Raw genomic sequence first — 72089 nt, forward strand, 5'->3', positions numbered from 1 at the left:
CACGCATCTCAGTAATTAAGATGCCGTATCTCCTGTTGTCCTCCTTTAGTGACTAACAGAACCATTACTTATGCTGTCTTCTGGAATCTGAGTAACTAGTTCTTTTCTATAACATAACAAAATATGTTTACTTCATTTTCTTCAGTTGAATTTTATTGAAAATTATGTCAGTAACTTTGTGTTTTTCAGTTACTTCAGACATTTGGGGTGTAAAAAAAAATCCTTGTAAGTTCAGTGCATTAATCATCCCATTGTGATGAATAAATTGAGGTCAGTCAATGAAACAGTAGTTTCATCTGAACAGCATAGCCCATTTTACAGTTTTCAGTTCTCAGGCTGCTGCCATTGTATTAAATGTAGAGAGAGGAGTAACAACATAGATAGGGAGAGGAAGAAGAAAACTCAAATGCATACTTAGCACTGACAATACTTCTGGTTACTCTCAACTTACCTCCGTGTGGCATAATTCAGTGATTGGTGTTAATATGTTTTCAGATTAGTTCATTAGCTTTTCTACTTCCTTACTGAAAAGCACTTCAGAAGACTACAAAATGGATCTACCATTATGGGTTTCATGCATTCTGGATGCCTGTTCAGACAATATTCAGCAACAGAAATTAAAATAGCTGAACCCAAAAATGATCCACATTTGATTAATATTGCCCAAAATGTTCACTGTACATTATCTTAAATAAGTTCACATTAGTTAAGTGTTCCAGAAGAAGTAAGGAAATTTTCTACATCTTAAAATGCATAATAAAAACAATCAAAAACAATGCATGTATTTTTTCTCACTTCATATGTACAGTATTCACTTATGGCAACTTTCTCATATCTCACAAATGTGCTTAGGTCTTCTGCTGCCTTACACATGGAGGAATACAAAAGTTTTATAATTTTAATCTCATGAACTATCTTCTTCATCCAGTTCATCTTCAACATCAAGGTCAAGCTCATCGATATCTTGGAAGAGGGACTCATCGACTTTAATGGTATCACCACCTACACAAAAAGAAATAAATATAATTACATTTTTTGCCTTATGATGAAGGATGTGGTGAAATTCCTGACAGAAAAAGACTATCCTCGTTTTTTTATATAGCAACACAATGCGAAGAAGAAAATAAATATGAGCATCCACACACATTATACAAAATGATGGACAGTGATAATTCAAAAACTAGTAAGTCAAATTGGAAGACTGCAATTAAATCCATTCCCTGGAAGTTTTTTTACATCTGGTTACCAACATAGAATTACAACCATAAATAAAAGTTCGCCACTCATATTTCAACGAAAACTGTAAACTATATACTGTACAGAAAAGCTGTGTCACCCAATTTGTGTAACATAGTCCACATGTTCTTTTAACTAATATGAAGAACTACAAAAATGTCCAAAATGCAAGCATTTCTGACAACCATGAAACTTTATAACTGGACTCTCTGCAGTAACTTGACTACAGGTCACAAGGTGAATATATTAACAAAGCCATTGTTCGATACTCCGCAGAACACTCAGCAACTCAAATGCGCATTTCTTGCTCTGTAAGGTGCTGCACTAGGCTTCTGGATACCACTGTGTTCTGACATACATGAACTGCTCCAACAATGCAAATTGTTTCTAGCTGCCTCTGTCACACTTGGATTCCAAAAATAAATTAGTTGACAGTGAACTGTTTACAGGTAACTACCATATTAAAAACCAATCAGAGATTGACTTTAGTAACAGCTACAGTTCTGTTTACAATTGTCATGCCAATTTCTGTCAGGTGTCCGACAAAACAGCCACTTGCACTTGACAAATGCAGTCAATGAGTAACTGTTGTGATTTGTTTTCAATGTGAATTTGTTTTACAATCATTAAATCTGAAACTAACAGCAAAAGAAAGCAATAAAACTATTAAAATCATGATCTGATAGGATGTTCTCATATAGTAACTGTTAGAAACAATGGTGGACATAAAGCAAGTCACATTGTCCCCCATACAAACATTCCTCATGGTAGGACACCACCACTAGCCTCTACTGTACCCTGCCATCAGCCTGTGCAACATATACAATGAATTAACATGACAAGCTGACATTTCCATGGCAGTGTTCCTGTGCTCGTGCTAATCTCTTGTGTCCTGTTGTCAGAGGTACTTACATGAAACTGTCTTCTGCTTCCCATAGTGAAGAAAGAATTTTGCACAGTATGTCTACTCTTATTTTCTCGTCCAACAATACAGAAGTTATTGGTGGTGTGCTTCCCGTAAGTCAGCCTGCTGGTGGCATTTTTACCAGGCTTAAGGTGTCCAAAGAGATCCACAAAAAAGGGATGTGGCCCTTAAATATCATCCCACTGATCTGGAGAAAATTTGAGGGTAGAGATCTAAAATATGTGCAATTAGTCCACGACTGCCTCAAATAGCTACTAGGAAGTTGGACACAATTACAGTCAAACGTCAATAAAAGAGTGAACGATTGTCAAAACTGCAAGTAGTAAACATGTGCTTTAAACCATTCTAATGCATGATGTCAGATGTACTACCCAGATATCACCTTGATGATAATTCAGTCTTCTGTGATCTGAGAAGTCCTTTAGAAACAGATGTATGTACATTGTCCCAATAACAATAACTACAGAGAATGGATCTTTCATTCTGCAAGCAAAGTGCACTGTTTTGAAACTACTTAGTCGCTGAACCAGGCTTGAACGTAGAACCTCATCTTTTGCAGGCAATGCTCTTAGAGACAGACCCAGGGAAAGTCTCCACGCTTCATTACTTTCCAAACTGTCAGGGCAGGCCATATGTTGTGCCTGGACAGCTCAAAAACACCTCGCTCGAAACATTGTAACAGTTAACTATATTAATAATTCTAACCCTAAATCTCAATGGATTTGAGAAGGATGCACACTTCAACATCTAATGAGGGGAGCACGAAGAGACAGGATGGGCACTGGAGACCGAACTGAATAGTGATGCCTGATATCTCATCCTAAAGCCATTCACCCTGGTTGGCCTTCACTCAGGAGGGATCATCCTCAAAAATCAGACAAGTTAACTTTTACATCCATTAAAATAGCATCAGTTTTCGTTTAGTGGTGAATGTAGCCGAGAGTGTATGATTTTAGACTGACACACATGGTGTCCTGGGGTTGAAAAAGCCATGTGTACAATTTTAAATTTTGTCTGCATCTGAATGTGTTCGTGTATGCACACATTACCAAAGGGGTAATCTGATGAATTTCCATTAGACTCTGCTTTGTGGCAGCAAAATTCCATCCACTTCTCTTACTTAAAGAAGCACTGGCCTTTACTTCAGTATTATTTTTCGTTTTCCCTTTCACTCACAAAGATATGAGAAGGATATATATCTATTTTTAAGGGAACCTGTTCCCTCTTGACTTTACACATATTCGCTATGTGCTGCATTTTGCCGAAGATGACCATGGCAGCTGCTGCCACCTCTTCACGCCTAGTACAGAAATGTTATCTACAATCAGCTATTCACAACTTATGGTTAATTGGCGTCCATCGTGCATTAAACCACCCAATAAATAACCAATTGACATCTTTTGGAGTGATATTCTCCCTTCTCTTCAGTCTTTGCTGTTCAAATTCTGACACACTATGTAAAATACGCAGCTAATTCCATTACTGCCTCCTGTTTTCACAATTATCGTTCCAAGCTGTTTCACAAGTAGTATCTCAAGGTCTCTTCAGCAGTTCCAATAGTCAGAACATTCTCATGTCTCCCCCCTCCCTCCCCTCTTCCATTTCTACCTTATTCCCTGCAATATAGCTCATATTTGTGCGAACAACTCCAATCAAAATACATTTTGTATACCAAAGACAAAAAAGATGATGAACTTTCACCCACATGGTCTCATTTTATATGCTTCTCACCTTTTTTTTAATGTTCAATTTTATGATATTAATCTCTATATTAATGTTCAGCTACTGTCGCCCAATCCCAACTGCAAGTTGCCTGTGCAAAGGCTTTCTTGGACAACAAAAATTTAATTTACAGTGTTTGATATAATTATTTACCGAATTTAAAATGCTGTAATTATCTACTCATTAAAAGGTATAGTCTTATAGTCTTACATTAAACCTTTACCACAAAAAGTCCAGTTTGAAAGTTAGACAGTGTAACTAATGACACGCAAATTACCAAGACTACATTCATTTGCCTATGGCTGAAAAATTCGAAACTAATAAAACCAACATAATTAGGGTTTCGCATCTTAAACCATTAAGATTTTACATGCTTAATATCAAATATTTAACGCTTTAACTCATTTGTAATCAGACTTCTGAAGCTTTTTTATACATGGGAATTCCATTCTTTAAAGATCTTGGAAAGGGGGCGGGGATTAGTAATGGAGTATTATATAACAGCAACCTTATAGCATTATTCAGGAACATCGGTCAATAGCTCTATACCGGAAAATGTGCTGTTTATGTTCAACACATTGAATCTGGTCAAAGAACTAACTGGGTTATCCAGATCATCATCAAATGATTCAGAACTTTAATATGTACCTTCACAACATCACAAGCACAGAGACTGAGCAGAATCTGCTTGATTCGTACTTCAAAAAGCCATGTAGGAAAAGTTAGCATTTTTTAACATCCCAGCAATAATGATCTTTGAGGTGCGTCCACACTACTCGTGTGCTTATGAGACTCGTGAGCCTACGAGTACTGTGAACGGAGGTAGGCTCCGAGGACTCACCGTGAGATGGGCTTGGAAGCCACCCAAACCTACAGCTTGTCTAGCTTCACCTGTTGCCAGTACATCAAAGGGATGCACAGCGATCTGCGCAAGTGGAGTGGATGGTGACAAGACTAGATGAGTTGGCTTGCTGCACTTGTCAAGTTTTATCTTGGTTTTTTCATTTTGCTGAGTCGTGGACATTGGTTTTTCTTTTAAATTGGAATGGTGGACCGACAATTTTATTACTACATTCACACATTCATAAATATTTACGAACAATATTCTGTGTTGTTGGGTTTCCACAAACTCCCATTAAAAAATAAAATCCAAAAAAGTGAAAGCAATAAGAGCTGCACCTACTTCAGGAACAATATTTGATATCGCTTGCTTGGAGACTCTAAATAAAAATGAGGTTGAAGTAGGAATCATCAGTTGTCGGTATCCGAGCACAAATGCCAATTGCTCAGTAACTAGTACAGCTTTCTGTAATTTTCTGTCTGTCTTTGCTATCTTCAGTCCAACCAAATTTATCAAATATTCAAAATCGGATGCACACATAAGGCAAAATGTTGTCATATGTATGTTTTCAACATCCAAGTCATCCATCAAATTCACTCCCACTATATCTTTTTCTGCTTCTGAAAACTGGTCATCCATCATCTTTGTTATCTTGGGTCTATGTTACTACTTCTTCTATCTTGTCCATGAGGCAACAGACGCTTCACAAAGAAATTGGCACTAGTCACGACTGTGAGTACAGAACAGATCCTCACGTGTCAAAGCCTGGCAAGCAAATTGCGATAGTGTGGACCAAGAAACAGCACAGCGCAAATTGGACAAGTCAGATGAGTCTCCTGACAGATGAGTCTGACGAGCACAAGCCTGGTGAGCATGAATAGTGTGGGCGCACCTTTAGAGATAAGAGCACAAATTTAGATAGGACTAGGATGTAAAAATCAACTGACCATGTACTTTTCAATTAAACATTCTGGCATTAGTCTTAAGTAAGTTAGGGGAACAGTCGTAAAACTAAATCTTGATGGTCAGATAGGAATTTGAATCCCATTCTTCCAGAATACAAATCCAGGACCTTAACTATTGCACTACCTAACTCCAACTCCAATAAATATGTTTATACACTTCAGTTATAACACAATATTGTTATAATTTAGAGAGTATATCTTGTTATAAAAAGACGTATGTTATGCATCCTTTTGGTCTGTCAGTTTTTCACAATGACAGGAAAACGGATCACCATTTGCCTTGCAGAAAGGATCATCCAGGAATGACCAGAAAGAATTATAATAAGATGTTTCCACCATATCACCACATTCAAAGTCGTACCAATTTCCAAACTAGAATTAAAAAAGTACTAAATGAATAGGCCTACATACCATCCTCAAGAAATTTGAGATCTGATTCATAAAGACTTTTATCTGAAAGGAACAGTTCTCTTCCAGTCATCTTTTTGCTATCTTTCTCCTCTTTTTCTGGCTTCTTCTTCAAATTAAATTCAGCGTCAAATGCAGCCTTCCAAGCCAGAAATGTTTCAACAGTAACTCTGGTGCCCTCGAACCTTTTCTGCAATAAATGGAGTAATTGTGATGCATTTTGACATTTGTAAGCAACTTTGCTATTAAAATTTCATGCTGAATAAAGATAGATAACAAAATGTACAGGAAATAGTGAAAGTACAAATATATACAGATGAACAAGTCTACTGATTAAAGCTCATTTGCACCAACAGACTTGTTCAAGCAAATAAACAAAAAATAAAATAAAGAGAGACATTTCGAAGAAACTAGAATGCACTGTTCAGTGATATTACTTTATTTCAAACTAAATTTCTAAGAAATGAAAAAATGCGAAACTATACATGTTGCAAAGCACCTGCTGCATTTCAAGGTTTTCACTATTCAAAACTTATTTTCTTGGGGCGCTCAAATGGCTCTGAGCACTATGGGACTTAACAGCACCAGAGATGCTTTGATAAATATGACCAACACATTCAATATGGTCCCCACAATACACTGTCCAACAGGATTAACAGAATGCACACATTCCATTATTGACCAAATATTCATCTCAGAAACAACTTACAGATTCACAATGAGAGTACTGAGCACGGGTTATAGTGATCATGAGCCACGGTTGCTGTGTATAGAAATGCCAACAAGTAGTAGCAGTTCTGGAAAAGTAGTTGAAAAAAGAACCTTTTCTGAAGATAACATTAGAATTTTTGATCTCTTACTGGCGAAGGAAAACTGGGAAAGCATCGCTACTCCGAACAATGTTGATAGCAAGTACAAGAGTTTTCAGAGCATTTTTCATCACTATTTTGATGTAGCATTTCCAAAAGTAGTAAAAACAGTAAAACCTAACAATAATAAGCAATGGGTAGCTAAAGGCATAAAAATTTCCATTGAGAGAAACAGATTTCTGCAGTACTCTTGTAAGAAGTATAGAGTAACGCAGAATTCGCAGATTATTCAAAAGCCTACAAAAGAATCTGTGGTAGAGTAGTCAAAGAGGCGAAAATTTTGTGGAATGACAATTTGATAAGAAACTCATCTAACAAAATGAGATCCATGTGGAGAGTTATAAAGAAAGAAACTTTTGGTTCAGTGCCACAGAAAAAGAATGTATCATTAACACTAGAAGGCTCAAAAGTCACAGACCCAAATTCAGTTGTAGAAAAATTCAATGAATACTTCACTAGCTGAAGACCTCATTCAAGTACACTGTCAAGGACCAGTCCCAAGTTTCTCCAGCAAGTCCGTGATCTCGACTGCTTCTATGTATGTGTATGAAACAACCCCCCCAATGAAATTACAAGTAAAATTAAATCTTTAAGCAATAAAATGTCAAGTGGTCTCGATTAAGTACTTGATTTCATATTAAAAGCATGTGCTCACCACATAGCAAACGCCTTGGCAAAAATTTTCAACATCTCTTTAAAAACTGGCGTATTTACAGATATTTTTAAAATAGCAAAAGTTTCACCACTGCTAAAAAAAGGTTCTTCTGAAAAAATATCGAACTACCGACCCATGTCACAGTTAAGTTCCTTCTCAAAACTTCTAGAAAACTCTTCTATGACGGATTTTAAGTTTCATAAATAAATATGCACCTCTTACAGTACAACAACATGGTTTTAGAAAGTCTAAATCTACACAGACAGCAATTTTCGAATTCTTAGACTGCATTTTAAAATCCCTTGATCAACATAAATTAGCTGCAGGTATTTTTCTAGATATATCAAAAGCCTTCGACGTCCTGGACCATAACATTCTGCTCGAAAAATTAGAAAGACGAGGAGTAAGAGGTGTGGCACATAGCTGGTTGTGTTCATACCTAAAAAACTGCAGGCAGAAAGTATCACTTCAGTATGAATTCAACAAAATTAATAAAACAAGAAACAACTCCTTTCTTTCTAGGGAATTACCAACAAAATATGGTGTACCAAAGGGCTCAATCTTAGGTCCACTACTATTCTTGATTGATGTGGACGACTTAGTTGAACTAATGAGTCCCACAAAAACTATCCTGTTTGCCGATGACACCGGCATATTGCTCACTGGATCCAGTCCAGAAACTTTGCGGTCCACAGCAGAAAGTTCTATGAAAAGACTTTCTGAGTGGTTCACAAAAAACAAACTCATTATAAATACTGAAAAAACTGTGTCGATTTTCATTAATTCCTCCAACTAATCAAATGTCTATTCCGGCCCAATTAAAAAATGATCCCCTAGAAAATGTTAAGTGTCACAAAATTCTTGGGTCTTTGGGTTCAGCAAGACTTAAAAGTGGGAGACACATATAAATAAATTGTGTAGAAAACTATCATCTGTGTGCTATGGCCTAAGAATTTTAAAGGCTACAACAAGCAAAACAACAGTACTGCAGGCATACTATGCCCAGTTCCACTCACTAATCCGATATGGTATCATTTTCTGGGGATACTCAACTCACAGTGCAAAGGATTTTAGAGCGCAAAAAAGAGCGTTAAGAATAATTTATGGCCTTAAAAAGATGGAGTCCTGTAAATCCCATTTTACTGAGCTTGGTGTTCTAAATGTTCCAAGTTTATTCATTTATGAAACTATCTTGTTCACTAGGGACTACCTCCTGAAAACAGGCAAACTGCTACAGAACAAAAATGTACACAACTATAGTACCAGAAGGGAATCAAATATACATTAAAAATATAACAGAACAGCCGCCAATCAGAGGAGCACAATTAACATTGGTGTAATACTACACAATAAGATACCAGAGGAAATAAAAAATACTACTCGTCCAATATTTAAAGCTAAACTAAAGGCATTTCTAATAAAGCACTGTTTCTATTCTGTCAGAGAATTTCTAAATAAGTAACAAAATTAATTGTAATAAGTACCTAATTTTAATTGCTAATACCATGTATTATTGTAACTTATCTTTGACCTGTCCAATATCAATTGTACAATTTGTGCTATATGATAAAACTGGACCAATAAAAAAATCAATAAATCAATCTGAGGTAATCAGTCCCCTAGAACTTAGAACTAATTAAACCTAATTAACTTAAGAACATCACACACATCCATGTCCAAGGCAGGATTTGAACCTGCGACCGTAGAAGTCGCGCAGTTCCAGACTGAAGCGCCTATAACCGCTAGGTCACACCATCGGCTATTGGGGTGCCTCCAATAACAGTTCATCTGCAGTCTCAAATATACACACATATATCAATCTATTCTCTCCCTGCAGCATTCTTAGTCTCACAATGAAAAGAACTTAGATGGTTTTGGTATCAATCAGAAAATTCATCTGTCAATACTATAGAACTATAAGTACTGGCCAGTAATTCTGTATCATAATTTTATAGTTTTCTTAGTTTGTTTCAGCAAAATGACAATATTCAATACCTACGTAATAACTGACATCCTTGACCGATGCCTCAGATCATTTCCAATAAAAGTGTACTTGGTAACCTCATAACAGCAATTATTAGCTATTCTGCAATGGGAAAAGATGTGGTATTTCAACCATGTGGGCAATAAACATTATAAATTATTTCCATTCATCATACTTCTCAAGTAATATTATTAGATTGTTTCCCAAATGCAGTGCCATGTTGTCCTGATAAAGACAAGATATATTTGAAAATAGTCTGGTATCAAAGGAAATAAGTTACTACCGTTCCTCCAAAATTATTTACATTCTATCAGAACTTTTCATACCATTGACATACTTGAAACATGATTAATTTTTGCAATTACTACTATCTTGCAATATTTTGCTGAACTGCAGCATTTCTTGAACTAGAGATGTGAACTTTTCTGTTAGCTTACAACTGTATTACCATGCAGACCTTTATGGTACATAACACAAGATATAAGCCAAAATAATGACTTGCATGTACAATACATGCCTAACAGTTCTCATACCACAAGGTACATTTCTACCCATCACCTCTTTCTAGGTTACAACATTAGCAAGCAAGGCACTGTCAACTACACCAATGTGTTCAAAATTAATTTCGATGAGTAGCCAACAATAAACTAAATATGTCAACAAAGAATCAGAAACATTAATATGCAGAAGGACTAAAATAAAGACAAGTGATGTCTTAATGTGGCTCAAAAATATTTTAAGTCCACGAGGACGTGCACTAGCATTCTCTCTCTCTCTCTCTCTCTCTCTCTCTCTCTCTCTCTCTCTCTCTCTCACTACTATGGAATTATTCAGCATGTCGGATGATTGGGACATCATCACACCTAGTACTGGCTACCAGTGTGTGACAAACCAGGCGGATTTTTTTTTTCAAACTGGTATGTTTTCTCATCCCCCCCCCTCCCCCCCCCCCCCAAAAAAAAAATCTAGCAAATAGTTTCAATACTGTTACTTTTATGGCATGTGCATAATACCAAAAATCTCAAATATTAACTCATGACTAGGCCGACTTGACTTTATTATCCATTACAGTCTTTTAGTTAATTGGGACTCGTAAGTACAAATAGATTACCTGGGAACAGTGCTAATTGCAAAATAGTAGTAATTTCAAGCTTTGTTATTTTTCATATGTTCATTCAATTACTCACTTTCAGATAAAGTAGATGAAAAGTATATATAAATAAGAATCTTAACAGCTCACGCTAGAAATATGTTAGCATATCTTTAACTCATTTAGTTTCAGAGTAAACAGCATTCTTATCTACAGTGTCGTTATTAAAGTAGAATCCCATATATCCAACAGCAATTTTTGATTTATCTAAAGGTCCTCATTCAAACAAATCTTATTCTTGTACTCAGTTGTTCAAAAGAGAAACCTTTAATTGTAATTTGTAAAAAGACAGCAAAGTAGTAGTTGTGATTTTCAGTCCGATGATTGGTTTGATGCAGCTCTCCATGCTACTACATCCTGTGCGAGCCTCTTCATCTCCAAATAACTACTGCAAGCTACATCTTTCTGAATCTGCTTAGTGTATTCATCTCTTGGGATTCCTTTACGATTTTTACAGCCCACATTTCCCTCCAGTACTACATTAGTGATCCCTTGATATCTCTGAATGTGTCCTATCAATCTCTTCTTTTGGTAAAATTGTGCCACAAATTTCTTGTCTCCCCACTTGTAATCAGCACCTTCCTCATTAGTTACACAATTGACCCATCTGATATTCAGCATTCTTCTGTAGCACCACATTTCAAAAGCTTCTATTCTCTTCTCGTCTAAACTGTTTATCATCCATGTTTCACTTCCACACATGGCTACGCTCCAGATAAATACCCCAGAAAAAGACTTCCCAACACTTAAATCTACATTCAGTGTTAACAACTGTCTCTTCTTCAGAAATGCTCTTCGTGCCATTCCCAGTCTACATTTTACATCCTCTCTACTTCACCCATCATTAGTTATTTTGCTGCCAAAATAGCAAAACTCATCTACTACTTTAAGTGTCTCATTTCCTAATTTAATTTCCTTAGCATCAACTACATTCCATTATCCTTGTTTAGCTGTTGTCGATTCTCTTTTGAAAACAGTGTCCATTCCATTCAACGGCTCTTCCAAGTTATTTGCTGTCTGACAGATTTACAATGTCATTGGCAAATCTCAAAGTTTTTATTTCTACTCCCTGGACTTTAATTCCCACTCCAAATTTTACTTTGGTTTCCTTTACTGCTTGTTCAGTGTGTATATTGAATAACATCAGGGATAAGCTACAAACTGATCTCTCTCCCTTCTCAACCACTGCCTACCTTGCCCCTGGACTATTATGACAACTGTCTGGTTTCTGCACAAGCTGCTTTTGCTCCCTGTATTTTACCCTTGCTACCTTCAGTCTTTGAAAGAGAGTGTTCCAATCAACATAGCCAAAAGTTCTCTCTTAAGTCTACAAATGCTATAAATGTAGGTTTGCCTTTCCTCAACCTATCTTCTACGAGAAGTCGTAGGGTCATTATTGCCTCGCATATTCCTACATTTCTCCTGAATCCAAACTGATCTCTCCTGAGGTCTGCTTCTACCAGTTTTTCCATTCTTCTGCAGAGAATGTGTGTTAGTATTTTGCAACCGTGACTTATTAAACTGACAGTTCGGTAATTTTTGCACCTGTCTGCAATTACTTTCTTTGGAATTGGAATTACTATATTCTTCTTGAAGTCTGAGGGTATTTGCCTGTCTCATACATCTAGCACACCAGAGGGAAGAGTTTTGTCATGGCTGGCTCTCCCATGGCTATCAATAGTTCTGATGGAATATTGTCTGCTCCCAGGGCTTTGTTTCGACTTAGATCTTTCAGAGCTTTGTCAAATCCTCCTCATTGTGGTTGTACCTAAGGTACGGCTATCTGTATCACTGACGCACACAAGCCACCCCACCAACAGCGAAGTCCTTGGTTCATGGGGGAGCAAAGAACAATAGCTGAATTTATTGCTAATTACCGTAATCGTATAACAGAGGCTGCTGGGAGCCATTTCAGTCAGTCTGCGGAGATTTATGATATGAGCATGATCTGTACCTGAAATTACTGCATAATGTACACAGACAAATTAGCACAAATCATAAGACATAAAAAGTGCCAAATAGAATCCAAATTCTGTGTTCAGGAGTGTACACAGTGACTGTTTTTCAGTGATTGACTGTGAACTCTTAATTTTATAAGCTGTGTTAACTTTCAATAACGCATTCAACCAACTGTGACAGTAGTATTGGACAGTGAACTGTGTTATTTCTAAATTAAACTTACTGTGCACTTTTTTTAAAAAAGAATGGCTGTTACACTTCAAGGACAATATAATTAGGGATTATCTTAATGACATACTTGCCACATGTAAACTTTTGGGTCACTTTGGTGTTAAAACTACTGCATTCAAACAATCATTACAGGACATCAATAGTTTGTAGTATGTGGCTTACCCTTTATCTGTGCATAAATTACAGTAAAAGACTTGATCTGCCCATAAACAGTATGTTACTTAATATCAAAGTGCAATTCAAGTGTTTTGGACTGTAAACCTGATGTGTAGCCCACTTCCACTAATTATTTTTCAGACAGATTTGACGGAGGTGCAACTACTGATGGCAAAGCATAGGTAAATAGGGTCATGTTACAAGTGTGACTAATCTTCTGCAAAGGCCACTATATCAGCACCTTTAATCATGTATGCCTGACAAACGCTGTTTCTCCATCACCCAGGTAGTGCAGGACAGAGTCTTGTCACATGCTGCTGTATCATGCATACCTTGATTTGGAGAACTGCCATCATTTTCAGGTGTGTGTTAACAATGGGGTCACTGTTGGCTATCATAGCCTTTAATCATACATAAACAGATCACAGAGCAGCAAATCACTCACAAATTCAGAGCTGAATAACAACATCTATGAGCACTCCACACCACAATGTGGGATCCAGAAGCTAACCAAACTTTGGGATCAGGAAGCCACCACCAAACACACGGAACAAGGACACTAACTTAAACATGTAGGTCCAGGCTGGTAACATTCTGAAGTACTAATTGGGAGGGGGGGGGGAAACAACCACTTGTCAACATAACATGCTTCAGGTAAATGTGGAGGTATTTTCAAACTGGGGGCCACCCGATATAACTGCCACTGATTTCCATCACCAAACAATGTGGAAATTTATTGATATGTCAACCCATTTATTCACAATGTCCTGCAGGCAACCTGTACCTTCATCATTACAATGCTTTATCCCATTGCCCCTGAACTTTGTTAAAGTTATCCCTTGGATATGAGGGTACTGATGTGTATCCTAGTTCATCTGCCCTCAGTCTTATTTAGCCCTTATGGGACATATCAAGGGAGATTGTGCACAGATGTAGATCCAAGAGCTGTAGGCAGCAATTGGATCAGCAACACTCAGGACCAACCAATGCTTTAGGTCTCTTGTGCAGCACACATTTGTGTATACATCTCTCCATTTCAATTGTGTGTATTACTAGGCACCAGTGCCAACAAAATTGTCATGTTAGCTGTTAACTTTCTGCTAAGAGTTTCAAAACAAACTGCAAATACTGTAATTTTGCCACTTCCACCTTGCTGCATTGAATTCTGAAGCTTTTGTTCTACAGTCACAAGTAATAAAAATTGCTTACCCTTTCGGCTTCTTCTGCCTCTATTTCTTTTCTCCTTTCAGCCTCTTCTCTAGCATTCCGGACTTCATCCCACCGCATGTTTAGCCATTCCTGAGCTGATGAAACTAAGGTAAATATCATGACAGTTCCTAAATTGTCTTCAGCCTAAAAAAAAAAAGAGGTTACAGCTATAAGAATGAAAATTTTCATAGACTAGAGCAAAGCAAAAACATTAGTAAAACTGGTTCGGCAAATAACCACCACCACCACCACCACCACTAATCGATGGAATCTTCAGTATGGAATAACAGCAATAGAGAAAGGACAGACTGCTACTCACCACATAGGAGGAGGCACTGAGTTGCGGACACACAATGAAAAGACTGCTAAACTTTTAGCTATCAAACAAAAAAGTCCTCCTCTCTCTCTCTCTCTCTCTCTCTCTCTCTCTCTCTCTCTCTCTCTCTAACACACACACACACACACACACACACACACACACACACACACGGCTACTGTTTATGGTGCAGCTGTAGGCAGTACACATCAAAATAACGACAATGCAAATTTTACTCAAAGTTTAGGAATCGTGGGATGTCACACAGGTCATAAATGTGTGTGATTTTCCTTGTTATCATTCTTCACAACATAATCAATTCAAATTAGGATCCTTTTCGACTGAACATTGAGAAAAGTGAATGGCAAACAAATAATAGAATAACTGGATATGACAGTTCACCATGGGGAGAGTGTATCCTCATCAATTGCAGAATCAAAATTACCTATTATTAAAGAAATGACAGCTATGTTGTAATACTGATTCTTGTTGAACAATGTGAAAGAAGATTCATTTTGGAAAATACTGTTCGAAGATTTTTTTAAGTTGTTATAATTATTTTGGAGTAATTTGAAACATCATATTGCCATTTTTAATACTTCAATATTTTCATGGAGTGTAAATAAAAGGTTCCATCATGGATAAGACAGTCTTCAAATTTAATTGTTGTTGTTGTTGTTGTTGTGGTCTTCAGTCCTGAGACTGGTTTGATGCAGCTCTCCATGCTACTCTATCCTGTGCAAGCTTCTTCATCTCCCAGTACCTACTACAACCTACATCCTTCTGAATCTGCTTAGTGTACTCATCTCTCGGTCTCCCTCTACGATTTTTACCCTCCACACTGCCCTCCAATGCTAAATTTGTGATCCCTTGATGCCTCAAAACATGTCCTACCAACCGATCCCTTCTTCTAGTCAAGTTGTGCCACAAACTTCTCTTCTCCCCAATCCTATTCAATACCTCCTCATTACTTACGTGATCTATCCACCTTATCTTCAGTATTCTTCTGTAGCACCACATTTCGAAAGCTTCTATTCTCTTCTTGTCCAAACTAGTTATCGTCCATGTTTCACTTCCATACATGGCTACACTCCAAACAAATATTTTCAGAAATGACTTCCTGACACTTAAATCTATATTCGATGTTAACAAATTTCTCTTCTTCAGAAACGCTTTCCTTGCCATTGCCAGTCTACATTTTATATCCTCTCTACTTCGACCATCATCAGTTATTTTACTTCCTAAATAGCAAAACTCCTTTACTACTTTAAGTGTCTCATTTCCTAATCTAATTCCCTCAGCATCACCCGATTTAATTGGACTACATTCCATTATCCTCGTTTTGCTTTTGTTGATGTTCATCTTATATCCTCCTTTCAAGACACTGTCCATTCCGTTCAACTGCTCTTCCAAGTCCTTTGCCGTCTCTGACAGAATTACAATGTCATCGGCGAACCTCAAAGATTTTATTTCTTCTCCATGAATTTTAATACCTACTCCAAATTTTTCTTTTGTTTCCTTTACTGCTTGCTCAATATACAGATTGAATAACATCGGTGAGAGGCTACAACCCTGTCTCACTCCTTTCCCAACCACTGCTTCCCTTTCATGCCCCTCGACTCTTATGACTGCCATCTGGTTTCTGTACAAATTGTAAATAGCCTTTCGCTCCCTGTATTTTACCCCTGCCACCTTTAGAATTTGAAAAAGAGTATTCCAGTCAACATTGTCAAAAGCTTTCTCTAAGTCTACAAATGCTAGAAACGTAGGTTTGCCTTTTCTTAATCTTTCTTCTAAGATAAGTCGTAGGGTCAGTATTGCCTCACGTGTTCCAACATTTCGACGGAATCCAAACTGATCCTCCCCAAGGTCCGCATCTACCAGTTTTTCCATTCGTCTGTAAAGAATTCGCGTTAGTATTTTGCAGCTGTGACTTATTAAACTGATAGTTCGGTAATTTTCACATCTGTCAGCACCTGCTTTCTTTGGGATTGGAATTATTATATTCTTCTTGAAGTCTGAGGGTATTTGGCCTGTATCATACATCTTGCTCACCAGCTGGTAGAGTTTTGTCATGACTGGCTCTCCCAAGGCCGTCAGGAGTTCTAATGGAATGTTGTCTACTCCGGGAGCCTTGTTCCGACTCAGGTCTTTCAGTGCTCTGTCAAACTCTTCACGCAATATCGTATCACCCATTTCGTCTTCATCTACATCCTCTTCCATTTCCATAATATTGTCCTCAAGTACATCACCCTTGTATAAACCTTCTATATACTCCTTCCACCTTTCTGCCTTCCCTTCTTTGCTTAGAACTGGGTTGCCATCTGAGCTCTTGATATTCATACACGTGGTTCTCTTCTCTCCAAAGGTCTCTTTAATTTTCCTGTAGGCAGTATCTATCTTACCCCTAGTGAGATAAGCCTCTACATCCTTACATTTATCCTCTAGCCATCCCTGTTTAGCCGTTTTGCACTTCCTCTCGATCTCATTTTTGAGACGTTTGTATTCCTTTTTGCCTGCTTCATTTACTGCATTTTTATATTTTCTCCTTTCATCAATTAAATTCAATATTTCTTCTGTTACCCAAGGATTTCTAGCAGCCCTTGTCTTTTTACCTACTTTATCCTCTGCTGCCATCACTACTTCATCCCTCAGAGCTACCCATTCTTCTTCTACTGTATTTCTTTCCCCTATTCCTGTCAATTGTTCCCTTATGCTCTCCCTGAAACTCTGTACAACCTCTGGTTCTTTCAGTTTATCCAGGTCCCATCTCCTTAATTTCCCACATTTTTGCAGTTTCTTCAGTTTTAATCTACAGGTCATAACCAATAGATTGTGGTCAGAGTCCACATCCGCCCCTGGAAATGTCTTACAACTTAAAACCTGGTTCCTAAATCTCTGTCTTACCATTATATAATCTATCTGATACCTTTTAGTATCTCCAGGGTTCTTCCACGTATACAACCTTCTTTCATGATTCTTAAACCAAGTGTTACCTATGACTAAGTTGTGCTCTGTACAAAATTCTACTAGGCGGCTTCCTCTTTCATTTCTTAGCCCCAATCCATATTCACCTACTATGTTTCCTTCTCTCCCTTTTCCTACACTCGAATTCCAGTCACCCATTACTATTAAATTTTCGTCTCCCTTCACTATCTGAATAATTTCTTTTATTTCATCGTACATTTCTTCAATTTCTTCGTCATCTGCAGAGCTAGTTGGCATATAAACTTGTACTACTGTAGTAGGTGTGGGCTTCGTATCTATCTTGGCCACAATAATGCGTTCACTATGCTGTTTGTAGTAGCTTACCCGCATTCCTATTTTCCTATTCATTATTAAACCTACTCCTGCATTACCCCTATTTGATTTTGTGTTTATAACCCTGTAATCACCTGACCAGAAGTCTTGTTCCTCCTGCCACCGAACTTCACTAATTCCCACTATATCTAACTTTAACCTATCCATTTCCCTTTTTAAATTTTCTAACCTACCTGCCCGATTAAGGGATCTGACATTCCACGCTCCGATCCGTAGAACGCCAGTTTTCTTTCTCCTGATAACGACATCCTCCTGAGTAGTCCCCGCCCGGAGATCCGAATGGGGGACTATTTTACCTCCGGAATATTTTACCCAAGAGGATGCCATCATCATTTAATCATACAGTAAAGCTGCATGTCCTCGGGAAAAATTACGGCTGTAGTTTCCCCTTGCTTTCAGCCGTTCGCAGTACCAGCACAGCAACGCCGTTTTGGTTAATGTTGCAAGGCCAGATCAGTCAATCATCCAGACTGTTGCCCCTGCAACTACTGAAAAGGCTGCTGCCCCTCTTCAGGAAGAGAAATTTAATTATAAAAATGAAATTTGTAAGAAAGTTAAATATTAAATATTGGTTGAATGACAAATCTTTTGCGCGCACACACACACACACACACACACACACACACACACACACACACACATCGTGTGTGTGCGCGTGAATATACCTATCCTTTTTCCCCCTAAGGTAAGTCTTTCCGCTCCCGGGATTGGAATGACTCCTTACCCCCTCCCTTAAAACCCACATCCTTTCATCCTTCCTTTTCCTTCCCTCTTTCCTGACGAAGCAGCCGCCGGTTGCGAAAGCTCGAAATTTTGTGTGTGTGTGTGTGTGTGTGTGTGTGTGTGTGTGTGTGTGTGTGTGTGTGTGTGTGTGTGTGTGTGTTATTTTATTGTGCCTGTCTACCGGCGCTTTCCCGCTTGGTAAGTCTTGGAATCTTTGTTTTTAATATATTTTTCCCATGTGGAAGTTTCTTTCTATTTTATTTACATCATTAATATCAGGTAGACTACATATATAAGATAATAAGTTACATATCATAAAATACACTAATGAATCATTTTGTACTACAAGTTATTTAATTGCCAGCTGTGCTGTGACAAGGTATAGTAGTGGAGCTAGGAGGCAGTCAGTTATTCTGTAGAAAGATCAGTGTGTGAACAATATATACATCAATAATGAGCAAAATACAGTACATTACTTAACAGAATCCACAATTATTTTGGGACGGAGAAAAATTCTTGTCCAAAAAGTGAATATTTACAGCAATGAAAACCACGTACCCTACAACATTACAGACCACAACGGGGTGACATTATATATATACCAGGTGATCAAAAAATCAGTATAAATTTGAAAACTGAATAAACCACGGAATAATGTAGATAGAGAGGTAAAAATTGACACACATGCTTGGAATGACATGGGGTTTTATTAGCACAAAAAACGAAGTTCACAAAATGTCCAACAGATCTCTTGCACGCGTCGTTTGTTGATGATCGTGTGCTCAGCCGCCACTTTCGTCATGCTTGGCCTCCCAGGTCCCTTGACCTCAGTCTGTGCCATTATTCGCTTTGGGGTTACCTGAAGTCGCAAGTGTATCGTAATCGACATCTCTATGGATGCTAAAAGACAACATCCGACGCCAATGCCTCACCACAACTACGGACATGCTTTACAGTGCTGTTCTCAACATTATTCCTGGAGTACAGCTATTGTTGAGGAATGATGGTGGACATATTGAACATTCCTTGTAAAGAACATCATCTTTGCTTTGTCTTACTTTGTTATACTAATTATTGCTATTCTGAGCAGATGAAGCACCATCTGTCGGACATTTTTTGAACTTTTGTATTTTTTTGGTTCTAATAAAACCCCATGTCATTCCAAGCATGTGTATCAATTTGTACCTCTCTATCTACATTATTCCGTGATTTATTCAGTTTTCTAATTTATACTGACTTTTTGATCACCCAGTATATATCACACACTGTCTCTTCTTGAAGAGCCCATTTGGCTGCTACATCTACCTGTTCGATCTCATTGCTGCAGAGTCACATGTGCCCCAAGAGCCAGCAGTGATTTCTCTTTACTATAGTTCTACAAAGAGATGCCTAAATGTCACAGAGACAATTCTCTGCTGCACACATTCTATGTAAACACTGAAGGGCACTGTATGCATTGCAGTAGTTTATGAAAATCTTTGTACAGGCACGTTTCACCTGTTTGAAAGACATGATTACTGCATAGAATTTGACATCAAATATGCTGAATTTTGTCAAATGTTCTGAATTTTGATGGTCAGTGAATCCTCAGGCTGCAAACATAACAGCCAACTAAGTTCACTCACTGGGAACCAACTGTGTAAATCATTGCAATGTTCTGTGCTCCACTAAAATGAGGACAGATAAAATTTCCTGTACTTGTTGTACAACAGAAATTAAAAATTATTCAGAGTCCCTATCAGTCAAAGCAACTGCGTACAGGTAGCAAAGCTACAAGACAACCTAAACTATCCTCAACTGTGAGTAATTTTACAAAAGCCCCTAATGCCTTTGTGACTTGGGGGTAATTCAAAAATAGTTGGCCTGCTAGTGGATGAGCAACAATGATGGATACGGGGACACTCTTTGGTCACTTTAGTTTTAATATTGTGTTGCATGGTCAGAAACCACTGTCAGAAATTAAGTGCTTGTTCACTTACTTGTTACTGTTACAGGCTAGACGTACAGCTTGTCATACAAGCCTCCATTTCCAGTATAATCTGCACTTGGTGTACTAAGTCCAACAACTTTCGGTACAATGACACATTGCCTAGCCCATAAATCACGCACCCTGCCCTAGACAGGGCGAGACCAATGCTCTGCATAGTTGTAGACAAGTTCCATGTATTTGGAATGATAAGTGGGTGTCACAAGGACCTGCCTACACCCCAGACCTTTCTACTGAGATATATCAAATTTTGTTAGAGACTTTAATGACCTTTCTTTGTGATTACGCAAGTGTTGTAACCATCCTTTAAAAGATACAAACTCACTTAAGAGTTAAAATGGAAGCATATTGTTCTCTCTGTTAACAACATAAATTCTGTCTTTGTACAGACTCCAGAAGTTTCTGAAGGAGCTCACTTGGGGAACGCACACCATTCTATTGTATAACACTGCCTGAGACTGTGCCTCTAACCCAGTAGCAGAATGACCACTGTGTAAAGGAAACTTTCAATAAAACATACCTCCTAAGTCTCAGTTTTGATATTAACTTCACATAGTACCGTGTCTCGTTGACCTGTTTAAGATAGCTTCCTGTGAATGTGCATCCAAACGGGTCAGGTTACACAAGTTAGAACAATATTTACTGAACCCACAGAGAGCAGCTTGTGAGTTGCTTCCTCTCTGACTCTAGCACCCACAGTATGAGCAATTCACCATCAATCAAGGATCCTTCCTATGGCACTTATTTGTTCGACACTATGTTAACTATTTGTAAATGGAATGGGGATCACTGCTGTCAACTGCAGTGGAACATTAAGTGGAATCAGCGAAGATGAGTGAAAATGTGTGCTGGACCGGGATTTGAACTGCGAAAGGGTGCCAGCGCAGGATTTTGTGCATGACCAAGTCATTTGCTCAAATTGTCCAGAATGTTCTTCAAACAAATCGCGAACAACTGTGGCCCACTGACATGGCACATTGCCATCCATAAAAACTCCATCGTTGTTTGGGAACATGATGACCATGAATGGCTGGAAATGGTCTTCAAGAAGCTGAACATAACTATTTCTGGTCAATGATCAGTTCAGTTGAACCAGAGGACCCAGTCCATTCCATGCTAAAACAGCCCACACCATTAGGGAGCCACCAACAGCTTGCACAGTGCCTTGCTGATAACCTGGGTGCATGACTTCGTAGGGTCTGTGCCGCACTCTAACCATACCATCTCCTCTTATCAACTGAAATCAGGACTCATCTGACCAGACCATGGTTTTCCAGTTTCCAACTGAAATGATCATGAGCCCAGTAGAGGCGCTGCAAGTGATATGTGTCATTAGCAAAAGCACTTGTGTCAGTTGTCTGCTGCCATAGCCCATAATTCCAAAATTCGCGGCACAAACTTAACTGAAATGTTTGTCGTATATTACACACTGATTACTGTGGTAACTTCATGCAGTGGTGCTTGCCTGTTAGCACCGACAACTCTATTTGCAAATGCTGAATTCCCAAACAACTTCCAAAATGGAATGTCATATGCATCCAGCTCCAAATACCATTCTGCTTTCAAAGTCTGTTAATTCCTGTTGTGTGACCATAATCACATCCGAAACCTATTCACACGAATCACGGGATTACAAATGACAGCTGCTCTAATGCACTGCCCCTTTATAGCTTGTGTACACAGTACTATTGCCATAGTGCATATTGTTGTTCCATGACTTGTCACCACAGTGTACATCTCAACCTTGAAGTACCATTCCATCATACTTCCCTTGGAGTTTCACATTCTGGATTGTAATCTGTCTGGCAACTTCCATACCAACCATACCAAGACCATCTGCTGTCATCCACCTGTGGAGATGAAGTGTTCTCTCATTCTGACTGCCCCAGCTTTGGCTTCACATGAAGTACAGTAAACTTCCTTAGATGAGTGTAGAAAGTTCTCCCTGAATGTCTGCTGTTGCTGAGGAGAGAGTGTCCATGTAATTTGATAAAAGCTGTTCTGCCCAAGTCTCTCCTTACCAGCAACTACTTATTTGTGTTAAGGAGGATGACACTATTCTGGCTAGGAAATGAAGCTAGACTGTGGGAGTAGTCAACCTGTAATCAGCCTATTTGTTTCACTGAGGCTGTGTCTGTCTGTCCATAATGATCTTTACCAGACTGTAGATCCACATTCCACACCAGATAATCACAGTGTCATTGATGATGCAGGGATTATTGAAGGATGGGAGTCATATTTGCGGATCAGATTGTTTCTCGAAGAGATCTTGGTTGTTGTTGTTGTTGTTGTTGTTGTTGTTGTTGCTACTGCTGTTCAATGGCTCTTGAATGTATCAGTTCTGGGAAGTGTTAGTCTCAGGTACTTTGTAGCTTAACAATGCTGTAACAGGGCTCCTGACAATACTATGCACCTCATGACAAGCTCCTCTGTTCTGTAGATAGAATACACATACGAGAGTAATTCCAAAAGTAAGGTCTCCTTTTTTTTTTGGAAGTACATAGACCTGTTTATTTCTACAATGGTTTACATCAGTTTACAACTTGAACATTTAGCTATCACTGTGATTCAAACTGACCTGCAGTCCCTCCTTAAAACCTCTCAAGCCCCTCACAAGGACTAACACCTCACCCCACCCAAACCAACCCCCCCCCCCCCAACCTTTTACCTGCTTCCTAAGATCCACATACCCAGTCAACCTGGCTGTCCTATAGCTCCCACTAAACGTATACCTGCCTTAGTTGATCAACACCTACAACCCATAGTACAACAACTCCCCTCCCACATCAAAGATACCAACAACCATTTCCTAGATCGTCTGGAATCCGTACCCGTCCCACCTCCACCACACACCTTGCTTGTCACCACTGATGCCATCTCTATCTATACCAACATCCCCCACGAACATTGTCGGTCTGCTGGTGAACATTTCCTCAGTCAGCATCCAACTGATTTCAAACTTATTACATCCTTCCTACTCACCTTAGTCAACTTTATACTTACCAACAACAACTTCACTTTTGAGGGGAAGACATACAAACAGATCAGGAATACGGCCATGGGAACCAGGATGGCTCCATCCTATGTCAACCTTTTCGTGGGTTGCTTGGAAGGGGCTTTCCTGGGATCCTAGTCTTCAGCCTCTAGTTTGGTTTAGATACATTGATGACATCTTTACCATATGGACTCATGGTGAGGCTGACCTGCTAAAATTCCTGGAATCTCTTAATACCTTCTCCCAATTAAATTTCACATGGTCCTATCCTGAATCCCATGCCACTTTCATTGATGTTGATCTCGTCCTCACCGAAGGCCAGATACACACTTCTGTCCACATTAAACCAACCAACCAAACAAACAACAGTACTTACAATTCAACAGTTGCCATCCTTTCCATGTCAAACATTTCCTCCTTACAGACTTGGCATCTGAGGCAAACATATTTGTTCGGATGCAGATTCTTTACAGCAATACACCACCATTCTTACCTCAGCCTTCACTGCACGTAATTACACCACCATCCTAATTAGAAAGCAGATTTCCCAGGCCATCACATCCAATCCTGTACTGCTGATCCCTCCACAAAACAATTTTAGAGCACCCCATTGGTGACTCAGTATTATCCTGGTCTAGAATGTGCTAATCAGCTACTTTGACAGGGCCATGATTTCCTAAAAACATGCTGTGAAATGAGATCCATTCTGTCAGAAATTTTGCACACCACACCTAGAATAGCTTTCCGTCGCTCTCCCAATCTCCTCTAAAGCTAATGTATATTCAAGATCTCCTCTTAGACCTCCATGACAGTGGAAAGACAGTAGTATTCTTCTGGTTCCCCAGTTGTGTTGGGATCCCGGGGAATGAACTAGTGGACCCACTGACTGCATAGACTACCAGGACAATGCTCAGTACATAAAGATAATGTGGTCTGACGACATTGTGTCACTGGCTCTTAGCAGTATGGAACTATTGTGGCATCATCCATCTGTGCAGACTTTACAACACGTGGCTGAGGGGGGAGGGGATGGAGGGGGGGGGGGGGGACAAGGTAGTTGAAATCCTACTGCTGAAGCCCGAGTATTGCTGAGGTGGCATGGTGCAACAACCCAGTGCATATCAGTGGTGAGCTAAATAATCTTGTGCTGTGGCCTGATGATGTGACCAAAAGTTGGGCCCGGTCGTAACTGAGCTGGGCAGAGCCACTATATACTCGGTGCTCAACTGCAGCAGTATTTTGTCTTCGACTACTACCAACACTGAGACATACTCGGTACCAGTCAATGGTCCCATGTGGGCCAGTTAGTCTCGTTAACAGCTAGCCACTTCATCTGCCAACTGCTGGTGTACAAACTGCTGCAAGACGTGGTGATTCTGAGGTCGAGCTGGAGCCACGTGAGAGCAACCTCCACGATGACTTTAACCGATCTCTGGATGCCTGCATGGGGTCTTGGTTTCAGAGCCAGTGAACTAGGTGCTTGGCTGTCTGCCAGGACAGCTGGCTGTCCAGCACACACATGCCTACTCCCTGCCAAACGTCTGATGTCAATCCTACACCCCATACTGATGCTGCCACTTTGCTGAACCAGCTTTCCTGCCCAGCAACCAAGCACTGCTGCAGCCAAACACACCACCTTGTGTTATGCTGAGGTAGCCATTGCTGCCTGTGGATCAACGTACAGCACAGAGCCGCTAACTTCAACCACTGTGCGAGCGTCTCACTGAATAAAGAATTTTTTCCAAGTGAGCTCTACCAGTTCCACGGCCACTGAGTTGCTAGTGTTATGCAACTCATCTTTCTGCACACACCATCCTGGGTTAAGAGAGGACCATCCAAGTAATTAATCAGGGTCCGCATTGTCAACCCCATTAGAGAACAGATAATGGAGTGTCAAAACCGTAACCAAACAGCTAACGGATTATAAAAGAATCTAGGACTGTGTGGCAATCTTCCCTTTGACCATTCTGTCGTCAACCCACAGTTCTTTGCCACCTCCATAATAGTTACACCAATCTGATACACCCTATGACAAGCTGCTCCATCCTGCTGCAGTTTTGGTTGGCACTCTCCTGTAACCCTGTTCTGTATGGTTCAGTAACCCTGCCAATAGATTTGGTAGGTGAGCACACCAAGTATTAGGGTTAGCACAACTGAGTCTCAGTGCAATTTATTAAGCCGTTCAGTAGTGCCACGGCCTGGCTTCTGAGCAATTGAGGTGGGCCTGTGCCATGTTACCATATCTCCTCGTGGCAGCCAATCAAATACACGTGACCACAGCTGCGGGCATGCTTACCCAATGATTCCGCACCCCGCACAGCGCACTGCAGTGTGCAAGTGCCTCCACACCCGAAGCAGAGAAATTACACAGCTACCAGACATGCTATTCCCGTTATTGTTTTCAACAAGTGTGTTTACAGAGAATAGTACTGGTCATTTTTATTTATTTGTTCTTCACAATTATAGCCTATTATATGAAAAGCTAAAGCAGGCCATGCAAATAACATTTCCTTTGATAGTAATATACTCTATTAACTATTTATTTCTTTAATTTTATATATAAAAAAATCTACTCACCAAGCAGTGGCAGAACACACTCATATAAAAGACTGTTGTGATTGGCAAGCTTTCAGAGCCAATGGCTCCTTCTTCAGGCAGAAGGGTTGAAGGAGAAGGACGAAGGAAAAGGACTGGAGAAGACTAGAAAAAAGGGGTAGATTTTGGGAAAAATCACCCAGAACCACGGGTCAGGGGAGATTTACCATATGGGATGAGAAGGGAAGTCTGATTTTTGGGGACTGCATCAGATCAGATTTGAAAACCTAAGAGCTTAAGGGTGAAAGATAGGGCAATATGCAAGACAGAGATTACTACTAAAACATTGTGCATGAGTTAATAAGAGTGAGAAGCTAAGTGCATTGTACTTGAAAGAGTAGGGAGGGAACAGCAAAAAATAGACAGGAAAGACAATGGAAGATGTAGTAAATTTAAATGTGTGACGCAAAAAGTAGTTACAGTGACAAAAAGCTGAGATGGAAGAAATTAATGTAAATTAAGGCTAGATGAGTGGCAGGAACCAAGGAAACATTGTAGCACTAGTTCTCACATGCAGAGTTCTGAGAAACTGGTACATGGGGGAAGAATCCAGTTGGCACGTATGGTGAAACAGGTGTTGAGGTCATGAATGTCACGTTGTAGAGCATGCTCTGCAACGGGATACTGTGAGTTGCCAGTATATACCCTCTGCCTATGTACATTCATCCTAATTGATAATTTGGTGGTAGTCATGCCAATGTAGAAGGCTGAACAGTGTTTACATAATAGCTGGTATATGACATGTTGTTTTGCAGGTGGCTCTCTCTTTGATAGTATATGTTTTGCCAGTTACAGGGCTATTATAGGTGGTGGTAGGAGGGTGCATAGGGCAAGTCTTGCAGCAGGGACAGTCACAGGGGCAGGAGCCATAGTGTGGGGAGATGGGTGAGAAGGAGCATCAGGTCTGACAGGAATATTATGACTGGGCCCAACATTTAGTCAAGTAGGGGACCAAGGCAGCACAACATCAGGCCACAGCACAAGGTAATTTAGCTTACCACTGAGTGCACTGGGGTGTTGCACCATGCCACCTCAGCAATATTCTGGCTCCAGCAGTGGGATTTCAGCTACCATGCCCCCCACCCTCAGCCACGGGCTGTAAAGTCTGCACAGACAGGCATTGACACAACATACTGGGTGATACACACTGCTAGTGTTTTGCCTTTTGAGAAGGGGGAAGGTGGGGAGGGGTGTGGGTCAAGAATGGCAACATCGGAGGCATCCAGCTGATTGACATTGTGAAATGAGAAAACAATCAGGTAATGATCACTATCAGAAAGAATTGATGCATATCTCTCTCTCCCTCCCTCTCCTTGCTTGACAGGTCAGTTTTCATGTAAGTTAGCAGTTAGTGAGAGAAATGAAATGGTGTTGTGGGGAAGGTGACTTGAAGACTGCATTTTATTGGCAGATCCACTAAGGAGTCTACCTACACTACACCCATCTGTCCTATACTAGAGTACTACTATGCAGTATGGGACCCTAACCAGAAAGGACTGACAGAAGACATCAAACAAGTTTTAAAAAAGCGGTTCATTTTGTGTTATTACAAAACAGCTGAGACAGTGCCATGGATATGACACACAAGTTGGTGATCCAGTAATTAAAATAAAGGTGACCTCTATCATTGTGAGAGCTTTACAAAACATTTCAATCACCATCTTTCTCCACCAAATGCGAAAATATTTTGTTGACACACACTTACATTCAGAGATATGATCATCACAATAAAATAACAGAAATGACTGCTTGGAAAGATTTAAAACTAAACTAAACTCCTCCCGAATAGGCCATTATGGCCCAATGGTACTGCCATGTCGTCGTCAGCCCAGAGGCGTCACTGGATGCGGATCTGGAGGGGCATGTGGTTAGCACAATGCTCTCCCGGCCGTATGCCACTTTACGAGACCGGAGCTGCTAATTCTCAATCAAGTAGCTCCTCAGCCTCACAAGGGCTGAGAGCACCCCACTTGCCAACACCACTTGGTAGACCAGATGGTCAGCCGTCCAAGTGCTGGCCCAGCCTGATAGTGCTTAACTTGGGTGATCTGATGGGAACAGGTGTTAACACTGCAGAAAGGCCATTGGCACATGGAGAGATTTGAATGTTAATTTTTCCGAGGCACTATTTGAGAGGACTGCACAGATTGTCTTCTAAATCGTTTACATAGATAAGGAACAACAGAGGGCTTATAACAGTTCTTTGGGGAACACCCTGTTTTACTTGACAACTTTTCATCAATTATTATGAGCTGTGACCTTGTATTTAAGTAAGTCAACTGAAATAATGAGACTTAATGACTTATGGACCATACAGCCAACAGCATGGTTCAACTTTAATTTCTCCTTTGCAAATGGTCCGCCACACTGAGATCCACTTCAACCTGGAGCTCTCCCCATGGGCTTCACGAGGTCTATGCAACAGTCACTTGGCACAGTGGCCACTGCCCCGAGTCCATGTGCCTCAAATGAGACACACACTCCTGAGGAAGGAAATCCCTGTACAGTCGTTACCACACTGGGTGTTTGGCAACCTTTCCCCATGCAACTGAGAAATTTTGAAAATAACGTGGAGGTAAAACCTGGTAATAGGGTCACTTCTAAATAACCTCAAAAGGGGTTTAAGATGTAGCAAAAAGGTAAAGTTAACCATCCTTGATTCCATAAGGAACCAATGTAAACAGTGACTGTGTATTAATTAAGGAAGGATAGGAAAGTCAGCAACCAGTCATAATCCCACTGGTTTTTTTATTAGTCCTGCATATCCAGGTTTCAGTTACAGACAGCTATCTTCAGTGCATTTGACTGAGTTACTATCCAAAAACTTGCAGCAGTACACGCCTTCATATGACTATACTGGTGTATAGGCAGAACGATAACAAAAAAATCAGTTGGAGTGCGATTGTTGTGTTCCTATCCGTCCTCATTTAAGGCAAAAGCGAGTAAACAAAAGTAGCAACTGCAGTTAGAGCCTAGTCAATGGTGAATGGGGCATCCATTGGAGGTTAAGTCAAAGTAGAACAGTAGTGTGGCACAGGAAGAGAAGAACTGTCATAACAGCACAAGACAACAAGTTTCCCAAGAACATCTTGCAAAAGAGTTGTGAACCTCCTGAAGAGAATAGTCATATAGCAGGAAAGACACACAATGGAACAAGGTAATAGCCTACTACAGTTTAATCTGAATAAGAGATGTATTCATTTTGTAGATATCTTGGATGGTAGATGTAATACCACAGTCTAAAAAGAGTGCTAAAATGTATACTTTTCAGCACTGGTAAGTACACAGAGTCTACATACATCATCCAATATGCTTAACATTCTGGCAGCCATCCTGTGAAATTGACAGCGTATTATAATAATCTGCAGAATAATGAATCATTTAGGACAGTTTGTTGGCATCACGAATCCAATTTTTCAGTACAGATAATCCAAACTTCAGACACAAAAATTTATCATTATAGAAACTTGAAAATTAGCATTCCTAGGCAATTGTGTCAAAGACCTTCTCATTATATTCAATGCTTAAAATACTGGGAGCAAGGCTTCAAAACTCAAATCATTGTAATATTACCAACCTCCTTCAATATATGCTGTGTCAGCAGGTCTGTATCTACATCTTCAAGGTTACTGGTTTCTGTAACTTCAACTTCTGGAGGTTCATCTGGATATTTGTCAGTGTAACTAAATTTTAACTTGCATGACATTCCATTTTCAGTGTCTGGTTCATATTCTTCAGACTTTATAGGTATTAAAAATCTGTGATATGGCTCTGTTGTTAAAACTGAAAAACAGTTGGGAAATAAAACAAACAATCTTGATTAACAATGAACTATTCCACTGTACTGCTGTAAACTTAAAAAAATTGTTGTAAGCAAATTTCAATGAAAATCATTTCTCACTTCTTTCAAATGCTTGTCAATTGCTATACTAAATCAAGCTTGTACAGAATCAGCCTCTTTCCAAAACAGCACTCACTCACTGTAAGTTTGGATATGAAATATGTGTCACTTGCAAAATTTCTGGAAGTAACACAATTAGCATAAAAGAATCAGTAGAAAATTATTATTAAGTGACGTAAACACAACTGCTAAGCATGCATTTACAGAAATACAAAGCCTCCTCGAGTTTTAATGTTGTACAGCAGCGTAATATAGTTAAGATGTGTATCTCTTTAAACAAGGTAATATCCCAGAGCTTTATATTACATACGGCCGATGTTTGCGATGTTACAATATGGATTTCTGTTATAGGGATTTGACTTAAAACCAAGAAATGTGAACTAGTAGTTCTAGTGGCACGTATACTTCTCCGCTCAATTGATTTGTACCCTGAGACAGTACAGTGTATTGAATCACAGGGTGATCTACAAACTACACTTTCATCCCCCAAAAAGTCTACATTGGATAGAAGTGTCAACACCAACTGCAACGCTTTCAAAAAAAACATTGGAAAAGGCTTGTACTTGTTGCAGCACTTTCATCTTACTCCAGAATAACAACTGTAATCTACATTTCGCAAAATATAAGAGCTCCAGCTTCATACAGCGGGAAATTTATGACGACAAACGTCATTCTTGAACATGCTGATCATCAAGTAGATACTTCTTCCACTTGATAAAATCTTAGATTTCGACCTTTAAGGATATCTACAGCAATCATTTTCTGTGCCATTTACACAGTTAACCACAACTGGAGTTTACTGTAATCTTACTTATATTGGTAAAAACATCACGTTTCGAAGTTGAAAAAATAGAAAACTTGCGCGCTTACTTTCAAGTTCACCACAGTAAATTGAATCCAGGGCTTCTATTTCGTTGTTCTGTTCTTCTTTATAATCCATTGTTTTTTAAGTCAAGACCAATATAAAAATATCCATTGAAATTCGCGACTACACCAAACAACCATACCGCTCATGCAGGGTGACGTTACATTATCATCTCTGGGGTTAAGCACAGATTTGCATCAAATATAGGTGAACAATCCACGAACAATCTCACAGCGCTGAGACTAAGGGAAAACAAAACTTGACCAACAGCAAATAAACTGAGCACTCCAGATGCACATTTGCACTGTACGCTTTAGTAGGTGGAGGCATGCATCAAATCCATTAATTTTTCAGTGACTCCATTTTACGATTGTTTTTTTTTCAGAAATAACAAGTATATGCCACACTCTAATGAAACGAAATCTACAGAGCTTAGTAATCAAGAATTACAATCATTTTTTATGGTGCCACGTATACGAAGAATTACAGCCCCTCGTCTGTTGGTATGAAGGATGGGGAAAGGCAAGGTAACACATCTTTGGCCAACAATATCTTCACACACGCCGTGTGAAAGTGGAGAGCGGCTTTATGCTGTGGATTTGCTGCTGAAGACTAAAGAAAACATTTAAATGGACAGCTTGCAGACTGGGTCCCTAACCGGGGCGCAGAAAGATGAGTTGATGGACCAAGTGAAACAGCAAATTGCTGTTGCAAACGCTCAGGAGCTCCTGACGGTACGTTTAGCGAGAGAGGATGTAAAGTATTTACATAACAATCGTTACATTTTTCTGACAGTATAATAATTTCGCCTTTAATTATTTCAGAAAATGACAGAAAAGTGCTTTAAGAAATGTATCAACAAACCGGGTACCTCGCTAGACAGTTCAGAACAGGTAACATTATGTGTTTTGTGAGAAATTTTGTCTTTTTGATTACAGAATGGTGCCTACTTGTACTATATTTACATACTTATTTACCAGATCACTTCAAAACTGAAATAGGTACTTCAAAATTCTGATGCAACACAAAGACATGTTTACAAACGATGCTCCATTACATACAAATGATTTCTAATACCGCATTATTGCGTTTAACCGCGTCTCAATTGTTACCCTTAGTTATAAAACTTTCTCCGCCTATTAATACGAACCCTGCACGTAAAATTTGCCTCCTCCATAAAGAATATATAGTGTTTGTGTACAACATCTTTTTCCTCACTAATTACTATTTAGTATCTGTACACTGAAGAGTTATAAAACAAAGTCAAAGTAGAGGACATTATCAACATGAATCTTTGTCCATTTAGCCTTCATAATGTTCACTGTAATTCCCACCTATAACTGGCTGCAAAGTCAGTTCAGTGGCTGGAGGTAGGCATAGTCGTACAACCTGTGGGGTTCAGACAAACAATGAGGTGAAAGACAGTTTTAGTTACAGGACATTTGCCTTTGTCTCTGAGCTCTGGAAGAATAGTGACATGTTAATATAGGTTGGCAGAATTGTAACAGTCTAAACATTTGAGGTTTATGGAATGGTAAGTTCTTTGAACATGCTGTATGTGATGGCAAAACAAATTCATTGTCATATTTCCAAGGTGTACAAGGAAGTGGACCGTCAAGTGTCCTAACTACATCTACATCTCTACTCTGCGAAATATTGAAGTGTTTGGAAAAGGGTAAGGGATGCGTTGGATATAGAGGAATGCATGATAAGTCATTGGCTTTGATCTGTAATGTAGGAAACATGCAGCAAACACCATAAACTGTATGGCCATTACAATGTGATGTTGTTGGTGATTTTTTTCAAAGGGTAGGCTCCGGATCAGTCTGTTGCCACAGCCATCACCACAAGCCGTTTGTTTTAGTATCAGCTTAGTTGGCCTCACCAACTCGCATTCAGATTGTTACCTTCCAGCCTTGCCTATACCTTGTGCTAAGCTACGTAGCAATGTGTCACCATCACCAGTTTTTATTCTCATGTTTGTTAGCTTCACCAGGTAACAATAAAAATGTGAATATATGCACCAAAAGGTGATGTGAAAGCACCCATTTATAATTTGTCTCTAGCCAAAGCTGATAATTAAGATCTAACATTTCTCTTGATTGACGTACATCCCATTGTACCAGTTTATTAGGGATTTTTTCTGTGACATTCGTGTATGGAGCAGGAGAAGAATGATTGTTTAAAAACCTCTGTGCATCCTGTTAATAGTCAGACCTTGTTCCCGCACTCCCTGTGGGTGTGGTATGTCTGGGGTTATAGTATATTCCTAAGAGTCGTCATCCAAAACTGGTTCGTAAAACTTCACAAGTAGGCTTTCTTGTGATAGTTTGTATCTGTCTTCAAGGATATGCCAGTTCAGTTCTTTCAATGTTTGTGACACACACTGCTGCAGGTCAAAAAAGCTTGTGATCATTTGTGCTATCCTTCTCTCTGTTACAATCTACCCTGACTCCTGTCTGGTACGAGTCCCATACACTTCAGCAATATTGTAGGATGGGTTACACAAGTGGTACATAAACAATTTCCCTTGTAGACTGACTCTATTTCCCAAGTATTCTACCAGTAATTTGAAATCTGTTACTTCCTTTATTGATGACTGAGCCAATTTTATTGTGTTGCACCCAGATACTTGTTAGTTCACATATTCTAAATATGACTGACAGATATTATGGTCAGAGGAGACAACTTTTTTCCATTTTGTGAAGTGCACAACTTTCTGTTTTTGAACATTTAAAACAAGTTGCCAGCCTTTCACCACTGTGGAATATTAATAAGAACTGGCAATATTTGTGCAGCTTCTTTCGGACTATACTTCATTAAGGTAACTGCATCATCTGCGAAAAATTGTCAATTAATATTGTTCACAAGGTCATTAATATGCAGCATGAGTAGCAGGCATCCCAACACACTTCTCTGGGGCACGCCCGAAGTTAAACCTACATCTGTTGATGCCTCTCCATCCATGATATCATATCACATCTTCCCTGCAAAAAAAAAAAAAGGGGGGGGGGGGGGCAACCCTCAATCCAGTTCCTAGCTTTGCTTGCTACCCCATGCAATCTTACACATGTAGATACACATATTACTAAATCTCTCCCACGAACTGTGGACCATTGGTAGGGAGGCTTGCATGCCGCAGCGATACAGATAGCCGTACCGGAGGTGCAACCACAATGGAGGGGTATCTGTTGAGAGGCCAGACAAATATGGTACTGCGAATGGTTGAAAGCAGAGGAAATTAGGCCTACAGCCGTAATTTTTGCTGAGGGCATGCAGCTTTACTGCATGGTTAAATGATGATGTCGTCTCCTTGGGTGAAATATTCCGGAGGTAAAATAGTCCCCGAAAGGGAAAATGGATAGGTTAAATCTAGATATAGTGGGAATTAGTGAAGTTCGGTGGCAGGAAGAACAAGACTTCTGGTCAGGTGAATACAGGTTTATAAATACGAAATCAAGTAGGGGCAATGCGGGAATAGGAGTATGGGTAAGCTACTACAAACAGCATAGTGAATGCGTTATTGTAGCAAAGGTAGATACGAAGCCCAGGCCTACCACAGTAGTACAAGTTTATATGCCAACTAGCCCCACAGATGATGAAGAGATAAAAGATAGTGAAGGGAGACAAAAATTTAATAGTCATGGAGGACTGGAATTCAGTAGTACGAAGAAAATGAATAGTAGTAGGCGAGTATGAAATGGGGGTAAGGAATGAAAGAGGAAGCTGCCTGGTAGACTTTTGCATAAATCATAACTTAATCATAGCTAACAGTTGGGTTAAGAATCATGAAGGGAGGTTGTATACATGGAAGAATCCGGGAGATACTAGAAGGTATCATGTTGTTGTTGTTGTTGTTGTTGTGGTCTTCAGTCCTGAGACTGGTTTGATGCAGCTCTCCATGCTACTCTATCCTGTGCAAGCTTCTTCATCTCCCAGTACCTACTGCAACCTACATCCTTCTGAATCTGCTTAGTGTACTCATCTCTCGGTCTCCCTCGACGATTTTTACCCTCCACACTGCCCTCCAATGCTAAATTTGTGATCCCTTGATGCCTCAAAACATGTCCTACCAACCGATCCCTTCTTCTAGTCAAGTTGTGCCACAACCTTCTCTTCTCCCCAATCCTATTCAATACCTCCTCATTAGTTACGTGATCTATCCACCTTATCTTCAGTATTCTTCTGTAGCACCACATTTCGAAAGCTTCTATTCTCTTCTTGTCCAAACTAGTTATCGTCCATGTTTCACTTCCATACATGGCTACACTCCAAACAAATACTTTCAGAAACGACTTCCTGATACATAAATCTATATTCGATGTTAACAAATTTCTCTTCTTCAGAAACGCTTTCCTTGCCATTGCCAGTCTACATTTTATATCCTCTCTACTTCGACCATCATCAGTTATTTTACTTCCTAAATAGCAAAACTCCTTTACTACTTTAAGTGTCTCATTTCCTAATCTAATTCCCTCAGCATCACCCGATTTAATTTGACTACATTCCATTATCCTCGTTTTGCTTTTGTTAATGTTCATCTTATATCCTCCTTTCAAGACACTGTCCATTCCGTTCAACTGCTCTTCCAAGTCCTTTGCCGTCTCTGACAGAATTACAATGTCATCGGCGAACCTCAAAGTTTTTACTTCGTCTCCATGAATTTTAATACCTACTCCAAATTTTTCTTTTGTTTCCTTTACTGCTTGCTCAATATACAGATTGAATAACATCGGGGAGAGGCTACAACCCTGTCTCACTCCTTTCCCAACCACTGCTTCCCTTTCATGCCCCTCGACTCTTATGACTGCCATCTGGTTTCTGTACAAATTATAAATAGCCTTTCGCTCCCTGTATTTTACCCCTGCCACCTTTAGAATTTGAAAAAGAGTATTCCAGTCAACATTGTCAAAAGCTTTCTCTAAGTCTACAAATGCTAGAAACGTAGGTTTGCCTTTTCTTAATCTTTCTTCTAAGATAAGTCGTAAGGTCAGTATTGCCTCACGTGTTCCAACATTTCGGCGGAATCCAAACTGATCCTCCCCGAGGTCCGCATCTACCAGTTTTTCCATTCGTCTGTAAAGAATTCGCGTTAGTATTTTGCAGCTGTGACTTATTAAACTGATAGTTCGGTAATTTTCACATCTGTCAGCACCTGCTTTCTTTGGGATTGGAATTATTATATTCTTCTTGAAGTCTGAGGGTATTTGGCCTGTCTCATACATCTTGCTCACCAGCTGGTAGAGTTTTGTCATGACTGGCTCTCCCAAGGCCGTCAGTAGTTCTAATGGAATGTTGTCTACTCCGGGGGCCTTGTTCCGACTCAGGTCTTTCAGTGCTCTGTCAAACTCTTCACGCAATATCGTATCACCCATTTCGTCTTCATCTACATCCTCTTCCATTTCCATAATATTGTCCTCAAGTACATCACCCTTGTATAAACCTTCTATATACTCCTTCCACCTTTCTGCCTTCCCTTCTTTGCTTAGAACTGGGTTGCCATCTGAGCTCTTGATATTCATACACGTGGTTCTCTTCTCTCCAAAGGTCTCTTTAATTTTCCTGTGGGCACTATCTATCTTACCCCTAGTGAGATAAGCCTCTACATCCTTACATTTATCCTCTAGCCATCCCTGTTTAGCCATTTTGCACTTCCTCTCGATCTCATTTTTGAGACGTTTATATTCCTTTTTGCCTGCTTCATTTACTGCATTTTTATATTTTCTCCTTTCATCAATTAAATTCAATATTTCTTCTGTTACCCAAGGATTTCTAGCAGCCCTCGTCTTTTTACCTACTTTATCCTCTGCTGCCTTCACTACTTCATCCCTCAGAGCTACCCATTCTTCTTCTACTGTATTTCTTTCCCCTATTCCTGTCAATTGTTCCCTTATGCTCTCCCTGAAACTCTGTACAACCTCTGGTTCTTTCAGTTTATCCAGGTCCCATCTTCTTAATTTCCCACATTTTTGCAGTTTCTTCAGTTTTAATCTACAGGTCATAACCAATAGATTGTGGTCAGAGTCCACATCTGCCCCTGGAAATGTCTTACAACTTAAAACCTGGTTCCTAAATCTCTGTCTTACCATTATATAATCTATCTGATACCTTTTAGTATCTCCAGGGTTCTTCCACGTATACAACCTTCTTTCATGATTCTTAAACCAAGTGTTACCTATGACTAATTTGTGCTCTGTACAAAATTCTACTAGGCGGCTTCCTCTTTCATTTCTTAGCCCCAATCCATATTCACCTACTATGTTTCCTTCTCTCCCTTTTCCTACACTCAAATTCCAGTCACCCATTACTATTAAATTTTCGTCTCCCTTCACTATCTGAATAATTTCTTTTATTTCATCGTACATTTCTTCATTTTCTTCATCATCTGCAGAGCTAGTTGGCATATAAACTTGTACTACTGTAGTAGGTGTGGGCTTCGTATCTATCTTGGCCACAATAATGCGTTCACTATGCTGTTTGTAGTAGCTTACCCGCATTCCTATTTTCCTATTCATTATTAAACCTACTCCTGCATTACCCCTATTTGATTTTGTGTTTATAACCCTGTAATCACCTGACCAGAAGTCTTGTTCCTCCTGCCACCGAACTTCACTAATTCCCACTATATCTAACTTTAACCTATCCATTTCCCTTTTTAAATTTTCTAACCTACCTGCCCGATTAAGGGATCTGACATTCCACGCTCCGATCCGTAGAACGCCAGTTTTCTTTCTCCTGATAACGACATCTTCCTGAGTAGTCCCCGCCCGGAGATCCGAATGGGGGACTATTTTACCTCCGGAATATTTTACCCAAGAGGATGCCATCATCATTTAATCATACAGTAAAGCTGCATGTCCTCGGGAAAAATTATGGCTGTAGTTTCCCCTTGCTTTCAGCCGTTCGCAGTAGCAGCACAGCAACGCTGTTTTGGTTAATGTTGCAAGGCCAGATCAGTCAATCATCCAGACTGTTGCCCCTGCAACTACTGAAAAGGCTGCTGCCCCTCTTCAGGAACCACACGTTTGTCTGGCCTCTCAACAGATACCCCTCCGTTGTGGTTGCACCTACGGTACGGCCATCTGTATCACTGAGGCACGCAAGCCTCCCCACCAAAGGCAAGGTCCATGGTTCATGGGGGGGAGAAGGTATCATATAGATTATATAATGGTAAGACAGAGATTTAGGAACCAAGTTTTAAATGGTAAGACATTTCCAGGGGCAGATTTGGACTCTGACCACAATCTATTGGTTATGAACTGTAGATTAAAACTGAAAAAAGGTAGGAATTTAAGGAGATGGAACCTGGATAAACTGAAAGGACCAGAGGTCTTTGATAGTTTCAGAGAGACCATTAGGGAACGATTGACAAATACAGGGGAATGAAATACAGTAGAAGAAGAATGGGTAGGTTTGAGAGATGAAGTAGTAAAGGCAGCAGATCAAGTAGGTAAAAAGACAAGGGCTATTAGAAATCCTTGGGTAACAGAAGAGACATTGAATTTAATTGATGAAATATAATAATACAGAAATATAGAAAATATAAAAAGGCAGTAAATTGAGTAGGCAAAAAGGAATACAAACATCTCAAAAATGATATCGATACGAAGTGCAAAATGGCTAAGCAGGGATGGCTAGAGGATAAAAGTAAGGATGTAGAGGTGTCTATCACTAGGGATAAGATAGATACTGTGTACAGGAAACATAGACTTTTGGAGAAAAGAGAACCACTTGTATGAATATCAAGAGCTCAAAGGAAAACCAGTTCTAAACAAAGCAGGGAAGGCAGAAACGTGGAAGGAGTGTATAGAGGGTCTATACAAGGGCAATGTACTTGAGGGCAATATTATTGAAATGGGAGAGGACGTACATGAAGATGAGATGGGAAATATGATGCTGCGTAAATAGTTTGACAGAGCACTGAAAGACGCAAGTCGAAACATGACCGCGGGAGTTGACGACATTCTGTCAGAACTACTGCCAGCATTGGGAGAGCCAGCTATTACAAAACTCTTCCATTTGGTGAGCAACATGTTTGAGACAGGCGAAATACCCTCAGACTTCAAGAAGAATATAATAATTCCAATCCCAAAGAAAGCAAGTGTTGACAGGTGTGAAAATTACCAAACTATCAGTTGAATACTAACACAAATTCTTTGTACAAGAATGGAAAAACTTTTAGAAGCTGATCTTGAGGAAGATCAGTTTGTATTCCATAGAAGTGTTTGAAAAATGTGAGGCAATACTGGTCCTATGACTTACCTCAGAAGATAGATTAAGGAAAGACAAACCTACATTTCTATCAATTGTAGACTTAGAGAAGGCTTTTGACAATGTTGACTGGAATACTCTCTTTCAAATTCTGAAGGTGGCAGGGGTCAAATACAGAGCACGAAAGGCTATTTATTTAGTATTTGTACAGAAACCAGGTGGCAGTCGTAAGAGTCGAGGGGCACGAAAGGGAAGCAGTGGTTGAGAAGGGAGTGAGACAGGGTTGTAGCCTATCCACAAAGTTATTTAATATGTATATTGAACAAGCAGTGAAGGAAACAGAAGAAAAATTTGGAGTAGGAATTAAAATCCATGGAGGAGAAATAAAAACTTTCAGGTTTTTCGATGACATTGTAATTCTGTCAAAGACAGCAAAGGACCTGGAAGAGCAGTTGAACGGAATGGACAGTATCTTGAAAGGAGGATATAAGATGAACATAAACAAAAGCGAAACAAGGATAATGGAATGTAGTTGAAATAAATCTGATGATGCTGAGGGAATTAGATTAGGAAATGGGACACTTAAAGTAGTAGTAGAGTTTTGTTATTTGGGAAGCAAAATAACTGACGATGGTCGAAGTAGAGAGGATATAAAATATAAACTGGCCATGAAAAGAAAAGTGTTTCTGAAGAAGAGAAATTTGTTAATATCAAGTGCCAAGAAGTCTTATCTGAAAGTATTTGTATGGAATGTAGCCATACATGAAAGTGAAACATGGACAACATATGTTAGGCGAGAAGAGAATAGAAGCTTTAGAAACATGGTGCTACAGAAGAGTGCTGAAGATTAGGTGGAAAGATCAAGAAACTAATGTGGAGGTAGAGAATAGAATTGGGGAGAAGAGGAATTAGTGGCACAATTTGACTCGAAGAAGGGATAGGTTGCTAGGACATATTCTGAGGTGTCAAAGGATCGATCATCACTTTATTATTGGAGGGAAGCGCAGAGGTAAAAATTGTAGAGGAAGACTAAGGCATGAATACACTATACAGATCAGAAGAATGTAAGTTGTAATAGTTACTCAGAGATTAAGAAGCTTGCACACGATAGAGTAGCATGGAGAGCTGCAACAAACCAGTCTCTGGACTGAAGACCACAACAACAACAGCAATACTAAATCAAATGCTTTTTGGAAAACAAGAAAAATCACATCTATCTGTCTGTCTTGATTAACAGTTGTGAAAGGGATAGATCGCTACATGCTGTAAAGGTGACACGTTGAGTCGCAGACAGGCACACACTAATCTTTCAGCCAAAGCCTTCTTCAGAAGAAGGAAAACATCACACAGACAGGCACACATCACATACATATGACTTATCTCTTGCCAGACTGCCCAACATAGCAGTCATGGGTGCATGTCACCTTTACTGTGAATAGCCATCTACCCTTTTCATAATATTGTTGATATTCCGATCTGGACTTTCCATTGTTTGACTGTCTTGATCCATAGCTTTCAGTATGTCATGTAAGAGAGTTGTTAGTGAAACTTCAATGCAGCTTTTAGTTTTAATGATATTTGTTCTTACATAATGACTATTCTGTACAAATCTATGAGCTAGTACTTGCAATCAGCAGAAAATTTTTGCAATAGAATATATAAAGCTGATCCCACACTACAGTGTTTATCAGTATAAGCAATTTTGTAGCATATTAGTAAAAAGGGATTTGTTTAAACACATAGACACATAGTATTGAAGGAAAAAAAATGCCTCACTCAGGTGTGAATATTAAGATGCTAATGGTTAAATGCCGAGGTATTCACAACAATGTGCCAGAGTTCGAAGCCTCCTGATAAGCAGTGAAGATCACACAGAAAGCCGGTTGAAACATGAAGTTGATAGCAGTGAGATTTTTTTTTTTTTTTTGGGGGGGGGGGGGGGAATTGAATTGTATAGCAAAACTATAGGCTAATGGGAAATGGAGGTGATGTATCTGTCACAGTAGACAAGAAACTCAAATCTGCTGAGATAGAAATTGAAGCTGCATGTGAGATGTCTCTATCAGGGGTGGGCCTAAAATGATGATTGGATCCTTCTGTTATAGCCCACCAGGCTCATCTCCTGAGAAACTTTAGAGAACACCTCAGTTCACTTGTACATAACTTCCCCAATCATCAGTGGAGACTTAAATCATCCTACAGTATTGGGAAATTTACAGTTTTGTTAGTGGTGGGCGTGATTAGACATCCCATGAAACATTGTTAAATGCCTTCTCTGAAAACTACCTAGAACAGATGTTAAGAACCCCCACTCGTAATGAAAATATGTAATGGCAATAAGTAGACCTGACCTCTTTGAGGATGTTCACATCGAAACTGATATCAGTGGCCATAATATGGTTGTGGCAACAATGATTACCAAAGTACAAAGGACAACTAAAACTAGCAGAAGGATATATATGTTTAGTAAACTAGATAAAAACTCAGCAGTGTCACATCTCAATGAGGAACCTAAAACTTTCAGCATAGGGCACAAGGAACTGTGGGTCAAGTAACTACCATAGCAGAATATTGTCAAATGATATTTCACAAACCCCAAAGAAATTTTGGTCGTATGTGAAGTCTGTTAATGGCACCTTCCATCGGTAATTCTGGAATTCAGTATGGTGGCCCACCCTTAGCCTTGAAGGCAGCTTCCACTCTCACAGGCATACGTTCAATCACATGCTGGAAGGTTTCTTGGGGAATGGCAGCCCATTCTTCATAAAGTGCTGCACTGAGTAGAGATATTGATGTCGGTCGTGAGGCCTGGCACGAAGTCAGGGTTCCAAAACATCCCAGACGTGTTCTATAGGACTCCACTCAGGATTCTCTGCAGGCCAGTCCATTTCAGGGATGTTATTATCATGTAACGACTCCACCACAGGCCGTGCATTATGAACAGGTGCTCGATTGTGTTGAAAGATGCAGTCGCCATCCCTGAATTACTCTTAAACAGTGGGAAGCAAGAAGGTGTTTGAAACATCAATCTATGCCTGTGGAGTGATAGTTCCTGTACGCTTTTGTGCTGTACATGTCCCTTCATGTTTTTCACTTCACTATCACATCGGAAACAGTGGACCTGGGGATGTTTAGGAGTGTGGAAATCTTGTGTACAGACATATGACAGAAGTGACACCCAATCACCTGACCACATTCAAAGTTCATGAGTTCCGTGGAGCGCCCCATTCTGCTCGTTCAGTGTCTAATGACTAATGTGGTTGCTGATATGGAGTATCTGGCAGTAGGTGGCAGCACAACGCATCTAATATGAAAAATGTATGTTTTTGGGGGAGTCTGGATGCTTTTAATCACATAGTGTAGATGTAGATAAGTTGTTAATTTGTGATTTGGCCTGAAGCATACTTTGTTAGGTTTTGCACAGGGCTGCCTCTTTCACAGTGCATAGGTTTTCTCAGCAGTGTACTAGGTAAGTGGGTTGAGATTTGTTGGTTTATAAATGAAGTGCATCTAGGCTTGTGAGGCCATTGTCAGTTTGAACAAAATCCTTTTGGTTATCAGGTTACCTTATACAGTGGAAGCGATTAAAAATAAATTGAAAAAATGGCCAATTTGTTGAGCCATGGAGGCCTGCTTTGTTTTATTATTGTTTAATTTTACAAAATTACTCAGCCTAATGCTCAAAAGGATTTTATTCTATGAAAATACAGAATATTTTTGATATTATAAACATGCCTGAACACTACCAATGTAAACTGTGGTACCTTTTTATGTGCTGCTAACTAATAACTGTAGCTTGTGTAGCTTAAAATTTCATGGTACTTGCTTTGTTCATAAAGTATATTAGCATCAGAGAAAAGTTGCCATTTGTTAGGAGTCAGAGTCCTGAATCAGCCAATTCTAAAATAAAATAAAATATAAATTATTAAATTACTCAGCTGCTCTCTCCCCACCTCTTTTTTTAACTTTTGGTACTACCTAGTCATAGTACGGCATTTTACAATTTGTTCTTTTTGTTCCACAGAAATGCATTGCCATGTGTATGGACCGCTATATGGACTCGTGGAATTTGGTGTCTAAGGTGTATGGTAGCAGAATACAGAAAGAAAGGCATAGGCTATAAATATAAACCAACATGTTAGATAATTTTAGGTGAAAACGATCGATGTACAAAACCAACATATTTAAAAGAAACATATTTCATGTGTGTGTATAAAATATTTTTTTGCTTAAAAATGATCCACAGATAATTTTAATTGTCTTTGTATACATGTTATTAGTGCTGTTTATAAAATAAATGACTAATTATTGCAACTCAGTGCACACCAATTTTCACTTACAAGTTTTGATATTCGGATTTTATGTTTGTGGAAAGATTAGATCTCTCACTCTACATTTCAAATGAGTCATTGGCCATGCAAATGTTAGTAGAATTATGAAGTACTGAATAAAAATAAAATTACAAATGTATGGAGTTGACACTGTGATCATGAACCAAAGTAGAGGACAGTTGGAAAAACATGGCTGCACGCTATGAAAGTGGTTTCTGTTGATAGATGAAAGATGAGAAAATGCTGACATTGTTGGTGGTGCAAGAGCAATACCACTATGTAAAGGTGGGTTTAAGTTCAAAAACAGTAGAGTAATTCATATACCTTAGAGCTTGTATCACTGCACAATTACTTGATGTAATGAGGTTCCACAAGAAGGAAGATATTTTTTTCCATCTATGAAATACATTGGTGCAATACTCTGGCATATAGAATGAAGGTTAACATCTAAACCTGCAATTTACCAATTATTTTACAGCTGAAAAGTACGTCTGCTGATATTTTTAAAAATATCAGAAATCCGATATATCAATATTTAAAAAAGTATCATTATCACTCTTGATATATTGGGGGGGGGGGGGGGAGGAGGAGATATCGATATATCAACTTATCGGCTTATAAAAATATTGGCTGCACATTGTAAATATACTGCTGGTTTTATAGCTTTATAGTTAATTTATTATTAGATATAATATACATAAATAAGCCAGCAGTCTGCTTATCTCCGTTAGATCAAGAATTGAACAGAAAAAGATGCACATTCACCTTTAGCGATAACCAGTTTGCTGACAATGTTAAATGCAGGTAAGTGGCACAACAAAAGGTGCCCAATGAGTCTGTCATTCGGGTTTGTCACTTATCGGATTTGTGTGTAACACTTCATGGCAACTTCCCTATTTCTCATTTCTGCGAACACCAGTGACCTAGCAGTTGTCAAAATTGCATGGTTGAGCTAAATGTTGCAGTTTCTGTCGGTAGAGCTAATTAAGTCAGCATTTCCCCTCGCACATCTCTGCCCATTGCAATGACCAATCTTGTTCATCATTTTCAGCAACTGTTTTCAAAGTATGCTGATGTGTAGAAATAGCACATTAGTTGCATTGAAGACTGTTCTTCAGTGCAACAGAAGTGATATTTCTTCACAGCAGAAATCTTGTGTTCCATTCACACCATCTCACCCCTCACCCCTGTACAGGCAGACTACTGTAGTGCCACTTATACTTCCTTCACCCATTCAGAGAGGAAGATTGAACATTATGAAAGCTCAACTCCTTCACATAGTGACAGAAAAATTATATTCTACTACAATTTCAAAAGAACAACTTCAAATATTTACCGAAAATTATGAAAAACTATAAAATAAAAATATTGGCACTCGTTATTGCCGTTTTGATATTGATAATTAGGAGAAAAAATATCACCTATATGTGTTTTATCAACAGCCTTATGCCAAAGCACGTACATCTAGAGGATGCCAGATGTGAATAAGTTAGATTCTTCAAAAATCATGATCTTTCACCTGTTCAAAATGGTAAGGAAAGGGGGGTCAGTGAGCAAACAAAGAAACATACAATCATGTGAATTAAGAATGTAACAAAGATGGCTCCATCTCCCTCCAGAACAGCTTCTGAGTCTGCATCTAGTGGCCCTATCCTGTCCCAACCACTTTCCAGCAAGCTCTCACGGATAACATACCTCCTCCCCCACCCCCCACTCCTCTCGCCCCAGTCCTGCCCTGTCCTCCCTCCCTCTCCCCACCCCATGCCACCTCTGTGCTCCCACCACTCACCCCAGATTGGTGCTAGGGTTCCACAAGTTCTGGAAAACGGGAAATTTCAAACGCGTCAGGGAAACTTAAGGGGGGGGGGGGGGGGAGGACTGGAAAAATCTCGTTTTTGTCTCCATAGATGAAATGGTTTTTTACTGAAATGTCATACATTGTCACTGGCTGGACACAGCTGAGTACACATGCCGCTTCGCTGCTCCCTTATATCTGCTGCTTTTCCCTTCTTACCACCCCCCTCTAATTGCAGTCAGTGCTGCCACCACTTCTTACTCCTAGCCTGGCAGCTGGTAACAAGAGGCAGGGAGATGTGAGGAGTGGTTTGTTTCGATCTGATTCTCAGGAATTGTAGATGCAGTGGCCGGAGATGGCAGTCAAGTGTGCACGAGTTGTGTATGAGTGAATGTGTGTTGTTCTCATTTTCTGACAAAGGCTATGGCCAAAGATTTTGTTGTGAGAGTGTGGTTGCCTTTTCTATATGCCTGGCTGTGGCTCAGCAATCATCTTTGCAGGGAGTTCCTACCTATTCTCATTAGTATTGATTCTTAGAGGATTCGCACAAGTTATTTGTTGCACGAATTGATCACCGCAGTCACACTTCGACAACATGGTGTGTGAATAGATGGCCACTCAAGTGGACTTACATGACGGGCCAAAACCGCTGGCCATTTGTGTGGGTATCTCTAACGGATCGTGCCAGCCAATCTGATCCTGATCGTTTCTCACTAATGTGTAGGCCCTGCCCGTTGATCCAGTTTCATCGATCTGCCCACAGGCTGGGCCTGTTCATGTGCGGCATAATGTTGCGGATTTTCGTGGTTTATCCATGGGCCCAGGGCTGTGGTGCATCTCGGCAGGCCAGAGGCCACGGGCAATGGACTTTAGGAATTGTGATTGTCTCACCATAAGTACGTCGTACAGTGCAGCATATTATAGACATTTTATTCATTCTAGTACATTTTGGCTCTTTGAAAGTAGCTTATATATTAGAAAGTATGGACGATAAGAAGAAGAAAGCTGTGGCAGTCACTGTCAATTTGTAGCTGTGTAATCGTGTATTTCTTGAGAGAAAAATCACGCAATACCTGTAAAATAATTGGCATAACACAATGAGTAATAACCGTCAGTAACAAACATAGTAGAACCAAAATTTTATTAGTGGTCACCTACAGTGTTGGTTTACACAACTCTTCCCCCACCTTATACATTTCTATTGAGAGGCTTACTGTTTTCTGAGATTATGTCTGAAATCAATGAAATGTGTTTTAAATGTGTGTTGTGACAACAACGAAATGCATATTTTAGTCATCAGATGTGTTTTGTTTTATTTAAATAAAATATCAGTGGTCTTAATGAAACATATATACCATTGGCTTGCTTTCTTCATCAAAAAACAGTTCATTACACAAGATGGTGATGTTAGTCTTAAGATTTTTGCTCACATGTTTAGAAATACAAAAGTCTCTACTTTTTTTCTTTCTTCTTCTTCTTCTTCTTCTTCTTCTTCAACAACTTCGTCTTTAGTTACCCTTGAGATCTCAGAATTTGTCAGGGAAAAATGCTGAAACTTGTCTGGAAATTAGGGAAATTCATTTGGGATAATTTTGGCAACACTGTCTACTCACGTCGGACACGGTCCACAGTTGGGCCACACCGGCTGGAGACCGTAGGTTGTGTGTGTGGGTGGGTGTGGGTTTTTCTTCCCGAAAGTTTAAACGTTTACCGGTCTGTCCATAGTACCTGTCTGCAACTCAGTGCCTCCTCTATGTGGTGAGAAGGAATCTATGTACCCTTTTCATATTATTGATTAGTTGTGAAACATCTCTCATAAATACAGATGTTGTTGTTGTTGTTGTTGTTGTTGTTGTCTTCAGTCCAACTCTCCATGCTACTCTATCCTGTGCAAGCTTCATCATCTCCCAGTACATATTGCAACCTACATGCTTCTGAATCTGTTTAGTGTATTCACCTCTTGGTCTCCCTCTAGAATTTTTACCCTCCACGCTGCCCTCCAATACTAAATTGTTGATCCCTTGCCAGCCAGTGTGGCCGTGCAGTTCTAGGCGCTTCAGTCTGGAACCACGTGACCGCTACGGTGTGTGATGTCCTTAGGTTAGTTAGGTTTAAGTAGTTCTAAGTTCTGGGGGAGTGATGACCTCAGAAGTTAAGGCCCATAATGCTCAGAGCCATTTGAACCATTTGATCATGCAGTTTGTGAATTTGCCTGCTGAAGGATGTAGGCATTGTCTTTGAGTTGTTATGGATCCATCTGAGAGGCATCATCACTCATATTTGATGGACTCCATGAGCCTCAGTTGTCCATCATAGTGCTGGATGCCACTGGGCATGAAAGTCCATAGGGACTTCAGAAAATACATTACGCATGTTGTCCCTGCAGGGAGAGAATAGATTGATATATGTGTGTATATTTGAGACTGCAGATGAACTGTTATTGGAGGCACCCCAATAGCCGATGGTGTGGCCTAGCGGTTATAGGCGCTTCAGTCTGGAACTTCGCGACTTCTACGGTCGCAGGTTCAAATCCTGCCTTGGACATGGATGTGTGTGATGTTCTTAAGTTAACTTGGCCCTCGCAAAGACCACAGCACAACAAGAGAGCATTGTTGGAAGACAGTTCATGTGCTAGGTTTGCTGCAGAGAAAGCGGTATTACACACATGATTTGTTTCGAGTGGAGCAACGACGAGGCAGGAAACTGCAGCGTTGCTTGAAGTTATTGGGATTTATGAAGTGTGGCACTAGGCCAGAGCCAGGAGGGCAGTTTGTAAGTGGCTGATAGGTGGGAATTTATCCCTGCCATAGTTTCTGTCTGTCTCTGACACTACGTCAGAAGTGAGGAGAAACCCATATAAATAGACGGGCAATTTTAGCTTGAGACAGAGAGAGTGCAAGGTCAGTTGAGCATTGGGATGGGCCAGTCTCGCAGCAATGTAAAAAGTATTCTACATAAACTTGTACTTCGTTTCTGTGTACTTGTTCGGGCTATATTCCACCTACGGGGACACAACACTGGGGCGGGATGGAACGGGAGAAGGTAGGGAGGCATTGGTTATATTCAGTATTTATGCCGATATGAGTGATGGTCACTTGTTATACAAATCAGAGAGCGGATAAAATAAGGAGGTTGCAACTGCGTGCACGAGCCCGCCTCCTTATCCGCCAAAGCAAGCCTGAGTGATGACCCACGGCCACTTATTGTGCCGTGTGGACCCCCCCTCTATGCCACTACGGCTTGGAATTGACAGTGGTCCACATTTAGTTGGACTGTCCATTTTTATCTGTGCTCAGGCAGACGTTTGCGCTGCCTGACATGCTCTCTGCTCTTTTATTAGATGACGCTGCCATGGTGGACTTGGCTTTGCGTTTTATTCGGGCAGGGTTTTTTTATCATTTAATCTGAGTGTTTGTTTTTTTAGTGTTGATTCTGGCTTTTAGCCTCTGATTTTAAACTGAGTTTTAATGTGTTCTTGGTGGTTGGCTTTTCCTCTTTTTTTCCCTCTATGGTTGGCCAACCACCGTCACACTGTGTGTTTTAATTTGTTTTTCTGGTCTCTGTCAGAGTATTTATTGTCCTGTTTTGTCTGCTGCCTTTCCTATTCGTTTTTTATGCTCTTTGGGTGGTTTTAGTTTTTTTCTAAAAAGGGACCGATGACCATAGTAGTCTGGTCCCTTTAATCCCACAAACCAACCAGTTATTTGGCACAGTGTCCATTGAGGCCATGACCTTTTCTCTTTTTCTCCTTGTCTTCTAACCACCATCAAAGGCTGCCGCCAACGAATGAGGAGCCCCACCAGCAGCTGAAAATGCACATTTGCCATCTTGCATTGTAGAAGTGACGGTTTAAAAGCATTCTTCCATCAGCAAATATTTTAATATCTCCCACAGTGGGACATCCTGTCACTTATTTACTACTAAACATGATGAAAAAACTTCGTCATCATTAAAGTTTGGAAATGGGACGTGCTGTCATAAAAACGCCATGTCACAATTCATATCTCCCCACTAAAACTTTCTTTTCCAGAATCAGTCAAAGCTGTGTACTCCACATCAACTGCTTTATCTTAAAGGTACCTTCCACTTTACCTTGTCTTTTTATATGCATGATACATCACTGTGCTAACTGACTATTTTTCTTATCAAACTCTTAACATGTCTGCAATTTTGTGACGAGGTGACAAAAGTCATGGGATAGCAATATACACATACACAGGTGGCAGTAATATCGCGTACACTAGACATAAAAGGACGTGCATTGGCAGAGCTTTCATATTTACTCAGGTGATTCATGTGAAAAGGTTTTTGATGTGATTATGGCTGCACAATGGGAATTAATTAGTTAGTTATATTACTTGTTCCATGGATCATGAACACAATTCTTTCGTAATGATGTGGAACGTGTCAAAGTACACAAGATTCATTTATTCCAAATAATCATTGTTAGTCTTATATACGGTACAATTGTTAATGCTTACTGTATTTCTTTGGCCTATGTCTTAAAATTCATCTATGGAGTAGAAGGAGTTGTCATTCAGGAATTCCCTTAACTTACTTTTGAATGCCGATTGGTTGTCTGTCAGACTTTTGATATTGTTTGGCAATTGACCAAAAATCTTTGTGGTAGTATAATTCACCCCCTTTTGTGCCAATGTCAAATTCAATGAATGGTGGTGAAGGTCACCCTGTCTCCTAGTATTGTAGCTGTGGACTGTGCTATTAATTCTGAAGTGATCTTGGTTACTAACAACAAATTTCATTAGGCTGTATATATATTGTGAAGCTACTGGCAATATCCCTAATTCTTTAAATAATTGTCTACAAGATGATCTTGGATGAGCCCCAGACATTATTCTGATAACACATTTTTGTGCAATAAATACCTTCTTTCTTAGTGATGAATTGCCCCAAAAGATGATTCCGTAAGAAAGCAACGAATGAAAATATGCATGGGAAGCTAACTTACTGATGTGCTTGTCTCCAAAATTTGCAATGACACTAATAGCATAGGTAGCTGAGCTCAATCGTTTCAGTAGATTGTCAATGTGTGTCTTCCAGTTTAAATTCTAATCAATACAGACACCCAGAAATTTTGAACAATCTGCTTTAGCTAAAGATTTTCTCCCACACTCTATATTTATTTCCGGTGTTATGCCTTTCCCTGTACTGAACTGTATGTACAGTGTTTTTTCAAAGTTCAATGAAAGTCCATTTGCGGAAAACCACCTAATAACTCTTTGAAAAACATTATTTGCATATTCCTCAGCTGATTCTTGCTTTTTAGGCTTGATTACAATACTTGTGTCGTCTGCAAAGACACAATAAAGGCCCCAAGACAGAACCCTGTGGTACCCGATTCTTGATACAACCCCAGTCTGAATAATCTGATGCCATTTGTGTACTATGTGGGTTTACTGTTTCAACCTTCTGCATTCTACCAGTTAAATATGAAGTGAACCATCTGTGTACTGAACCATTTATTCCATAGTACTTCAGCTTATCTAAGAGGATTTCATGATCCACACAATCTAAAGCCTTAGAGAGATCACAGAAAATCCCAGTTGGTGATGTTCTACTATCCAGAGCATTTAAAATTTGATCAGACTTTGAATGTGGAATGGTAGTTGGAGTTATATGTAAGGGACATTCAGTTTTGGATGAACATATCCATTACGGCAATGCAGTGAAATCTGGTATTAATGGGCTATAGTAGCAGACGACCAGCGTGAGTGCCTGTACTAACAGCACAACAGTGCTCGCAGCGCCTCTCCTAGGCTCATGACCATGTCAGTTGGACTCTAGATGACTGGAAAGTTGTGGTCCAGTCAGATGTGTCCCAATTTCAATTGGTTAGATCTGATGGTAAAGTTACGGTGTGACGCAGACGCCACAAAGCCTTGGTCCCAAATTGTCAACAAGGCGCTGTCAAGCTGGTGATGGCTCCATAATGGCATGGGTCCAGTTGAACCAATCACTGACTGGAAAATGTTGTGTTCAGCTACTTATGATGATGATGATGATGATGATTGGTTTTTGGGCTCTCAACTGCGCAGTTATCAGCGCCCGTAAAAATTCCCAACCTTTTCTCAGTCCAATCTCGGCACGTGCAAGAATGACGATGAAATGACAAGGACAACACAAAACACCCAGTCATCTCGAGGCAGGTGAAAATCCCTGATCCCGCCAGGAATTGAACCCGGGACCCGTGCTTGGGAAGCACGAATGTGACCGTGAGACCATGAGCTGCGGACTTCAGCTACTTAGAGACCAATGCCTTTCGCGGGCAAATGCTCTACTGACTGAGCTATCCAAGCACAACTCACGACCCGTCCTCACAGCTTTACTTCCACCAGTACCTCATCTCCTACCTTCCAAACTTCTCAGAAACTCTCCTGTGAACATTACAGTACTAGCACTCCTGAAAGAAAGGATATTGTGGAGACATGGCATAGTCATAGCATGGGGGGTGTTTCCAGAATGAAATTTTCACTCTGTAGCAGACTGTGCACAGATGACGGATTAAAACTGTGTGCCGGACCGAGATGCGAGTTCTGGAATTTAGCCTTTTGCGTGCAAGTGTTCTCGGTCTGGTACGTAGTTTTAATCTGCCAGCAAGTTTCATATCAGCGCACGCTCCCCTGCAGAGTGAAAATTTCATTCTACTGGGAGACCATTTGCAGCCATTCATGAATTTCTTGTTTCCCAAGCAAGGGTGGAGTTTTTATGTATGATAGTGCATCATGCCATTACAATTTTGTCTTAGCCAAAAGGCCGAGACTGGCCACAATTGTTTGAAGAATATTCTGGGCAATTCAAGCAAATGATTTGGCCACCCAGATCGCCTGACGTGAATCCCTTCTAACATTTATGGGACATAAACAAGAGATCATTTCACGTATAAAATCCTCCATTGGTAACACTTTTGCAATTATGGATGGCTATAGAGGCAGTGGCTCAATATTTCTTTTATGCTAGAGATAAGCACTGCTACTTCGCTGTAACTCACTGAATGCTTAAGAATATGCTAGTTACATTCCTTCTTTGTGCACCCAAGGAGCTACATGATGATCTGTAAATTCAGCACGCTTTTATTGCAAATCTCGGAAATTTATAAAATCAAACATGCACAGATAGGTGCTGTCTTTATTTGACACTAACCAGGTAAGTATCTCTACATTTAACCAGGTAAGTCTCATTACATTGTAATACTTTGGAGAACCTTGTATGAATGGAAACATCAATTATTTGCTTCTACGTAACCTTCTGTGAGCAGAAACTTCTTCCCCCCCTGTGGGTTCGGGGGTAAGAATAGGCCCACGGTATTCCTGCCTGTCGTAAGAGGCAACTAAAAGGAGTCTCAAACGTTTTGGCCTTGTGAGATGGTCCCCTAACGGGTTTGACCTCCATCCTTCTAAATTTTCCGAAGAGCGAGCCGATTGGGGAAGGGCGCCTTACAGGGAGCGATGTGTCCATCATGCATTACCATCTCTAGCCAGGTTTGTCGTCATCGCTTAGCAGTCCTGCTCACCTACCATCTCTTGGGCGTGGATTTGTTCTTGGGTGCAGTTTTTTGCAGTCTGCTATGCTGTGTCGCTTTATGCGCCAATGACGATATTGGACTACATCACCTGAAATCCAGCACGGTAGCCAGTCCGTTGTGGTGGGGCCGCCATGTACCCTGTTGGTTGTAGCCCCCTGACTACACAGGGATCGCTCTGCTGATGCCAGCGCCGTTAACTCCCCACGTATGCCAAGGAGTAAATGACTATCTCCTTGGGGCATTGGGACTCCCGGCAATGGCCATCCTGCCAGGTGGTCGTTGCTGAGGCTGGGTGGCGCCCGTGGGGAGGGCCCTTGGTCGGAGTAGGTGGCATCAGGGCGGATGACCCGCAATGAAGCGTGGTACATCATCTCTTGCTGGCGACCAGCCACCAGCAGTCTCTAAGCGTTCCAGGGCCCAATACAACGCAACTACATATGACCCCAAATCGTTCCCCTCCCTGGCTACACCATGGGAGGAACAAAAGACTAAGGATGCCAGCGAACCATACTCGCCCCGCTACCTGGTGTGTACGAGAGCTGATGGTGAATCCTTTACATCCATGAAGCCTCAGTTCTTCGTCGAGCACTTAGAGGACAAGTTCGGGGAGGTGGAGGGCTTGTCCAAAATGCGCTCGGGCTCGGTTTTGATCAAATCGGCGTCCTCCGCCCAGTCCCGCCGGTTACTCGATTGTAACAAGCTGGGGGATGTTCCGGTTACAATCACGCCCCATAAGAGTCTTAATATGGTCCAGGGCATAATATTCCATCGGGACCTTCTATTGCAGTCCGATGACGAGCTTCGCGCCAATTTAGAGCGGCGAGGTGTTCACTTCGTCCGGCGCGTACATCGTGGTCCAAGGGATAAGCAGGTTGCCACCGGTGCCTTCATCTTGGCCTTCGAGGGTGATACTTTACCTGAGAAGGTCAAGGTGATGGTCTATCGTTGTGACGTCAAGCCATATATCCCTCCCCCGATGCGGTGCTTTAAGTGCTGGAAGTTCGGGCATATGTCTTCCCGCTGTACTTCCAGCCTCACATGTCGAGATTGTGGACGCCCATCACATCCCAATACTCCATGTGCTCCGCCTCCCATCTGTGTAAACTGCGGAGAGCACCACTCGCCTTGCTCGCCGGACTGCAGGATCTTCCAGAAAGAGCGCAAAATCATGGAGTATAAGACCCTGGACCGCCTGACATACACTGAGGCCAGGCAGAAGTTCGAACGCCTCCATCCTGTTCGAATGACTGCCTCTTATGGCCCCATTAGCTCTCCCTCAGACTGCCCCCTCTCAGAGCCGGAATGCTACACCTGCCCCCTTGATGGTGGGGGGCACTTCACTGCCTGCTGCTCCTGCACTACCTGCCTCAGGAGCAGCAACCCCCCAACCATCGGGGACATCAGTCCCCACTTCTAAGCTGGGGAAGCCTCAAACTTCCCCGGCTCAAATAGCACGGAAAGGGTCCCTTGGGTCCCTTCCTTCCCAGGTTTCCGCCTCTGGGAAGGGTGACGTCAGCCAATGGAAGAAAAGCAGACCAGCGGCTGGTCGCAGGGCTTCCCGCTCCTCCTCCGTCCCGGAGACTGACTCGCTGGAGCCCTCCCAGCCAATGAAACCCAAGGACCAGAGAGACAAGACGAAGAGGAAGACCTCTAAGGCCAAGGACCACGCAGTGGCATCCACCCCACTGCTCCCTACAGGCTCTGCATCCAAGGATAAGGTGGAGATCCGGGCGTCCGCTGAGGACCTGGATCTCGCCGGACCCTCGGACACCATGGAAGCAGATTGTACTGGTCCTCCATCGGTGGCAGCAGGTGACCCAGTGGCGTGATCTGCCTCCTCGGCCCCTTCACGCCTTTTTCGGACATGGACAAAGCGATACTCCAGTGGAACTGCAGCGCTTTTTTCCACCACCTTGCTGAGCTTCGCCAACTCATCAGCAGTCACCCTTTCCTCTGCATTGCCCTACAGGAAACTTGGTTTCCGGCAATGCGGACCCCTGCCCTACGTGGGTATCGGGGTTATTACAAGAACCGGGCAGCTTATGAGAGGGTATCTGGTGGAGTCTGCGTCTACATCCTTAACTCTGTCTACAGCGAATGTGTACCTCTTCACACACCTGTAGAGGCTGTCGCTGTAAGGATGTGGACGCCTCAGCCTATTACGGTCTGCAGTTTGTATCTTCCGCCAGATGGTGATGTCTCGTGTCATGTGTTGGCTGCATTGATAGCACAACTGCCTCCTCCTTTTGTGTTACTGGGCGACCTTAACGCCCATAACCCCCTGTGGGGTAGCGCCGGGGTAGAGATGTCGAGACTCTTCTCTCGCAGCTTGACCTCTGCCTCTTAAACACGGGAGAGCCGACACATTTCAGCGTCGTCCATGGCACATTTTCGGCCATCGACCTTTCTATCTGCAGCCCCGGACTTTCACCATCCATCCACTGGAGTGTCCATGACGACTTATGTGGTAGTGACCATTTCCCCATCTTTCTGTCACTACCACAGCGTCACTCTTCTGAACGCCCCTCCAGATGGGCTCTGAATAAGGCTGATTGGGGCTTGTTCTCCTCTCTCGCCACTATCGCACCTCCTTCCCCTGACACCATTGATGCGGTGGTTCAGTCGGTCACCACCGGCATCGTTTCTGCGGCGGCATCTGCGATTCCCTGTTCATCCGGGTCCCCTCGGCGGAGGACTGTGCCTTGGTGGGCGCCCGAGATCGCAGAGGCGATTAGAGATCGCCGGCGGGCTCTTCAACGCCATAAGCGGCACCCGTCCTTGGAGACCCTCATCGTTTTTAAACAGCTCCGTGCCCGTGCCCGACGCCTTATTCGCCAACGGAAGCAGGAGTGCTGGGAACGGTATGTTTCCACCATTGGCGTCCGTACCTCTGCATCGCAGGTTTGGGCTAAGATTAGGCGACTCCATGGCTATCGGCCGCCTGTCTCTGTCCCTGGGCTTTCGCTGAATGGAGTGGTGTGTACTGACTCCGACACGATTGCGGACCGGTTATCAGCGCATTTTGCTCAGTGTTCCGCATCTACGAATTACCCACTGGCCTTCCGCTCCCGGAAAGAGCGGTTGGAAAGTTGGAGGCTTTCCTTTCACACGCGCCACGCGGAGTCGTACAATGCTCCTTTCAGCGACTGGGAATTCCAGAATGCCCTATCTGCTTGCCCTGATACGGCTCCTGGGCCAGACCACATCCACAGCCAGATGCTGAAACACCTCTCTGTGAATTGCCAGCGACGCCTCCTAGATGTTTTCAACCGCATCTGGGTTGAGGGTGTGTTCCCGTCTCAATGGCGAGAAAGCATCGTCCTCCCCGTGTTGAAACCTGGCAAGAACCCGCTGGAGGTGGACAGTTACCGCCCCATAAGCCTCACCAACGTTCTTTGCAAGTTGCTAGAACGTATGGTGAGCCGGAGGTTGAGTTGGCTCCTCGAGTCTCGAGGCCTTCTGGCTCCGTCTCAGGGTGGGTTCCGTAAAGGCCGCTCTGCCGTCGACAATCTGGTCTCCCTAGAGTCTGCCGTCCGTACAGCCTTTGCACGCCGCCAACATCTGGTTGCCGTCTTCTTCGACATGCGGAAGGCGTACGATACGACTTGGCGATATCACATCCTGGCCACACTTCATGGGTGGGGTCTTAGGGGCCCGCTCCCAATTTTTATTCAGAATTTTCTGTCGTCTCGTTCCTTCCGCGTGCAAGTTGCTGCGTCCCATAGTTTCTCCCGGGTCCAGGAGAACGGGGTCCCATAGGGGTCTGTCCTCAGTGTCTCCCTGTTTTTAATTGCGATCAATGGGCTCGCTGAGGCGGTGGGATCGTCCGTCACAGCTTCGTTGTATGCAGACGACTTCTGCCTCTACTACAGCTCCGCTGGCATTGCAGTTGCTGAGCGCCAGCTGCAGGGCGCTATCCGCAAGGCGCAGTCGTGGGCTGTAGCGCACGGCTTCCAGTTTTCGTCCGCTAAGACCTGCGTTGTGCATTTCTGCCGGCGTCGCACGGTTCACCCTGAGCCACGCCTTTACCTTGACGGTGAACCTCTTGCTGTGGTAGAGACGCATCGGTTCTGGGGACTGGTATTTGATGCCCGGTTGACTTGGCTGCCTCATATTAGGCAGCTTAAACGAACATGCTGGCGGCATTTAAATGCTCTCCGTTGCCTTAGCCACACCGGATGGGGTGCCGATCGGTCCACCCTTCTCCGGCTGTATCAAGCGCTGATCCAGTCCCGCCTTGATTATGGGTGTGTGGCTTATGGTTCTGCATCGCCATCAGCGTTGCAATTGCTGGATCCCATCCATCACTGCGGGATCCGACTCGCCACAGGAGCATTTCGGACAAGCCCTGTTGACAGCTTACTTGTGGAGGCTGGTGTTCCTCCATTGCGGATCCGGCGCGAACGACTTCTGGCCGCTTATGCTGCCCACGTTTGTAGCTTGCCAGGGCATCCCAACTACCGTCTCCTGTTCCCGCACTCGATCGTCCATCTTCCAGACAGGCGGCCCTGGTCAGGGTGTACGATCGCGGTTCGCATCCGGGCTCTACTGTGTGGGATTGAGTTTTTTTCCTCTCCCGCCTGTTTTCCAGGCCAATCTCCGTCTGCCCCTTTGGTGTGTGCGCCGACCATGCATTCGGCTGGATTTGGCACAGGGTCCGAAAGACTCGGTCCCTCCTCCGGCCCTCCGCCGCCGCTTTGTTTCTCTCCTTGCCGAGTTTCCCGGATCTGCCGTGGTCTATACCGACGGTTCGATGGTATCTGGTCGCACTGGTTACGCTCTTACTCTAGAGGATCATTGTGAGCAACGGTCGCTGGCACCCGGGAACAGTGTATACACTGCCGAGTTGGTTGCCATCTATCGCGCCCTAGAATATATCCGCTCCCGCTCAGGTGAGTCCTTTGTCATCTGTAGTGACTCCCTGAGTGGTTTACGAGCTCTTGACCAGTGCTTTCCTCGTTCCCGTCTGGTGATGGCCATCCACGTGTCGCTCCATGCTCTTGCCCGTTGCGGCCGCTCCGTGGTCTTTGTTTGGACCCCAGGTCATGTCGGCATCCCGGGCAATGAGCGGGTTGACACGCTGGCTAAACAGGCAGGGAGTTCACCGGCTTTGGAATTCGGCTTTATGGAGTGTGATCTCCTGTCGCTTTTGCGCCAAAAAGTGCTTGGTGCCTGGGGTGACGAGTGGCGCACCCTGCCCACGCCCAACAAACTTCGGGCGGTGAAGGAGACAACCGGTGTGTGGCGCTCCTCCATGCGGGCCTCTCGGAAGGACTCTGTCGTCCTCTGCCGGCTGCGCGTTGGCCACACGTGGCTGACGCACGGCCATTTGTTGCGCCGGGAGGACCCACCGCTATGTCGCTGCGGGGCAGCTCTGACGGTGGTCCACATTTTGGTGGACTGCCCGCTTTTAACAGGACTCAGGCAGACGTTTGCGCTGCCTGATACCCTCCCTGCCCTTTTATGTGATGATGTTGCTATGGCGGACCTCGTGTTGAGTTTTATTCGGGCAGGGGGTTTTTATCGTATGATTTGAGTGTTTGTCCTTTTATTTCCTGTATTGACTTGGGCCTTTGGCCTGTGGTTTTAAACTGTGGGTTTTAATGTCATTTGGTGGTTGGCTCTTCCTTATTTTCATGGTCGGCCAACCACCTTCACACTCGGTGTGATTTTAGTTCCGTTTGTCTGGTCTTTGTCTGTCTTTCTTGTATTGTGTCGTCCCTTGTCTCAGTTCTCCCATTTTAACGACTGACAATTTTTATTTCGTGTGATTTTATCGTGGAACAAGGGACCGATGACCTTAGCAGTCTGGTCCCTTCAATCCCACACCCAACCAACCAACCAAACCCAGAGTTTTTGGAATGTAGCATTCCTTTATTAATGCACAGGAAGGAGCTATCACGGTTAATAAAGTATTGGAACACATTCTAATTTTACAACAGCATCGGAGCAACAGCATAATGACAGTAAGCATTTCAGCCACAGGGTGCGCCATTTTTCTATTTTTCTTGAGTATAGCTTTGTGGAGAATGTGGAAACGTGCACCAGTGGAGGAGGTGCCAACACATCAGTTGCCTACGGCATGGGTAACCGGGGTATAGGTGTAGAGTAAACAGGGTGTATACGAACTGGGGAAAAGTGGGGAATTTTTCATTGTTTTAGCTTTCATTAAGTTTTTGTAATTTTGACTGGTAAGAATTGATTCTCTAGCAAACAATGTCACTATATCCTACTACTGGAGAATGATACTGCAGCAATAAAATATAAACGAGAGGAAAAAAATAAAATAAAACTTTAGTGGCAAAGGTAATGGGCCGTTTACAACAGCAAAACACCGTGCACGCACAATTGTCTGCAGACACCAAAAATGTCAAAGGCATTAGGGCTCAGACTGTGTAATATTTAGTAACAATAAACTGTTTTCTATGAGCGTGACATCACAACTGTTTACATTAGGTTCGTTTGACCAGTTGCCAGTGGGCTCATGCATATGCGCAGTTGACTCATACATGAGCAGTACCTTCTCCCGCTTCCCACTACTTGAAGGGTGGCTGTTAGTTGTAACGCCAGTAAGCAGGCAAGCAACCAGATGCTAAAGAGAAAAAATTTTCTCGCACACCCTATCTGCCAGATTATCGCATGCACAGTGTGGGAAGGGGGGTTAGTCTCCATGTGACCCGTGTTTGCGTAAAGTGACTTCGCTGTTTCATCTTTGTTTACAGCTCCAAAGGCAAATGAAAACAAAGCTGATTTCTGTGGCCAGGAGCTATCAAGTGAGTTATAATAAAGTCACGTAATTACGGGGGCCAAAAATGTATTAGTTTCAGTTTTCTGATTTTATTTCATTTCCAAATTATTAGCAGTCAAGCATTCATCGCCTTGCAGAACGGTGAAGTTATTTTTGTCAGTTTGCAAAAGAAATTTGGCTTTATTTATCTTTCCACTAAGGCAATCAATTTATTTGAAACGAAGTGTTTCGTTCCACAGTATTGGCTAGTTCCAACTGTTTGCTGAATGTCAAGTGCACGTTTTCATAATCAGCCATGTATGGCATTATGCCGTAATAAAGAATAAAATATGAGATAGTACAGTACTTGTACTCCAAGAAAATTTACATCCCAAAACCCACATTGAAAAGCTTTATATCAGATGGGACCTACTTCATTGTGAATCTGGAAAAAACGAATGTGTACTTCAAGCCGAATTATCCATTTTAGTATGGTTCATGAAATTACAATGCTTTCAGAGTATCCTCTGATGTCTTGTTTCTTTTATGGCGTAGTGTAAGCTCTCTTAGTGCTTTATACATATGAACATGCGGGCTTCCTACACCACTGCAGTTGCGCGCGTACAATAATGCCTGTTTTCTGACATTCTCTGGCAACTGCTAAATCTAGTCTATTTCTAACAGTCTCGGGATAGCATTGTGAACAGTGTTTCGAAAAGCGTTACTTTCAAAGTAAATTTCTTTTTACGGAAGATGAATTATGTTACATGTGAGAAAGTGGGATGAATTTCTTGAATCAAAGAGCATTTAAAACTGAACACTTTGAGGGCCAGCCACTTAACAAGAATTTTGAGCCCAGAAGACCAGACATTTGTCATTATTTTAAATTTGCTGGCACATTTGTGTGATGTATCTTAAAGTATAACACACGCAAAATAGATCAATATTAGATGTGGAAGCTTAGCTTCTCTTGTACCTTATTAATCTTGGAGACGAATGTTATATGTGAAAGCTTAGCTTTTCTTGTAGCTATACTATGTATATTAATGTAAACCATTGACTTTTCCTCTTTGTGTGTTTGCGCTACGTAAGAGTGATCTTTCTATTGGCTGACTATAACCTGTGCCCTATGCTCTGAATATCTGCTGTCATCGGCTGGCGAGATCACATGGCATGAGATATGACTGGCTTACTAAAGAACATCACAATCTCGATTTCAACACTCCGGAAACTAACTTCCTGTGTTTGGTGCAGTTCGAATTAATATTTTCGTAATACAAAAATATGCAATGCATATGTTGCTGCTAATCAAAGGTCTTTCCGAAACTTCTCTCCCACGTTCTTCTCCTTTTTTTCCCGGAACACTTAATGCTAGTGTATAAAAAGTTAACTATTCGAAGGAGTGATAAGTTTTACAGTTCTAAAGGAAAAATCTACAGCAAACCTACTGTCACTTAGCAAGGAAAATGTGTATTTTCGCCTGGGAAAAATATATTTTTTAAATGGGATATCCAGGAATAATCCGGATTTTTTTTTCCTTGTCCACGTATACACCATGTTTAATGTTTTGATGTTCTCGTTAGTTTTAGTCTGTAGAATGCAAGTTTTGTGAACAAGGTATGTTTACGCAGCCACAGGCCACATCTGTTTTATCTCGATCTGAGATGAATCTTGTTGAAAGGAGTGAGGTGTGCTGTGCTAGTGTCAGTCCTAGTCGAGGGAAAGGGAAATTTTATCAATATACAATGAAGGATTGGTTGGGAGATGAAATCTGGGGCCGCTGGCAGTGTGTGGTAACAGACAACAGCCGGTAGCTGATGGGTGGGAATTTATCCGTACAATAGTTTCTCTCTTTCTGACACTATGTGAGAAGTGAGGGAGAAACCAATATAAACAGAGGGGCAATTTTAGCTTGAGATAGAGTGTGTGCCAGGTCAGTTGAGTGTCAGGATGGACCTGTGCTGGTCTACACTTATAGGGGCCAGTCTAGCAGCAATGTTGTAAGTATTCTACATAAACTTGTACTTTGTTTCTATGTACTTGTTCAGACTATATTTTGCCTCCGGGGACACAACACACGGGCAGGACAGAATGGCAGACTGGAACTTGGAGATCACACAGTCTGCCTGAAAGAGGGCAGTGACAGCAGTCTGCAGCCGGTCCAGGAGGGGCTGGGTTCCACTCCAGTCTACGGTCACGTTCGTTTCACACCAGGCGTACCGGGGTCTGGGCGAGGTGTACGCTGCGGAAGGTGCAGCAGCGCTAGGGACAGTGGTCCTTGCCATCTAGTAAGCACCACTAGTGGCAAGTTGTGGCACCACATCCAGGAGGGTGCGGGTTCGAGTCTGGTCCTGTCCTGGGAGCAGCGGCAGCCCAAGGGCCACAGGTGATCAGTACATCCACCTCTATCCCGTGCTCGTACAGAGTAGACAAAATGGGGCGGAGGGCAGCGAGGACCGGGGACTGTAGCAGTCTCCAGAATCGCGAGCAGCTATGCGGCATAAGACGCGACGCATTGGCGGGCAGCGACTGGGGAGAGCGTGGATGACTTCCAGCTGAGCAGCCTTGATGACAGCAGCAGCAGCAGCAGTGTCAGCATACCAGGAGTTGCTGAGCCGGCTGGACCCGCAGGACAGCACTGCAGGCACCACGCCAACATTACACTGCACTCGAATTGAATACTGTGAATTAGCTGAATAAAGAAATGCTACCAATTACCTGTGTGTCATTGCAGTGCTCCTTGATGCTCTTTAACTTGCTTGGCCTCCTGACGAAATATGGCACCATGGGTCCTGGCTTCAGTGCGGACATCTGGAGTCCCGGGTTCGACACATGCCCCACAACAACGTGTAATTTACTTTTTGATTCCCTCTGAGGATGACACAGCGGTCGGATGGTCCCGGTAGGCCACTCATGGCCTGAAGATGGAGTGCATGTGATATGTATTGAGAACTTGTAATTAACATAAATAACAATAATTTAACTTAAATAATGCTCAGATTTTATATTTTACTGATCACCGTGTTATTAGTCATGTGGCATGCCATCTTTAGCCAGTAACCCATTTATGCAGAGTAAATAAAGATAGAGTAGCATTTTCTTGGTGCACACAAACGAATTGCCAAACCATCTGACAGTTGCAGAAATGGTGAAGTTTGCTGATGACACTAGCATTTTCATAAAAGGATACACTGAGGATGATGTACAGCAGAGTGTCTGTAGGACAATAAATGAGACAGGAAAATGGTTTAGTGATAATGCTTTGATCATAAATAAGAATAAAATGGTATTGACGAATTTCAGTAATATTAAAGTAAAGCTAGAAGAGTAAAAACTGAGCTAGGGAACTATGTTGTTGCACAAGCTCCATACACAAAATTCCTCGGTATATGGGTGGATGACCACTTGAGATGGGAAAAGCAAGTTTTGAGTAAATGCTGCTATGTGCTAAGAATGCTTCGGAATGCTGCAACACTGAATCATTGCTGTGTGCCTATTTGCTTACGTGAACAGTTTGCTTCGATATGGTGTGATCTTCTGGGGAAATACAGGTACAGCAAAACAGGCTTTTTAAAAAAAAGGCTGTTTGAATAATGAAAGGGGTTCCCTCCTGAGTGTCGTGCAGGGAAATATATGAAGTATTTAAAATAATGACTCTTCCTAGCTTATGCATCTATGAATGTGTATGCTTTCTGAAAACTCACCAGGAATTTTCAACATTAAATAATCAGGTTCATAACCATGAAACGAGGAACAGGGATGATTTTTCACAGAGAGAACCACAAAGGAGCACTCTACCAAAAAAGTGTAAACTACCAGCCCAAAATACTTTTTTTAGTGCATTGCCTTCTACAATAAAGAAAATTAAAGAATTTCGTAAATTCAAGATAGATCTTAAACACCGTTTTTATAGCACTGAAGAATATCTGAATATGGAAAAATAATATTATTTGTATATACTGATATAAAATATTTATTATCCAAGTTTTTGAAACAAATTAAAGATCAGAAACTATATTGTTATTGACTACATCCATACAATGTATATTGTTAACGGATGGAGAGAGAGAGAGAGAGAGAGAGAGAGAGAGAGAGAGAGAGACAGGCAGACAGATAGATAGGTAGATAGACTGACTACTTTTTTCCTTGCAGTGACGGTTATGTAAACTGAAACCAGTAAAAAATAAAGTTCACTGCGTACAGCTGATGGCTGTAAAAGTGCTTTTCTTTAAATGTTTAACAACATAAAGGAATAATGTGTTTCCATTTTTATGTATCTTTAATTAGTCTATGGCATAAATTTTCCTCCTAGTTTGCAAGACTTTTAATACATTTTGTAACCCAAGGCTTAATTATAGAATTGAAAGGAGTGTGTTTCTAACGCCATGGAAAGGGGTAGAAAATTCATCATTTAATCTTATCGACACTGTTAATAAAAGACCAGTCCTTTAGTTGAACGGTGCAGTCTCTCCAACGTCTTTCATTCCTTTTTTTCTTTCTTCATTCTCTTTCTTCTATCCTTCTTCTTCCGCTTCAGCATTTGAGGTTTCTCTTTTTCTTCTTCCTTCCTGTGCACTCCTGAAGTGCCCACATGTCTGAAGGGTAACACAGGTGACTGGGTAATGCGCAGTTCCCAACCCTGGATCAACAGATAGGGTTCGCACGTACACCCTCGTACAGGCTAGGCCTGGGGGGTTACTGCTTGAGCTATTTATTACCTTCCCAAATTGCCACTTGGTCGCTATGTCAGGTGTTCAGGAGGTTTGACCTGAGGTGGATGGAAGGAGCACACCATTAGAGATGTTGGCAATCACGAGGATTTTCTCAAAATGAGCCTATCACATCTTCACAGTCAACATCTACTAAAAGTAAATGGAATGAGGCTAACGATTTGAAGACCCTCCCAGCTGCACCATGATTCCTTGTGGTCCACCACCACCACCACCACCACCACCACCACCACCACCTCTCGCTTCAGGTCCGGGGATAAGAATAGGCCCGAGGTATTCCTGCCTGTCATAAGAGGTGACTAAAAGGAGTCTCTCACGTTTTTGGCCTTTATGTGATGGTCCCCTGTGGGGTTTGACCTCCATTTTTCAAAATTTTCCCAAACAGCGAGACAATTGGGGAAGGGCCCCTTACATGGTGCATCCTGTCCACCGTGCATGGAGATCTTTAGCCCACTTTCTTGTCATTGCAGTCCCGCCAATTCTCCATCTCTTGGGTGAGGTCACCTTCATGAGTGCATTTTCTACCATGCACTATGCAGTGTCACTTTTTGTGCTGACGATGACCATGGACTTCTTTGTACCTCATATCCAGCACGATAGCCAGTCTGTTGTGGTCTGCCATGAACCCTGTTGGTTGTAGCCTGCTGACAACACAGGGATCACTGCTGATGCCTGTGCCATTAACTCCCCACACTGCTGATGCCTGTGCCATTAACTCCCCACGTATGCCAAGGAGTAGATGCCTGTCACCCTGGGGCAGCAGGACTCCCAGCAATGGCCATTCTGCCAGGTGGCCTTTGCTGTGGCTGGATGGCTAGTGTGGGGAGGGCCCCTAGTTGGAGAGTGTAGCATTTAGGTGATTGCCACGCCATGAAGCTCGTTATGTCATCTCTTGCTGGTCCACTGCCAGCAGTCTCTAAGTGGACTAAGTCTAACCTTAATCCTAAGAAATATGACACCAAGTCATTCTCCTCCCTGATCACACCATGGAAGGAAAGCCAGGCTAAGGATGGCAACAAAGCTTATTCACTCCAGTACCTTGTATGTGTAAGAGTTGATGGGGAATTTTTCATGTCCATGAAGCCTTAGTTTTTTGTGGAGCATGTGGAGGACAAGTTTGGGGAAGTGGACGGCTTGTTTAAAATGCGTTCTGGGTCAGTTTTGATAAAACAGCATCCTCTGCCCAGTTACGGGCATTACTCACTTGCAAATTGGGGGATGTTTCTGTTACTGTCAAGCCTCCTAAGAGCTTAAATATGGACTAGGGTATTATATTCGACAGGAACATTCTTTTGTAGTCTGACGACAAGCTGCGCACCAATTCAGAGTGGTGAGATGTTCATTTCGTCCGGCGCATCCATTGGGGTCTGAGGGATAATCAGGTTCCCACCGGTGCCTTCATCTTGGCTTTCGAGAGTGACACATTGCCCGAGAAGGTCAAGGTGACAGTTTACCGCTGTGATGTCAAGCCATATATCCCTCCCCGGTATGCTGCTTTAGGTGCTGGAAGTTCGGCCACATATCTTCCTGCTGTACTTCCAGCCCCACCTGTCAAGATTGTGGACATCCATCGCATACCAATACTCCATGCGCCTCGCCTCCCATCTGTGTCAGCTGCAGAGCATCATTCACCTTGCTCGCCAGACTGCAGGATTTTACGGAAAGAGCAGAAAATCATGGAATATAAGACCCTGGACCGACTGACCTACACTGAGGCTAAGACGAAATTTGAGTGACTACATCCTGTGGCTATGACCTCACCATATGCCGCCCCTACAAGAACAGTTCTTGCCCCGTCAGTTCCTCGAATTCCTGTCACCTCTCAGAACTGGGAGACTACACCTGTCCCCTTTACGGTGGGGGTGCACTTCTTTCCCTGTTGCTCCCGCACCACCTACTTCAGGAGCAACACCCCCCCCCCCCCCTCCCAAACATCGAGGATTTTAGTCCCCACTTCTGAGCCAGAGAAGCGTAAGTCTTCTTCGGTTCCTCTCGCTAGGAAGGGATCCCTTGGGTCACTCCCTTCCCAGGTTTCTGCTAGTGGGAAAGGTGACACCCACCAGCGGCTGAAGAGCCCGAAAGCAGCTAGTCGTAGGGCTTCACGCTCATCCTCAGTCCCATAGACTGATTCAGTGAAGTCCTCCCAGCCAGGGCAATCCAAAGTACAGTGCAAGAAATCGAAAAAGAAGACCCCTAAGAACAAGGAACTTCCGGTGGCACCCACACCACCGCTACATACAAGCTCTGCGTCTGAAGATGGGGTGGAGATTCTGGCGTCTGCTGAGGACAGGGATCTCGCCGGACCCTAAGACACAATGGACATAGACTCCTCAGGCAAAAAGTTGGTGGCAGCAGGTGACCCTGAGGCGTAAACTGCCTTATTGAATGTTCCATGCCTTCCCGGTCTCACGATGATGTCATCCTCCAGAGGCATTGTGGAGGTTTTTTCCACCACCTAGCTGAGCTACGGCAACTTTTAAGCTTTACACCTACTTTCTGCATTGCCCTCCAGGAAACCTCTTTCCCGGCAATGCAGACTCCTGCCCTCCGCAGCTGTAAGGGATATGGACCTGTAGCGACTATAATCGAGTGTCAGGTGGAGTTTATGTCCTAAACTCTGTAGTGAATCTGTGCCTCTTCAAACCAGTCTTGAAATATGTGGCTGTCAGAATACGGACAATGTAGGAAATAACTGTCTGCAATGTATATCTTCCTCCAGATGGTGAAATACCCCTGAATGTATTAGCTGCACTGATTGATCAACTCCCTAAATCTTTCCTACTTTTGGGAGATTTTAACGCCCATGACCCCTTGTGGCGTGACACCGTGCTTAATGGCCGAGGCAAAGCTGTCGAAACTTTACTGTCTCAGTTTGACCTCTGCCTCTTAAATACTGGGGCCACCACACATTTCAGTGTGGCTCGAGGTTGTTACTCAGCCTTTGATTTATCAATTTGCAACCCAGGATTTCTCCCATCTATCCACTGGATAGCACATGACGACCTGTGTGGTAGTGACCACTTCCCCATCTTCCTGTCACAGGCCCTGGGATTCCTGCCCATATGGGCTTTACACAAGGCAGACTGGGAAACTTTCACCTCTGATGTCACCATTGACTATGCCCCACATGGTTACATCAATGTAATGGTTGAGCAGGTGACCACCACAATCGTTTCTGTGGCAGAAAACGTAATCCCTCACTCTTTAGGGTGCCTCGGGCGAAAGACAGTCCCTTGGTGGTCGCTGAGGCAATTAATGAGCGTCAGCGAGCTCTACAGTGACATAAGCTGCAACCTTCTCTAGAGCTTTTATAGCCTTTAAGTGGTTCTGTGCCCATGTACGCCAGCTCATAAAACGACGAAAAAAGGAGTGTTGGGAGAGGTATGTGTCGACCATTGGGTGCCAAACATCACCTTCCCAGTCTTGACGAAGATCAGACGTCTTTTTGGATACCAAATCCCAAGAGGTGTCCCTGTCATTACCAGCAATGTTGTGCTATGTACCGATGCAGACGCAATTGCCAAGCACTTTTCTGAGTACTAAGCTCGAGCCTCTGCATCGGAGAACAACCCTCCAGCCTTTTGTCCCCACAAATGGCAGATGGAAAGGAAAGTCCTCTTACTCTTTACAGAGTGGGAGCTCCTCAGTGCACTTGCACATTCCACCGACACAGCTCCTGGGCTAGACTGGATCCACAGTCAGATGCTTAAACATCTCTCATCTAACTACAAGTGCCATCTCCTCGTCATCTTCAACCGGCTCTGGTGCAATGGCGTCTTTCCATTGCAATGGCAGGAGAGCACCATCGTTCCAGTGCTCAAACCTGGCAAAATCCCGCTTGATGTGGATAGTTATTGCCTCATCAGCCTCACGAACGTTGTTTGCCAGCTGCTGGAACGTATGGTGTGTCAGTGGTGAGGTTGGGCCCTGAAGTCACCTGACCTGCTGACTCCATGTCAGGGCAGCTTCTGCCAGGGGCACTCTGCCACTGGTAATATTATGTCCCTTGAGTCTGCCATCCAAGCCTTTTCCAGGCGCCAACACCTTATTCCCATCTTTTTTGATCCCCGCATAGCGTATGACACCACCTGGTGACATCACATCCTTGCCACATTATACGGGTGGGGTCACCGAAGCTCTTATCCAGAATTTCCTGTCGCTCCGTACTTTCTGGGTCCAAGTAGGTGCCTCCCATAGTTCCCCCCATATCCAGGAGAATGGGGTCCTGCAGGGCTCTGTATTGAGTGTATCACTATTTTTAGTGGCCATTAACGGTCTAGCAGCAGCTGTAGGGCCGTCCATCTCACCCTCTGTATGCAGACGACTTCTGCATTTCGTACTGCTTCACCAGCAATGGTGTTGCTGAGTGGTGCCTGCAGGGAGCCACCCACAAGGCACAGTCATGGGCTCTCGCCCACAGCTTCCAGTTTTCAGCTGGAAAGTATTGTCATGCACTTCTGTCGGCGTTGTACCGTTTAACCGGAGCCAGAACTTTACCTTAATGACGATCCACTCACTGTAGTGGAGACATATCGATTCTTAGGACTGGTTTTCAATGCCCGATTGACTTGGCTACCTCACCTTTGCCAGCTTAAACGGAAGTGCTGGCAGCAACTCAATGCCCTGCACAACACCAACTGGGTGCAGATCGCTCTACTCTGCTGCAGCTCTACAAAGCCCTTGTTCAATCCCTTGAGTATGGGAATCTGATTTATGGTTCAGTGGCGCCCTCAGTGTTGCGTGTACTCGACCCAGTGCACCACTGCGGCGTTCGCCTAGCGATGGGAGCTTTTAGAATAAGTCCGGTGACCAGTGTCCTGGTGGACGCCGGAATCCCTCCATTGCAGATCCAACAAGCACAACTGCTCGCCTCCGCCAGCTAAGTTGTACACATTCATAGTTCTCCTGACCATCTGACTTACTGTCTCCTTTTTCTATCCACGGCCATTCATCACCCGCATCGACGTCCCAGCTCAGGGCTAACGATTGCGGTTCGCATGTGATCCCTTCTGTCTGGAGTCCTTCCCTTTACCATCTCCCATCCAGGTCCGTCTGCATTCACTTCCATGGTATACACCTAGGCTGCAGATTCATCTGGACCTTTTGCATGACCCTAAGGATTCAGTTACTCCTGCCGCTCTCCGCTCTCACTTCCTCTCGATTCTTGACGTGTTCTGGGGCTCTGAAGTGGTTTACACCGACGGCTTGATGGCTGATGGTCATGTTGGCTTCGCCTACGTCCACAGAGGTCATTTTGAACAGCATTCCTTGTCCAATGGCTGCAGTGTATTCACTGCAGAGCTGGTGGCCATCTTGCGTGCACTTCAGTATATCCGTTCATGCCCCGGGGAATTGTTTCTTCTGTGTACTGACTCTTCGAGCAGCCTACAAGCTATCGACCACTCCTACCTTCGCCATCCTTTGGTAGCGTCCACCCAGGAGTCCATCTATGCCCTAGACCGATCTAGTCGTTCAATGGTGTTTGTGTGGACCCCAGGACACGTCGACATCCCAGGCAACGAACTTGCCAACAGTCTGGCCAAACAGACTACGCCGAAACTGCTTCAGGAGATGAGAATCTCTGAACCTGGCCTGCGTTCTGACTTATGCCATACAGTTTTTCGGCTTTGGGAGACGAAATGGCGTAACAGTACACACAACAAACTGTGTGTCGGAGGCTACGAATGTGTGGAAGTCTTCCCTGTAGGCCTCTCGCAGGGAATCAGTTGTCCTCTGCTGGCTCCGCATTGGCCTTCCTTGGGCGTCCCACAGTTACCTCCTCCACCATCAAGACCTGCCTGAGTGGCGGTGCAGCGCCTGGTTGACAGTGGCCCATATTCTGGTGCACTTTTCCACTTTGACTGCCCGGCGACGAAATCTTGGGTTACTGGACTCGTTGCCGCTAATTTTATCTGACAACGCCATATCAGCTGATCTAGTTTTACGTTTAATTCGTGATGGTGGGTTTTATCGTTTGAATTAAGGTTTAGCACATGTCGTTTGCCCCTCTGTGTCCTCCACCCTGGTGTCATAATATGTTGCAGTGGGGCTGGCTTCTTTTTTATTCTCATAGTCAGCCAGCCATGGTAGTCTGCTTTTTGTTTTAATCTCTTCATCCCGTTTTTGAGTTTCTGTGGTTTTCTTGTCCCCTTTTGTCCATTCACATATTTGTTGCCCTTCATCGTTCTTGTGATTTTTCCTTTCATTCCATGTTGAGTTGTCAATCTCGTTTGTTTTATTCTCACACTTGTAGCATTGTTTTATTCAGAACAAGGGACTGATGACCTCATAGTTTGGTCCCTTCCCCCTCTTTTAATCCAATCAACCAACCATGGTTTCATGTACTGAAGACAGTCAATTCTTTGCTATGGTAAATCTCTTTTATTCAGAAAGGTGTTGATGCGATTGCTGGCCCTGTGAAATCCTGTTCTCATTTACGCAACGCCACTTTGATTTTGGAGACTACTTCTGTTTCTCAAGCACAGCAACTGCTTGTAGCTTTGCTCCTCCTTGGCAATCCTGTACATGTTGAAGTCTATTGAATGCTGAATTCTTCCTGTGGTGTTATTTACACTAGACTGTTCGATGGTCTGACTGAGGCACAAATCCAAACATACCTCTTTGATCAGGATGTCACTGCAGTCAATCGGGTGAAGAGAAAGGTAAATGCATCCTTAGTGCCCCCACACATTCTTTTTCTCAGTTTTGATAGAGTGGTGCTACTGTTAGAGCAAAGCAGGCTGTGAAGTTACCACAGTCTTAACTGTACATTCCAAGCCAGACGTGCTGCTACCACAGTCTTCATTACAGCCACACTTGAATGTCCTACTGACACGCAGTCAAATGTGTAACCTGCAGTAGGGATGCTTTCACCCCAGAGGGCAAAGTCTTCTCAGTCTTCCTCTGCCTACTGGAAAGGCTTCAAGATATCAAACAAATGCACACAGTCTTCCCCTTTGCCTACTCAAAGATGGTGTCGCAACGTGATACCCTCGCCTGACTGACCTCCGTGTCTCCAGTGGGCACCGCCACCCATTTTTCTGCTCTGCATCTGCAGACTGACAGAGGGATTACTGCAGAATTCATGGAGCAGGATCCTCCAACCTCTGCACCAAGTAGCAGTGAGTCTTCGAAGGCTGGCACTTGGCAGTCACTGAGAAGATACCGTTTCATTTTTTCCCTCCTCCCCTTTCCTTGTGGCTCTCCTCCAATAGAACGTTCACGGCCTCTGATCCAACAAAGACTTATGGCTACTCTTGGAATCGCAGCGTCTGCTTGTTCTCTGCCTCGAGGAAACAAAATTGCGTCCTCACAACCGCTTTGAGCTCTCACATTTTGTCCTGGTCTGCTTTGACCCTCCCCCCGAGGTTGGCATTCCATCTCATGTGGGAGCCATGCTGCTCACCCTGGATGATGATCATATTCAATCGATCTCCCTCACTACCCAGCTTCAAGCTGTTGTAACCAGCATTTTCCTTTCTCACTTGAAATTTTTCCTTTGTACCGTTTACATCCCTCTGTCAGTCAGTGTCACAATGGAAGACTTCCTCCAGCTTATATACAGTAATGCACACCATCCTCTTTGGGATTCTGCCAGAACCTGTCCGAGAGGTGCCCTCTTGGCTGACCTTCTCAATCAACTTGATCTCTCTGCCTTAACACAGAAGCAACCACGTTCCTTTCTGACTCCATGCACACATATTCCCATTTGGACCTCTCCTTTTCCACTGCCCAGGTTG

The 72089-nt window shown here is 42.3% G+C and overlaps 2 protein-coding genes across 2 annotated transcripts; one reads left to right on the forward strand and one right to left on the reverse strand.

Moving 5' to 3' along the window:
- Positions 1-757: 757 nt before the first annotated feature.
- LOC126282222 (RWD domain-containing protein 1) lies at positions 758-31227 on the reverse strand. Its single transcript, XM_049981785.1, has 5 exons — positions 31019-31227; positions 29825-30030; positions 14311-14454; positions 6101-6287; positions 758-1002 (listed from the first exon to the last, which is right to left on the reverse strand). The coding sequence occupies exons 1-5, from the start codon at positions 31086-31088 to the stop codon at positions 905-907; spliced, it is 705 nt and encodes a 234-aa protein (XP_049837742.1). The 5' UTR covers positions 31089-31227; the 3' UTR covers positions 758-904.
- Positions 31228-31230: 3 nt separating this feature from the next.
- Positions 31231-43543, forward strand: LOC126282228 (mitochondrial import inner membrane translocase subunit Tim13). Its single transcript, XM_049981798.1, has 4 exons — positions 31231-31319; positions 31399-31747; positions 31838-31906; positions 43249-43543. The coding sequence occupies exons 2-4, from the start codon at positions 31643-31645 to the stop codon at positions 43345-43347; spliced, it is 273 nt and encodes a 90-aa protein (XP_049837755.1). The 5' UTR covers positions 31231-31319; positions 31399-31642; the 3' UTR covers positions 43348-43543.
- The last annotated feature ends 28546 nt before the right edge of the window (positions 43544-72089 follow it).

The sequence above is a fragment of the Schistocerca gregaria genome, chromosome 1, assembly GCF_023897955.1.
Source record: "Schistocerca gregaria isolate iqSchGreg1 chromosome 1, iqSchGreg1.2, whole genome shotgun sequence".
NCBI lineage: Eukaryota > Metazoa > Arthropoda > Insecta > Orthoptera > Acrididae > Schistocerca > Schistocerca gregaria.

Coding starts and splice junctions, on each gene's coding strand:
- LOC126282222 (XM_049981785.1), bottom strand. CDS start 31,088: ATGGATTATAAAGAAGAACAGAACAACGAAATAGAAGCCCTGGATTCA. Junction 14,455..29,824: donor CACAGCATATATTGAAGGAG/GTTGGTAATATT, acceptor TTTTTTTTTTAG/GCTGAAGACAATTTAGGAAC. Junction 1,003..6,100: donor TCTCAAATTTCTTGAGGATG/GTATGTAGGCCT, acceptor CTTTTTGTGTAG/GTGGTGATACCATTAAAGTC.
- LOC126282228 (XM_049981798.1), top strand. CDS start 31,643: ATGGACAGCTTGCAGACTGGGTCCCTAACCGGGGCGCAGAAAGATGAG. Junction 31,748..31,837: donor ACGCTCAGGAGCTCCTGACG/GTACGTTTAGCG, acceptor TAATTATTTCAG/AAAATGACAGAAAAGTGCTT. Junction 31,907..43,248: donor CGCTAGACAGTTCAGAACAG/GTAACATTATGT, acceptor TTTGTTCCACAG/AAATGCATTGCCATGTGTAT.